The following is a 72,089-nucleotide window of genomic DNA, read 5'->3' on the forward strand; positions in this document are numbered from 1 at the left end:
CTTAAATTCTTCTATGATGGTTTTGTTTAGGTTTTTTTCATGGAAGCTTTTAATTGACTAAATCTACACGCTAGAATAAATTTGGAGGTGTGCATGCTTTAATGGAGGGGGTAGTGGAGATGACAAATTGATATGTTTAAATAGAAGAGAAAGAGACCATTCTAGTGTTAGATAGTATTCCCAGTGACATGTAGAGGTAATGTACAAGCTATAGGTCGAGCTTCTAGACAACATAAATTTACAAAAGCATATAGTAAATATCATGGAATGAGGAAAACTGGGTGCACTCGAGAAGATGCAGGAAGCTCCAATTTGTATGCCATACTACCAAAATTTTGCAACACCTTGTACATACCATAATACTTTGGTGATAATTTATTACCATTCTTAGCTTGCTTGAGGGACATTTGTTTATATGGATGTAGTCATAGAAATACCAAGTCACCTACATTAAAACTTCTTTCGCTGCAATGTTGATTTGCCTATTGTTTCATTCTATTCTGCACCAAAGTGAGGTTATCCTTTAAGATTTGAAGAACTTGTTGTCGATGCTCAATGTGATCTTCCACTTCTTAAACCTTAGAATTTTCTCTTAAATATGATGTGATGGAAGGTGGATGATATCCATAAAGTGCCATAAATGGGGTCACTTTTGCTGCAGTATGGAAGGAAGTGTTATACCACCATTCAGCCAGAGGCAACCACTTGACCTATTGTGAATGTTTATCAGTTACAAAGCAACGAAGATTTCCTTCCAAACATTTTTTCACTATCTCATTTTTCCCATCAGATTGAGGATAGTAAGATGAGCTATTAGATAATTGAGTGCCCAAACAAGAAAATAATTTTTTCCAAAAATTTACCGTGAAAATGGGATCTCTGTTGCTTATAATAATCTTTGGGTTTCCATGTAGCTTTTGTATTGTTTCCATAACTGTAGTAGAAATAATATTTTCTTTAAATGGACGAGATAATGCACAAAAGTGTGAATATTTGGTAAGTCTACCAACTACCACCATGATGACACTCTTTCCTTCACACTTGGGTAGACCTGTGATAAAATCCATTGAAACCTCCTCCCAACATTGACTTGGAATGGATAAAGGTTGTAATAGACCTGAGCTCTTAATTGTTTCAACTTTCTTTTGTTGGAAAGCCAAAAAAATTTCCACAAAATTTTGAATAACATATTTAAGCCCATCAAAAAAAAATCCTTCTTAAACCTGTGGTAAGTTTTTAAAAATCTCGAGTGCCCTCCTAATGGAGATGTGTGCAATTCGAGAAGAATATTTTGTTTGAGTTGGGAATTCTTACATAGGTATAAGTGATATTTGTACCATAAAAAATCATTTTTCTAGCTAAATGTGTCAAATGTAGTGGGACCTTGCTGCAACTTTTGAATTAGTGTCAACACTTATTCTTCATTCTTCCATTCATCCCTTGCTTCGTTTATCCAATCTGGTTGGATAATAGAAATGGCACAAAACAATGCTTCCACATCCTCATCCTTTCTTGAGAGTGCATCTGCAACAACATTTTGCTTCCCTTTTTGTAGATGATTTGAAAGTCATAACCCAACATCTTTGTGACCCATTTTTGTTGCTATTCTAAAGATAATCATTGTTCTAAAAATTATTTAAGACTATCATGATCCATTTTTACCTTGAAGTGTCTTCCCATTAGGTAAGGTCGCCATTTCTTAAGTGCATGTAGTATTTCCAACATTTCTTTCTCATAAATAGCTTTGTGTAAATACTTTCCTTTGATTAGATGACTTTCAAAATAAATAGGCCTTCATTCTTGCATTAAAATAACACCAATTCCATTTCCTGGGCATCACATTCCACAATAAAGGTTTTTGTGAAGTCTGGCATAGCTAATATTGGTGCTTGGCACATTGCCTCTTTAAGATGTTTAAAGGCCCTCGTTGTTTTTGGAGTCCAAGAAAATGCATCTTTCTTTATTAATGTTGTTAGAGGTGTTGTTATTCTCCCATAATTCTTAACAAACTTGTGATAATACCCTGTCAACCTGAGAAATCCTCACAGATGCTTTATGGATGTGTGAATTTTCCATTCCTTAATGGCTTTAATTTTGCTAGGGTCTACCCTTACACCTTCATGAGATACAATATGACCTAAATATTCCTCCTCTTGTACTCCAAAGAGACATTGGAAGGCTTTTTCATATAATTACTTCTCCTCCAATAGTTTGAGCACCTTGTCAACATGTTGAACATGATCCTTCCAAGACTTGTTGTAGATTAGTATATCATCAAAAAATACTAACAAAATTTTTCTAAGGAGTGGTTTTAAAATGGAATTCATCAAACCTTGAAATGTAGAAGGTGCATTGGTAAGGCCAAAATGCATGACCAAGAATTCATAATGACCCTCATGAGTTCTAAATGTTGTTTTCGGAATGTCTTTAGTCTTCATTCTGATTTGATGATATCTTAAACAATGATCCAACTTGGTGAAGTAAATTGCTCCATGTAATTCATCCAATAATTAATCAATGACTGGAATGGGAAATTTATCTTTAATAGTGAGCTTGTTGAGCTCCCTATAATCCAGAAATATGTGCCATGATCCATCCTTCTTGTGGACCAATACTACTGGAGTAGAGAAATAGCTTTGAGTAGGTTTAATTATGCCAACCTTTAGCATTTCTACAACCACACAATCAATTTCACTCTTTTCGGCATAGGGATATCGGTAAGGCTGATATTTAGTGGAACACTTCCTAGAATCAAGTGAATAGCATGGTCATGATCATGAATAGGTGGGAGGCCTTTGGGAGTCTCAAATGCCTTGGAATGATTGTCCAAGACTTTTTGGAGATCTGGAAAAATAGATGATTTTGATGTGGGAACCTCTAGTGAACATAATTGTGCAATTATGCCTCGTTGTTCTCTCTTTAGGAGATTTTTCATGCCGTTAGAGTTTATTGTATTTCTCAGTTTCCCTGGAATACCCTTTTATTAAACTTCCTTTCCTTCCCAAAAAATTTCAAGAATTTTTTTTGAAAATTAAAAGCTATTGTACCCAAAGGTTGTAGCCATTGGACTCCTACTACAACATCAGCACGTCCCATTTGAATGGAAAGCACTAGACTATTCAATTCATATTCTCCCATGGATAACTTGATATTATGGCACTTTCCAGGGCTATTTATGGTTCTCCATTTGCAACCATCACTTGACACCCTCGTACTGGATATAGGAAGCAATTTAATTCCTTAGCCATCTTATAATGAATAAAATTATGGGTACTACCTAAATAAATCAACACTATTACCTTTTTCTTCTTGCTAGGTCATTCTATATTGAGAGTTTGAGGAGTGGTAATTCCTACCAATGCATTACAAGATATGGACGGATTCATTTGTTATTTCTTTAGGGTTGATTCTTGGTGTATATCCTCTTCTTTTGATGTTTCTTGTTCCTTTTCTTCCTCCTCTTCACAATCTATGTAAAATAATTTCTTCTCAGCACATTTATGACCCTTAGTGTATTTTCGATCTCAACTATAACAAATCCCTTTTTCTCTTTTTTCTTCCAACTGTTGTGATCAACCTTATAGGTTATGGAAGGCTAGGGGTAGCAACACTTCCATATTTATAGTTGTTAGTGGTAGGGTTGTTTCCATAATTTTGCTTTCAATTTTTCTTGCCAACCTAAATGTCTTTTCCAATTAATCCGGTTCCCAAAGGCGAACCTCATGTTGGATGTTATCCTTTAAGGTCCCTATGAACACATCAACCCTATGCTCCTCTGGAATATTATTTACCCTTATATTCAATTTTTGGAAGTCGTCAATGTGCTCCACCATTGAACCCTTTTGTTTGAGATTTATCAATTGACTAAAGAAGGTGTTTCTCTTTGTATCCTCATAATGTGCCATCACGTCGTCTGTAAAAATTGACCAAGTGACAATTTTTTTACAAGAGAAAAGCCATTAACAACATACAAACTAATTTGGTTCCAAATATAAAGTTGTAATGCATACTTTTTGTGTGTTTTGGACATTATGGAGATTGAAATATTGGTCCATTTGTAGTATCCATGTTACAAGGTCCTTGCCACCAAACCTCCTCATATTTATCTTTGGAACATGGTGGGTCTTTGATCCAATGTTATAGTCTATGAAATCATGTTTAACATTTATTTTTTTCTCATCATGAGCTTTATCTAATACTTTTTCACCATTAGGAAGCATTTCTTGTAGCAACCTTGTCAAGCCTTCCTTGAAACCTTTCATGTCTGCGTTTAAACCATTCTTAAAATCTTCCATATTGTCTTTTGTGTCATCCATATTAGCTTTCATGCCATTCTTCAATCCTTCCATGTCTGATTTTAAGCTATTCTTCAAACCATCCATCTTAGCTTACATTTCATTTTTGGTTACTCTTTGTGAGAGCGAAAATTATTCCACTTGGTCTCGTAATTTTGATATATCATGTTGCATTTCTTCCTTCCATGTCCGAATTTAAGCTATTCTTCAAACCATCCATATTAGCTTACATTTAATTTGGTTACTCTTTGTGAGAGTGAAAATTATTGCACTTGGTCTCATAATTTTGATATATCCTGTTGCATTTCTTCTTATTCTTCATGGGTCATACTAGAAATTTCGGGTTTCTTACTAGGTGTTTCCATTTTATTTCTTCTGGGCCTCAATTAATGAGTATTCTACTTCACTATTCCCTTTGAATCACATCAAATTATTTTTTTAGACAAAACATATGAAAATTTGAAAAACATACACACTTTTCTTTTCTTTATAGGAGCTCAATACTGAATTGGTTGTATCTCTGTAATAGAGGATCTCCAAGGTGTAAAATTTAGTCTTGCTATAGCCCTCTAAGTCCTCTTTCCAACCCCATAAGTCTTATCGTGATTGGGTTCTCCAAGAAACCGTTATGTCCAATATCCCACAATGACCTGATTATAGACTCCTTCAATGGAGAGAAATTGTATGACGTGCCCCAAGTCATTGTTTAACCCTTCGGACCTGAAATCGATAACCAACAAACTACAGTCCATTCTATTTTTTTCAATTTTTACGACATTTTAATCTGATCCTCAGAGAGAAAGTTATGAAGATTGTCCCACGGTCACATGTTTGAGATGGAATTCAGGAGCCTACAAAAACCCTAACTTCCTTTGATCATATGTCTGCAAATATAGCGATACAAGATTTGTAATTCTGTTAAAATGTTCATCAAGATTTCTTCTCAAATGGGTTTTGTTTTAAGCTTCTAAAGCTTTGTAGAAAAAATTTTATGGCAAACATTCCATGAGGACCTATTTGAAGCAACAAAACCCTAGAATCCAAAGCTCTGACACCAAATGTTATGCAACCAGCTCACAAAATGATAGAAAACATAGATCAACCACTTTAAATTAACCTCTTTAAGTGGAAAACCTCATTTACATTACACAAATGATTAATTATTGGATGATTCAAAGATAGGACCACCTTTCTATATATACGATTCTAAGGGGTCACAATATAATCAGAGCTGACATAACAATAATAATGTAAGGGCACAACAATAACAATAGTGGGCTTCTATGGGCCACAATAATAACAATATGGGAACAACATGGCAACAACAATAACAATAGGGGCTATAATGACAATACTAATGGGGGAATATACTACTATTATGGGGAGCTAACAATTTGTTTGCTTGGCTACAATTTTATTTTATAATATTCATATTCCAACGACATCATTGCAACAAATCAAATATATGAGTTGAAAGTTAATATGAGTCATGTCATGCTTACAAACCCTAACTAGAGATGTTGCAGGAGGAGAGGAATACATGCAGCTCAATTATTGCACATTAAAAAACATGTCGCCCCACATTGCTTTCCATGATTTTGTCTAATCAAGTTGTAATGCCCTATAGAAACTGAATTCATAATTGTCCTCGAATCGCCCCTTCCACTTGCCTTTCTGACAGATTGTAATGCACAAAGGAAAAGGCAGAGCTGTCAAATACTTTTAGATGATGTATATTTGGAGGAATATCAAATCCTAACCCTTGGTTAAAAATTCAACGTGGGTCCATCCACGTGAGGGTGACATAGGAATCCTTCGGCTAATTAATAAATAATATTCACTAGGGTAATGTGATGCAGGTGATGTGTGATGTGAGATGTCAGGTTGCTATATATAGGTTTTAATAAAATTTATTTTAAAATTAGACATTTAAAATATTAATATTAAATTTGATGATTATTAATTATAGAAATTAGTAAATCTAATAAAATAAGTGAAATCAAGTGATGGGAATAATTTAAGAATTTGTGATATTATCAAATATAAAATTAATAAACAATAAATAGTAAGGTAGGGTGACAGAGGTGATGTGAGGTATCTATATAAATTAATAAATAAAATTAAGCTTAATTGTTAAATATTAATGATTATTCACTATATAAATTAATATATTAAGGTGTGTGGGACAATGCGAAATAGCTTATGTGATTTTGGCTATATAAACTAATAAATGATAAATGAGGTTAGTAAGACAATATGAGGAAGGTGATGTATGTTATGTAGTGTTTACTTAAATTAATCTTATTTATTAGATATCGTTTATTTATTAATGTATGTTAATGAATTGATGAGGTTAACTTAATTATTTGTCCTATATGTTGTTAATATTGATTGTTATTAGTTGGGTTAATTTTTTAGATTGCATATACATAATACAAAAGTGTGTGTCAAGCTTAATGGAAGTTAAATAATAAGTGACAAAAAAATCAATGTCAATTGTGTAATATAATTGTGTGAATTAGCACATACAGAAATAAACATATACATTTTATTTGATGTTCATGCACATTTTGTGAATTTTGGTGTGAAGTTCATGAAACTTGTAATGTAATCACCACTATTTACGCTGTGGTCTGTTGTCCTTTTTGGTGGAATAATATCCTTAAAGTGAAAGTTGCATGTGTGTAGCAAAGTGTTGAAGAAAACATTAATGCAATGCCTAGGAATCTCCTTTGTGGTTTTCCAAGCACGATATGTACATGGGAGTGAAATTGCATGAAATGCGTTATTGGGTATTGAATATTATGCATAGAATGTTGGCAAACTAAAGTTGGGGAATTAAACTAGTGCCCTCCATCCAAGTCTCATTACGTGAAAGATGATAGTGGAACGTATATTGGGTCATTAATAAAACCTCAACATTCCAATTACCATGTTCATTTGAAAACTTCTATTTACTCATGCAATCTATTAGGAAAAAGCACAAGGAAGGGAGAGAGCAAGAGTGGGTTAGAGAGAGAGAGGGTTTTTGGGGAGAATAGAGGGATAGAGTTAGAGGGGATCATTGTGTGTGTGTGTGTGTAGGTGTGTGGGTGTGTATGTGTGTGTGCGAAAGAGAGAGTGACTAAGTGAGTGAGAGTAAGGGGGCACGAGGGTGTTATTTCCTAAAAATGGCTCATGCAAATACATAGGTGATCAATGGAAGAAATCATCAATTAAGTATAACAAAGGTTATGTATGCTTTCTAATCAACAACCTAAAAAAAATTGACTAGAAAATATAAATTAGGTTTTATTTATCCATGCAAAATCATGAGTCAAGATTTACACAAATCCATGTTCATATGCCTTTGGTAGTTACGAAAATATGTAAAAAGTGGCCTTTCATCAAAGAATGACAAAAGGAAATATTAATATCATATCATAATTAAAGTACTAAGATCGCACGGGTACCCTGCGCATCCCACACACTTGAGACAGATTACTTGGAGCCTCCAAAGTACTTCTCAAGTCCTCCAAGCATTATCAACATAAAATGGCATCCAAACTCAGTCGATGAACCAACAACCATGACAATGATCTGGGAAAAGTTATAAATAAGACCCTTAAGATACTCATTTCATGAAGAGAGAGAGTGCAAAGTCATGTTACCAAAATCAATTTTAATTTTTTCATCACAAGCTCTCAAATGTTGATAGAATTTTCCTTTTAACCTTTAAACATCCATAATTAGAGTTCTTATCCACTTTTGGGAGAGAGATATTGCAAAGGGAATGGAAGGATAACCTTCCATTGGAGACTAGAAAAGAGCGCCATAAACCTCACATCCTCCATTACGTCTCTTAGTAGACCAATTTTCTTCAACCATTTGGAATATAGAGTCATTGCTTCCCATAATCCACCTTGTTTCTTGTTTTTGTAAATTGTTGATTTACTTATCCATTTAAGAATATATGAAACATAAATAATGTTTCATTTTGTTTATCTCCAATCTAACTATTTTTGTGGGTTTATGTAGGCAACAACAACCTCTCAAATTTAGTTGAATTTGACTTAACTATTCAATAAAATCCACACCACATATTGATGACTCCAATGTTCTCTTTCCTACCTCTATTATTTGTAGGACTACCCTTTATTTCCAAATTTCATTCAATCATTTATTAAAGACCTCTTCCAAAACCTAAGTGCCTTTAGTTGGTTCTTTGTTTATCGCATTTGTGTATATTCCCTACACAAATAAACCACGTGGACATTGAAGAAATAGACATGTGTCTAGTGTAACTACTATTTGCAAAATTGGAACAAATGTTTAATTTCCTATCACCGACTCACAAAGATAAACTTTTGTAAAATTTTCCACATATTTGGTGGTTTTTTCATTATTCTTTAGAAGTCTTCAGCACACAGTTTTCACCTTGATCGGTTTTTCGGCGCAAGGTGGTTTTGTCCATGGTGTTGTAGTTTTGATTAAGGGACTATGGTTTCATTTTAATATAGTCTAAACGGAATGGGAGTTTATAGATGTCGTGGTATCTACATATTGTATTATAATACTATAAAAATGAATATAATGAAAATGGTTTTTTATTTTCTAAGCTAAGATCACATACTTTAATTATGCACATGACTTTGTTTTGGAAATGACAATATCACATATATTTTTGGTATGTGTTATATTCTCTAACTAACTACCTCCATATGTTTTACATCATGTTGGGCGAAGTGGGGAGGTGGTAGACCTCATGAAAAAATTTAGGGGCTAATATTCACAAGTGGGCTAATTTTCCATGATTTTTCCAAAAAAGGATTTGCCAATTTCCATTTTTTTATAAAAATTATTTGCCCAAATTTTATAATACAAAATTAGTTTACCTTAAAAATCGCCAATATTATATAGAAAGTACATATAAAATCCTTATAAATTTGAATAATTTTACAAATACATCAATAAACATTTAATAGTTTGCATATTAGGGACTAGTGATATTCGCCAATATTTTGGACTTCAAGATAATTTTCCATGCTTAAAATTTTCCTTGGTAACCCTCTCTGTTTGAAAGGGTTGAAAGGCGGTGGAAGCCCCCTACACAAGGGTTCAAGGGTAGTGCTCTTGAAACAAATATGTGTGGCTTTTGTTTCATTTTTTAGTAGGCTTGGAAACATGATTTTCACTTTGGGTAGTTTTGTGCTGCATGGTGGCTTTGTCAATGGTTTTGTAGTTTCGATTAAGGTACTATTGTTATATTTTAATATAGGGTAAATGGATTGGTAGTTTACAAATGTCACAGGATAAACATATTGTATTGTAATACTATAAAGATGAATACAATGAGAAATATTTTTGGTTTTCTAGGGTAGGATCTCTATGTGAATGTGTGTATGTAACATTTTTTCTTTTCTATTTTATTGGTCATTTCTTTGCAACAATTAATTATATAGGGTTAAACCCTAAATTTGATGTCAGAGCAGTTTGGTTTCAAGGGGACACTTTTGTGGCTAAGGGGTCTTGCTTGGGTTCGTGGTAGGCCCTATTACAGTGGGAGACCTATGTAATTGATTACTTTGGTAAAAGGAAGTATGAGTAGTTCAAAGTTAGAGGTTGAGAAATTAAATGGGTATATTTTTAATCTATGAAAACTCAAAATGGAAGATTTGTTGGTGGACAAAGATCAATTGTTTTGTGGATTTAGGTACTGCACTAACAAGGATGTCGACAAAATTTTGGAGCAAGTTGGATAGAATGATAGTGTGTACAATACAATTATGGCTCGCAAAATTTAGTATAACTGAATGTTTAAGGAGAACCTATATCGAATCCATTATGGAACAAGTTAGGGACATTATTCCAATTTAATTGCTTGGTGAACAATTTTTTTCAATGGAAAATCCCATATAACCTTAGGACGAGGCACGAAAACTTGGTGATAAAGCATATAAATGCCTTCAATATTGTGGTAATTCAACTATTATATGTTGATATTAATATTTCAGATGAAGATAAGTATACCGATTTGTTTTCTTCTTTATTAGATTCCTAGGATTGTTTGGTTGTTTCCATAGGTGCTAATGCTTAAGTTTCAATAATATAATCTCATCCTTGTTATTAGAGGAGATGAGATAAAAAAAAACAGAATGTCAGAAGAAGGATTCCTTTTATTTCTGGCTTTTAATTACCTTTCAGTTGCCTTAGAGAGACGCCAAAAGACTATTCATTTAATTTTTGACCCATGGTTTGTAAGGGAACTTCAAAATTGTCATGCACAATATATCCTAGTACAATCATGTATGTTTCTTGAAGTTGTAATAACTAAATGATTGTCACAGTTCAAGATAGATTTTTTTTCAAGTCATCTAGCAATCTAAATCACACCTTCAATCCTTCAAGACAATCTACACTTGTAAGAATATATATCACACTGTTTAATCTATGTTGTAAAAAGTAAATTACAGGAAAGTAAATCAACTTGTGTGGAAAATAAATCACACCCATGTCCAAAGATGAGTTTCTCAAGTGTCAAGAATAACCTTGATTGTTGTAATGGAAATGCATTTAATAAACAAATCTTTAACTCACACTTTGTAGAAAGAAAATTGAAACAATAACCCAAATGCATACATTAACTAATCCAAACTATTTAAAAAAGCATAATTTTTAAGATTTTGGAAATAGAGCAATGTTAAAGCTATATTAAAGTTAAAACGAAAAACATAACTAACATGATGCTGTAATTCCTTAACAAATCTGTGAATAAAGATTGAAGCTGTAGAAATTCACAATTTATTAGAATTACAACCATACCAGAAATAAAATACATACATAAATAAATAGAAATATAAATTTTAACTATAACTGTGTTATGGATATAAACCATACTTGACTGAACAAGGGGGCCTTCTTCCTTAGAAAGGGCACTAGTAAGAAAAGTGATAAAATGTGAATCCTCAAGAAATCGTTAAACAAATAGGGGAAATGCATTGCAAATTGTAAAAAACAAAATCCGCAAATTATGATTACAAACTACCATCTTGGAACTTACAGATTCTCTCTCTCCTCTGTCAAATAAAGTGAGATACTTTATTAAAGAAATATTTTTTCTTAAATAAACCAAAAAGATAGATGGACCGCCATGAAAATCAAATTCTTCATCTTGTTACATCATTAATCTTATTACATCCATTAAAGGGTTATGATTTTAATCCTATTGCATCCATGAAAGGATTATGATTTTAGATACAATAATGAAAATAATGAAAACAAATTAGTTTCATTTTCTTTAATTACATTGTAATAATGATGGATATATGCTTTCATTACATTACAACAATAATGGATATATGCATGCATGTGAGTAAAGAGGAATCCTCTAGTTGGCACGATGTTAACTCTGTACTGTGGAAGACAAGGAATAGGAATCTCCCTTTGCTGCGGAAGAGAAATCCGTCAAGTCGAAAGGAAACATGAAATTTATTGTGGCAAAGGAATCTGGTTTAGAAAGTATTTCGAAGGCCTCGCTCATGGAAGGTCTCACATCCTTTTCATACTCAATGAAGAGAATTGTTGTTTTCAAGAATCTCTCCACCTCTTCTGAATCAAAATTTCCATGCAATTTGGGATCCACCATTTCCTCAATCCCTCTCCCTTTCCTCATCATTGCAGAAACCCACTGCACCAAATGTCCATAATTTTGGACCGCTAAATTGGATAACGAACTAGAGGGATAGAGATATAGGCGGTCATTATGTGTGTGAGTGTGTGTGTGTGTGAGAGAGAGAGAGAGAGAGAGAGAGAGTGTGTGTGTGTGTGTGTGTGTGTAAGGGTGTACGAGGGTGTTATTTCCTAAAAATTTCTCATGCAACCACATAGGTTATCAATGGAACACATCATTAATTAAGTAGAACAATGGTTATGCAACCTTTCTAATAAGCAACCTAAAAATAATTGACTAAACAATTTAAATTCAGTTTTACTAACCCATGCAAAATGATCCGTCTAGATTTACACAGATCCGTGTTCGTAAGCCTTCAGTAGCTATGCATATATGCAAAAAGTAACCTTCTATCAAATAATTGCACAAGGAAAGATTAATATCATATCATAATTAAAGTACTAAGATTGCATGGCTACCCTCCACCTCCCACAGACTTGAGAGAGATGACTTGGCTCCCCCAAAGTACTCCTCATGTCCTCCAAGCATGATCCTCACAAAATGGCATCCAAACTCATTCAATGAATCAACAACCATGATGATGATCTAGGAAAAAGTTACAAATAGGACCCTTAAGATAGTGATTTCATGAAGAGAAAGAGTGTAAGGTCATGTTCCCAAAATCAATTTTATTTTTTTCATCACAATTTCTCAAATATTGATAGCATTTTCCTTGTAACCTTTGAGCATCCATCATCAAGTTGTTCAGCCCTTTTGGGAGAGAGATATTTCAAATGGAATGGAAGGACAACCTTCCATTAGAGACTAGAAAAGAGCTTCATAACCCTCATATCCTCCATTGTGTCTCTTAATAGACAAAATTTCTTCAACGATTTGGAAGATAGAGTCATTGCTTCCCTTAATCCAGCTTGTTTCTTGTTTTTGTCAATTGTTGATTTACTTATCCATTTAAGAATATGTGAAACATTATTTATGTTTTATTTTTTTTATCTCTAGTCTAACTATTTTTGTGGTTTTATGTAGGTAACAACAACGTCTCAAATTTAGTGGAATTTGACTTAAGGCTTCAATAAAATCCACACCACATATTGATGACTCCAATGTTATTTATCCTACCTTTATTATTTGTAGGACTACTCTTTATGTCCAAATTTCATTCAATCATTTATCAAAGACGTCTTCCAACACATAAGTGCCTTTAGTTGGATCTTTGTTTATCACATTTGCGTATATGCATTACGCAAACAAACTATGTGGATGTTGAAGAAATAGACATGTGGATCTTGTAATTACTATTTGCACAATTGGAACAAATGTGTGGTTTCCTATCACTGACTCATAAATATCAACTTTTGTAATTTTTTCCAAATATTTGATGGTTTTTGCATTATTGTTTACAAATTTTCAGCAAACGGTTTTCACCTTGAGCAATTTTGTGGTGCAAGGTGGTTTTTTCCATGGTGTTGTAGTCTTAATTAAGGTACTATGGTTATATTTTAATATAGAATAAATGGATTGGTAGTTTACATATGTCACATGATATAGATATTGTATTGTAATACTATAAAGATGAATACATTGAAGAATACTTTTAGTTTTCTAGGGTCAGATCTCAATGTGAATGTGTGTATGTGCCATTTTGTTTTCTATTTTATTCATCATTTGTTTGAAACAATTAATTATATATGATTAAACACTACATTTCATGTCAGAGCAGTTTGGCTTCAAGGGGACACTTTTGTGGCTAACCGGTCTTACTTGGGTTTGTGGTAGACCCTGTTACAATGGGAGATCTATGTAACTAATTATTGTGGTAAAATGAAATGAGAGTAGTTCAAAGATAGAGATTGAGAAATTCAATGGGTTGATTTTTAATCTATGAAAACTCAAAATTGAAGATCTGTTGCTGGACAAAGATTAGTTGTTTTTATGGATTTAGGTAGTGTACTAGCATGGATGTCGACACAATATTGGACCAAGTTGGATAGAAAGATAAAGTACACGATAAAATTATGCCTCTCGAATTCAGTATTAGTGAACGTTTAAGGAGAAGCTAAAAAAAAGCCATTATGGAACAAGTTAGGGACTTTATTCCAGTTGAATTCCTTGGTGAAAAAATTTTGCAATGGAAAATCCCATATAACCTTAGGATGAAGAATGCAAGCTCAGCAATAAAGCATATAAATTCCTTCCATATTGTGGTAATTCAACTATTATATATTGATATTAAGATTTCATATGAAGATAAGTGTATTGATTTGTTTTTTTCTTTCTTAGACTCGTGGGATTGTTTGGTTGTTTCCATAGGTGTTAATTGATGGGACCAACCCTGAACACCTACAGATTATAATTAATTGTTGATTACTTTGTGGTTGGATGATTTTATGGTGCAGTACTATGGTTTGATTGATTTGAGGACAAGTGTCTTGGTCTTGGGGCTCACTCCTCCCACCTCTTACTATACCCAAGAAACCCTAGCTCAGCTCATTCCACTATTGCTCCGGTCTTCTGTTGTGCCGTTGATGTGAGTGTTTCCACTTTGTCTCGGGTCGCTTCTCCTCATGGTTTCGTTTACACACTCGGAAATGTCCTTTGTTTTGCACCCTATTATGAAGTTTTGAGACCCCTGGTCTGAGTTGTGGGTTTCTGTTTATTTGGCTCTGGTTATGGTCTTGGGTCCTCTTTGTTCTCTGGTTTCGATTATGCTATTGGTTTTCAGATGTCTGCCTCGATGTTTGACTGTAAATTTGGTTTTTTTCTGTAGGTCATGGTTGTAGGGTGGCTCGGCTCTTGGCTCTCATTTGACATTCCACCAGAGGTGGGTTCTCCTTCTTTGCTTTTCATTCCTACCTCATTTTCTTTTGTGACCGACTGTTCTTTTTCCTTGTGAGTAGTGGCCACTCTGCGACTGTGACCTTGGTCCACAACTTCCTTCCTCATTTGCATGGGCTTGGCTCCTTCGGTAAGTCTCTCCTTAAACCCTTGCCTCTGCTTTCAGTTATTTGTTTTTGTGGCTCTGTTTACTGGTTTCTAATGACCCTGTTTGTTGGCCATGTAGGTATGCGACTGAGCTCTCGATTCGCTGGTCTCGTGCCTTGACACCTGCACTTGTATCGGGTAGGGTTGCTCCTTGTTTTGCCTCTATCTATCTGTCCGAAGCGTTCTCTGTTGGCAGTCCTCTCTGAGTCTACTGTTGGGGGTTTGGCTTTGGCCTCACTGTGTCTTAGCCTGTGTATTTATGCCTCTGGCTATTTAACTTATGAATTGTAATTATATCGGTCATATGGTGACCTCGTGGTTATATTTTGGCATTGTTACTAGAGGAACTCTGTTTTCATGGCTTGTCTGTATTTGTTGACTATATAGTGGACTGTAACTATTCGATATTGATATATATGAACAATGGTTTCTTTTTGTTAATTAAATAGCAAAAGAGAATGATATGAGTTCTATTGCTACCTGTAACTATTCATTTATTCCTTCAACAATGATTTACTTGATTCTTCTGCAAGTTCACTCCATTGTTCTGCTGAACTTGTCTGTGTACTCTTTTTGCTCCTGTGTTAGTTATTCATTCTATGTCTCGGTTATAAAATGGTTAAATGATCTTTGTTAAGTTAGAAAGAAAATACTGAGGCTACAATATATGGATTCAAACTTTTTTTTTTTTTCTCGAAATGATTTCATGCTGGTTTCTATTCAATCTTATGATAATCTTGACAGTAGTTGTTTCCTTCTTTTTTGTATAGATCACTATATAGTTATTGAACTATCAGTAATTACATTTAGTTATTCCTTGATAATTGATAACTGTTCTTTCTTAATTGTATTAAAAAAAGTAGCTTTTAAACAAAAATAAAAAGAATGTAAATAAAAACAAATAGTGGGCTGAGACGACCTCAAACTTAACATAAGGTCCTAAATGCCATCACTGGAAATTTAAATGAAAATAAAACAAAAAGAACTAATTGAAACTCATTCTATTTGTAAAGACAAACACTCCAGCCATGACCTCCCTTAGCTGGATGCTCTTGCATCACTAATGCTTAATTTTCAATGATATAGTATGATCCTTGTTATTAGAGGAGATGAGATGGAAAAACATGGAATGTCACAACAGGGATTCTTTTTATTTGTGTCTTTTAATTACCTTTGAAATGCTAGCTTAGAGAGACAACCAAAAGACTATTCATTTAGTTGTTGAGACATGGTTTGTAAGGGAGCTTGCAAATTGTCATGCACAATATATGCTAGTACAATCGTGTATGTTTCTTGAAGTTGTAATAACTAAATGATTGTCACAGTTCAAAATAGATGTCTTTTCAAGTCATCTAGCAATACACCTTCAATCTTTCAAGCCAATTTTGGAGAAAAGTAAATCAACTTGTAAGAAAAATAAATCGCACCAACATCCAAAAATAACTTTGTAAGTATGAAGAATGACCTTGATTGTTGTAAGTTATATGTAATTGCATGTGCAATAAAAATACATTTAATAAAAATCTCATTAACTCACTTTCTTGAAAAAAATTGAAACCAAAAACCAAATGTATACATTAACTAATCCAAATTATTTAAGAAAGCATAATTTTTAAGATTATGGAAATATAGGATTGTTAAAGTTATATCAGAGTTACAACAAAAACCCTAACTCACATGATGTTGTAATTTCTTAACAAAGACAGGAATAAAGATATAAGTTGTAAAAATTAGTAATTTATTAGAATTGCAACCATACCAAAAATAAAATACATACCTAAATAAATAGAAATAGAAATTTTAACTACAATTAAATTATAGATATAAACAATACTTGACTAAAGAAGGGGGCCTTCCTCCTTAGAAGAGACACTAGTTAGAAAAGTGATAAAATGTGAATCCTCAAGAAGCCATTAATGAAAAGGGGAAATGCATTGAAAATTGCAAAAATAAAATCCTCATTTCTAATTACAAACTACTACCAGCTTGAAACTTACAAATTCTTTCTCTCCTCTCTCAAAGAAAGCGAGATATTTTATAAAAAGTATATTATTTATGAAATAAACCAAACAGATAGATGGACAGCCATGAAAATCAAATTCTTCATCCTGTTACATCATTAATTCTATTACATCCATTGAAGGATTATGACTCTAGATACAGTGATGAAAATAATGAAAGCAAATTAGTTTTATTTTCTTTAATTACATTCTTCTAATGATGGATATATGCTTTCATTACCTTTCAACAATAATGGAATGGATATATGCATGCATAAGAGTAAAGAGGAATCCTCTTGTTGCCACGCTGTTAACTCGGTACAACGGAAGACGAGGACGCACCCTCTGCTATGGAAGAGAAATCCGTCGAGTCGCAAGGCAACATGAAATTTATTGTGATATATGCATGCATGATATATGCATGCATGAGAGTAAAGAGGAATCCTCTGGTTGCTACATTGTTAACTCGGTACAGCTGAAAACGAGGACGCACCCTCTGCTGTGGAAGAGAAATCCATCGAGTCACGCTCTGCTGTGGAAGAGAAATCCGTCGAGTCGCAAGGCAACATGAAATTTGTTGTGGTAAAGAAATCTGGAGATCTGGTTTAGAAAGTAGTTCGACGGCCTCGCTCATGGAAGTCTCACATCCTTTTCATACTGAACGCAGAGCAGTGTTGTTTTCAAGACTCTCTCCACCTCTTCCAAATCAAAATTTCCATTCAATTTGGGATCCACCACTTCTGTAATCCCTCTCCCTTTCCTCATCACTGCGGACACCCGCTGCACCAAATGTCCGCAATTTTGGACTGTTGAATTGAATAACGAACTTCTTCCAGTCACTATCTCTAACAAAACAATGCTGAAGCTATAAACATCCATCTTGGCCATGATGGGCAGATTCATCGCCCACTCCGGTGCTAAGTAACCCCGCTTACCTTTAATTGTGGAGAAGGAGAATGCTCAATCTCTGTCTACCAACTTTGGTAAACCAAAGTAAAAAACTTTTGGACAAAATTTCTTGTCCAGAAGTATGTTTTCGGGCTTGATGTCACAGTGTAGAATCCATTCCAAACATTCTTGGTGGAGGTAGGCTAAACCCTTTCTCATGCCTACTGCAATCCCAAATCTTTCTTTCCAGCCCAAAACTCTATCATTGCTTTCTCTGAACAAATACATGTCCAGAGACCCATTTTCAACGTACTCATAAACGAGCAACCTGTGTTTTCTTTCTGCACAGAAGCCAAACATACGAACAAGATTCATGTGATGGACTCTCCCAATCATACTCACTTCTGCCCAGAGCTGATCATGGCCTTGGGATAGCCCTTCCAGTTTCTTTACAGCTATCACCTCACCATCGGGAAGCACGCCTTTGTACACCGTCCCAAAACCTCCTTCCTCCAATTTTATTTTGAAGTTATTGTTGGTGATTTTTCTGGTAAAATCCCAAAAACAAACAAACTGAACACACACAGAGACAATGCTCTATTTCACTGCCACAGGATCTTTTGCACAGAGAAGCTTAAAAAAATTTCTTTGAGAACAGAGTATTACACACCCATAAAAGATTTTGTATTCATTAAAATATAATGCCTGATACAAACTTCATCCTCTTTCACTCAGAGGGATTTACCAAAAATACATTCAACCAACAAAAATAAAACTCTGTCTCTTTCTGAGATTTTACACTGTTGGGCAAAATTCTCATTTTACGTTCACTGTTGTGAAAAACATTTTACATATACTACTGTAAAAATAATTTTACATATGCAGTAAAATTTTTACATTACATTCACAAAAAAAAAATCCTTACTCACACCATACGATTCTTCATTCTTCCCTTCGTTTGGGCAAGCAGCAAAAATTACATTTCAACCTGGGTTTTTGTTTCACACTGCTGTGCATTCACACATACAAAAATTAATTTTAAGAAGAAAATCTCCGCTGCTTCTTCTCCTATGCACTGCTGTGCAATATTCGCCTTTGCATTATACAAAAAAAATGGTCAACACATTATCTATTGTGTATATTTTGTTTTTCACTGTCGCTTCATTTTACAATGGTCAACACAAAAACAAAAAAAAGGCTTAACATTTTTTTAATGTATATGCCATACAAAAAAGGATACAACACGTAACTTGCATATGCCCATACCTCCAGTGTAATTAAAATTTAATGTTCTACCAAAAAATTTACGAACCACAATAACTATGCATTAAATGTTTTTACGGCGGTCAAACTAAAATTGATTTTACTCCACGCAATGGTTTTTTTTAATACTGGCTCGAATGCAGGTTGAAACGATGGACGGCGGAGATCGATGAGCTGCATCGGACGGTGGACAAGAATATCGGGAGCCCACTTCTTGCCGAACGTTAGGCTTCGATAAAGCTGTACGGAAGGAAATATGCTGAGGACGCGCGTCAAGATTTGATTGCATCGGAGTCGATTATACGGAAACCACTTCACACCAAAAAGCGGTCTGAAATGTGTCAGAGGTAGTTTCTGGTTTCACTGCGGCAGTTTTGGGCATTGTACGCATGCAGTTGAAATTACGTTTTCAACACTCCCCTTTAATTTCAACTGCTGGGCATTCGGTCATACCCAGACACTTTCTCAAAAATTCAAAGCTTTTCTGATCCAATGGCTTTGTCAAAATGTCTGCTACCTGTTCCTGAGTCCTGCAATGTTCTAAAACAATTTCTCCATTGTTCACCAATTCTCTGATGTAGTGAAACCTTGTGTCAATGTGTTTCGTTCTCTTATGAAACACTGAATTCTTTGATAATGCAATAGCTGAGCTATTGTCACAAAAAATCACTGTTGCTTTTGCCTGCTCTTGGCCTAAGCTCCTCAACATTCTTCTCATCCAAACTGCTTGACATGCTGCTGCTGTAGCTGCCACATATTCAGCCTCTGCTGTAGACAATGCTACAATGGACTGCTTCTTAGAAGACCATGAAATGGCTCTTGAACGCATGTGAAAAACATAACCCAAAGTGCTTTTCCGATCATCTACACTTCCAGCCCAATCACTATTAGTGTATCCAATTAAATCTGAATGTTCTGAGACAGTATATAAAATTCCAAACATTTTGGTACCTTTGACATACCTCAAAATTCTTTTTGCTGCCTGCCAATGTGCCTCCTTTGGCCTCTCCATGAATCTGGAAATTAAACTAACAACAAACATTATGTCAGGCCTAGTTGCTGTTAAATACATTAGGCTGCCAACTATGCTCTTGTACAAACTAGGATCAAAATCCTTGCTGCTGTCCTCTTTGCTGAGTTTTAATCCCATCACTGTGGGAGTGATTGCTGCCTTGCATTCTTGCATATTAAATCTGCCCAACACTTCATTTACATATTTTGCCTGTGAAATAAAAATTCCATTTTCATTTTGATCTACTTCTATTCCTAAGAAATATCTCAAGAAACCCATGTCAGTCATTTCAAATTCCTCTTTCATGACTGATTTAAAATTCTCAATGAGCTGATCATCATTACCTATGAAAATAACATCATCAACATATAAGACAACAATCGAAATTTTACCACCCTTTTCTTTGATGTAGACGGTGGGTTCTCCTTCACACTTGTCGAATTCATTATCCAATAGATAGGAATCTATCCTGCTGTACAATGCTCTTGGCGCTTGCTTCAGCCCATAAATAACTTTCTTCAATTTGCACACTTTGTGCTCTTCACCTTTCTTCTCATAACCTAGAGGTTGTTCAATGTAAACCTCTTCCATTAACAATCCATTTAGGAATGCTGACTTCATGTCCATTTGGTAAACTTTCCATTTGTTTTGAGCTGCTATGGACAGCACTGCTCTCACGGTTTCCATTCTTGCAACCGGTGCGAAAGTCTCCTCATAGTCTCTCCCATACTACTGCTTGTACCCTTTGACAACCAGTCTTGCCTTGTGCCTTTCTATCTTTCCTTCAGCATTGCTCTTGGTCTTGTAGACTTATTTAACTCCAATGACATCTTTACCTTTTGGTAGCTCAACCAAATCCCATGTTTTGTTTCTTTCTATGGCGTTGATCTCCTCATCCATAGCTTCTATCCACTTCCTATCTTTAATTGCATCTTCGAAATGAATAGGGTCATGAACATGAGAATACAAAGCAAACAAGCAATTCATTCCTTCATCATAAATGTCAGTTAGATTTCTAAACTTCTTACCTCTTTCATTTGGTGTGCAAGTGCTTGAAGATGCACTTGAATTTCCTCCTTGTGGTGTGCTTGAAGAAGTACTTTCATTTATCCTCAATGGTGTCCCTTGCTGTCCTTGTGTTGGCGCTACTGTTTGGGGATGCATTTCAGCCATCTCCTCATCATCTTCATCATGAGACAAAAAGTTTTTAACATTCACTGTTTTCTCTATGCTTCCATCCCAAGCTTCCTCCTCAATGAATTGAACATCTCTGCTGACAAAAAACTTCTTGGTAGATGGGATATACAACCTGTAAGCTTTGGATTCCTCACTGTATCCAATGAAAATACATTTCTCCCCTTTGTTGTCCAACTTCTTCCTTAGTTGATCTGGAATGTGTGCATAGGCCACACATCCAAAAACTTTCAAGTGGGTCACACCTTACTTTCTCCCACTCCATGCTTCTTCCGGCACTTTGTTCAACACTGCTTTTGTAGGACACCTGTTCAAAATATACACTGCACAATTTACAGCTTCAGCCCAATAATCATTTGGCAAATGCTTTGCCTTCAATATGCTCCTCGCCATATCCATGATGGTCCTGTTCTTCCTTTCAGCAACTCCATTTTGTTGTGGGGTGTACCTAGCTGTAAACTATTTATGAATTCCATTTTCTCTACAGAATCGTAGGAATTCCTTGGAGATATACTCACCTCCTCTATTAGTTATCAAAACTTTAATATGCAGCCCGCTTTGGTTTTCCACAAGTGCTTTGAAATTTCGAAATTTTTCAAACACTTCACTTTTGTTTTTAAGGAAATATACCCAAGCTTTTCTAGTAAAGTCATCAATGAATGTTAGGAAATATTGGCTGCCTGCTAATGATGGAGCTTGCATCGGTCCACATAAGTCTGAGTGGACAATCTCTAAGGGTGCCTTGATCCAGGTGGATCTTGGTGGCCACCTGCCAAGACCACCTGGACCCCCACCATTGTTCTTCTCAGCATTTTCAGTTTCCTTAATTTTTGCACAACTTACTATTTTTAGCAGTTTTTTGGGTCCTGAACTTCCGGAGCCGTTTTGAGGCCCTAAACGACGTTTTTTGGGGAATCCAAGGGCAACATGGGTCCATGGAATGGACCGATGTTGCCCATTCCAACAATGGTAGTGCTCGGATAGATCTTTATAACGAGCTATTGTATGCGTCAAACGGAGATCGTATGCCAAAGTTACGACCCTGGGAAGTTGATGTACCAACTTACCCCAAACGGGGCCCATAGTTTGGCATTTCCTCTTCTAGGGTTAGGTTTTGGAATGTTAAGGGTTTTTCCACTATTTCTCAATAATAAATAGGCCTTCAAGCCTCATTGTAAGACAGTTCAGAGGCATGTAGCCACCACATCTATTCTCAGAGATAATCTACCACCGCCCTAGCTGGGTTATTTCCATTACTGTTTGTAAGCATATTTCAGTATTCTACATTAATGAAGTAAAGTATTATTCTCGCTGCATATCTATGTTTATGGTTATCTTTGTTTTTATGGTTATCGCATCTCTATGTTTATGGTTATCTATGTAATCCATTGCGTTCCTACTTAAATCCGGATCAGTGGTATCAGAGCGGTCTGCTTTTTCTCTGTTTTTCTTTGCATGTCCCCAACGAGGTCGGGATATAAGGAGTTAGGGCTTGAACTGGTCGAACCTTTATAAGACCAGCCTCGCAAATCCCGACGGCCTCCCATGGTAGATGAGAAGAAAGACGAGGGGGAAGGAGATCCTATCAAAATATTGCTCGAAGAAGCCCTCGAGCGACAACGGAACGCGATGATGAACAGTTTTGCCCAGATCCTTCAGCGGCTACCTAGAAGCGACGCTTCAGCTTCTAGCAGCTGCTCTGGAAATGCCACACCCTTGAAGGTACAAGTTAATTTTGAAATCCCCATCTTCGAGGGTAAAATAGACGCAGATGCAGTAGATAAATGGTTAAATATGCTAGAAGGGTATTTTTCTGTTCATGAATTCTCAAGTCGAGAAAAGATTGTTTTCGCTCTTCTCAAAGAAGCCCCCCACGTCAAGGACCAGTGGGAAACCTACTGCGAGCAGAAGGATGAAACTACCGGCTCACTATTTTCAGCTGCACCCACTTGGGATTCATTCTGTGATGCCATCAAGGAGCAGTACTACCCTGTCGGAAGCTATGAGGATGAATACATAAAATGGACCACGCTGCGGCAGGGAAGGGACCAAGACGTGTCGGAGTTCACCAATCTCTTCCATAACCTTCGCACAAAGTTGGGTATCAAGGATACGGAGCAACATCTGATACTCAAATACCGCGGCTGCCTGCACAAGTACATTCAGGAAGAAATACAATTCCTGAACATCCCCTCGCTTGGCACAGCATATCGATATGCCGTTAAGGTCGAGCAGAAGTTTAAACAAAAGAAGCAAGACTTTGGATCTGCGACTCCGAAGCAAGGGAAAGGTGCCCCTAAAATGCAGAACAAAGGGCAAATCCAAGGCGGAGCAGCCCAAGACAACCCGCCAAAGCTGCAGACAAAGAACGGCACCGCGAAGACGAAAAAGGACACGGGAAAATGGTGTGAATTCCATAAGAGCTCCACTCACAACACCAGTGAGTGTCGGGCCAAGCAGTCACTGGTGGCTGAGCTAAAGGGTCCAGAATCAGATACCTATTCCGACTCGGAGTCAGAACTCGACAAGGGGAATGAAAAAGGGAAGCAGATCATTGACGCAGATCCCAATGCCACTGTTGCTACCGCCAAGATCCAGAAACGTGAACCCGAAGATCCAGAGGAGGAGGAGCATCTCTTCCACTCCCAGATGTGGGTAAAGGGCTCCCCACTACAGTTCATTGTCGATAGCGGGAGCCAAAAGAACCTCATTTCGGTGGAGGTCGTGAAGCGGTTGGGCTTACCGACCACAGCACACCCACAACCATACACCATCGGGTGGCTTCACCAAGGATGGGATCTTCGTGTGAGCCGACAATGTCGCCTTCCATACAACATCAAGCCCTTCACAGATGAGGTATTGTGTGACATCACTCCCCTTGAAGTTTGTGATGTATTATTAGGACAACCATACTTGTGGAAGCGACATGCTGTGTATGAATCAAGGCCATGGGCTGTTATTGTTACATTGGGGAATACGTTGTACAGGATACCAGAGGTAGCACCGCCTACCGCCATCTCCTTGATTACTGCAAAACAATGTAGTAAGCTCATTTCCAAGACTGGGAAGTTTGTTTTCCTGATGATACGCCCTCAAGGAAAGAAGAAGCTGGTGGCCACGACCTCCAGATAGGACCCCTCCACACGGCAACTACAAATGGATAAGGTCATGAAGGAGTACGAGGACATCTTCACCTCCCCCGCAAGGGTTCCTCTGCACTGTCAGGTCAAGCACTCCATCGATCTAACCCCAGGTGCGCCGCCACCCAATGGACCAACTTATCGGCGTTCGGTTCTAGAGAACGATGAAATCAAGAGGCAGATTCAGGAGTTGCTGCAGAAAGGTCACATCCGTCCGAGCTCATCGCCTTGTGGGTGCCCGATCATGTTCGTACAGAAGAAGGATGGGACTTGGAGACTCTGTATTGACTATCGGGCGTTGAACAAGATCACTGTTCGTAATAGGTACCCGATCCCACGGATTGATGACCTCTTGGACCAACTAAAGGGGGCAAAGTACTTCAGCAAGATCGATCTGAAGTCAGGATATCACCAGGTACCGATCGAACCCTCTGATGTGTGGAAGACTGCCTTCAAAGCCAAGGAGGGTCTCTTCGAATGGTTGGTCATGCCTTTCGGATTGACGAATGCTCCTGCAACCTTCATGAGGCTAATGGATGACATCTTGTGGCCATTCACCAACTCATTTGTAGTGGTATACTTGGATGACATTCTGATCTTCAGCCAGAGTTGGGAAGAGCACATCCACCACATCCGACAGGTTCTTCAAACACTGCGACAACACAAGATGTGTGCCAATTTGGAGAAATGCACTTTTGGCATGACCCAGGTTCAGTATCTGGGATACATTATTGATGAATAGGGGGTGCATGTGGATCCGGCCAAGATCCAAGTCATTCGGGATTGGCCAGCCCCGACCACTCTGACAGAGCTCCGCAGCTTTCTAGGCCTTGCCAACTTCTATCGTAGGTTCGTGTTGGGGTTCTCTCATATCGCTTGGCCCTTGAGTCAAGTCACCAATGGAGGAGCGAAAGCGAAATTCTTTTGGTCTGAATCTCAACAGAAGGCATTCATAGAATTGAAAGATCGCCTTTGCACGGCACCAGTGCTCACGTTACCAGATTTACAACAACCATTTTAGGTCGAGACGGATGCCTCTGACTATGCTATTGGGGCAGTCCTTACTCAACACGGGCATCCAGTGGCATATCACAGTGAAACACTTTCAGACACAGTCCAGAAGTATCCAACCTATGATAAAGAGATGTACTCCATTGTGCAGGCCTGCCGACAATGGAAGCATTACATTTTGGGGAAGGAAACAGTCATCCACACAGACCACCGACCCCTGTAGTTGATACAGACCCAAGGGAAATTGCAGAATGATCGCCATCAGAAGTGGTCTACATATCTGCAACAGTTCCATATGAACATCAAGTACAAGAAGGGCAGCACCAATCATGTTGCAGATTGCCTCAGTCGACCACCAATCATGGCGTTAACCACTGTGCTCAACTCTTGTGGGCACGAGACGTCTGATTGGCCACTTCTCTACAAAAGTGACCGAGAATTTGGCCACACATACCAGACACTCTTGGGGGGTCAGCAGGTTCCAAATTGTCACCTCCAAGGTGCACTATTATGCCACCTGGGTCATCTTTGTGTTCCTTCAAGCGAGCGTGCTAAGATGATTTGGGAAGCACACTACAGTCGGGCTGCTGGACATTTTGGGGTTGAGAAAACAGTGGCAGTACTACAAAAGTATTTCTATTGGCCAAATCTTCGACAGGATGTCGGGAAGTACATCAGATCATGTACTGCCTGTGCCATTGCCAAACCAACCATCAAGAAGCAAGGCCTCTATACCCCGTTGCCTACCCCTAGTCGACCTTGGGAATCCATCTCCATGGATTACATGTCAGGGCTTCCTTCCACCAAGCATGGAAATGATTGTGTTTTTGTGGTCGTCGATAGGTTCTCGAAGATGGCCATTATGGCAGCCTGCAAGAAGAATATCACAGCAGAAGCCACTGCTAAACTCTTCTTTGAACGAGTGTGGGTGCACTTTGGGATCCCACAATCTATCATCTCAGATCGGGACAGTCGGTTCCTCAGTACATTTTGGTCCAGTCTCTGGTCAATGCTGGACACCAAACTCACTAAGTCCACAGCCTTCCATCCTCAAACTGATGGCCAGATCGAGGTTGTCAATCGAATGATTGTACACATTCTGTGCATGTACAACTCAAAGCATCCACGCACATGGGATGAGAGCCTCCCCTATGTTCAGCACAACTACAACCGAGCTCTTCACAGCTTGACTGGCCACAGCCCTTTTCAGGTGGGCTTGGGATTCCAACCACTATGCCCCATTTATGTGGCCCTGCCACTTGCAGCTACTCACACAGCTTCAGCTCATGTCCAGTCCGAAACAGATAAGGCAACCAGCTTCATTGAGCACATCCAACATATTCGCCAGCAGGTCCATGACATTCTGGAGAAATCAAATGCCAAGTACAAGCAGCGACATGATCAACACCGGGTGCCACACAAGTTTCAGGTGGGCGACAAAGTTTGGTTGCATCTGCAAAAGGAACGCCTTACTGGAGCCTATCGGAAACTGAGACCACTCCGATATGGTCCTTACACCATTACTAAGGCTATGGGGGACAATTCATTTGAGCTCAGCATTCCCCCATTCCTTGGCCTACACCTAGTGTTCAATGTGGATCGCCTTCGGCCATACTTTCCACCATTTTTAGACACATCCGACATTGCAGAGCAGCTCACACCCACAGAATTAAACCCAGATTGCATGGAACAGGCTGCAACTGATCGGATCATGGACACACAGATCAAGAACACTCGCCAACAGAATATCCAACTATATCGAGTTGTCAAAGCAGGCCAATTCCTTCACTAGGGCAAGTGGTTCACCAGGGACCAAGTTCAGCAAAAGTTTCCTCATCTCATGGAGGAACTCAACACAATGGGGACCATTGCTTCCTAAGGGGGGAGGAATGAACCAGGAGGATCTTGGTGGCCACCTGCCAAGCCCACCTGGACCCCCACCATTGTTCTTCTCATCATTTTCAGTTTCCTTAATTGTAGCACAACTTACTATTTTTAGCAGTTTTTCGGGTCCTGAACTTCCGGAGCCGTTTTGAGGCCCTAAACGACATTTTTTGGGGAATCCAGGGGCAACATGGGTCCATGGGATGGACTGATGTTGCCCGTTCCAACAATGGTAGTGCTCGGATAGATCTTTCTAACGAGCTATTGTATGCGTCAAACGGAGATCGTATGCCAAAGTTACCACCCCAGGAAGTTGATGTACCAACTTACCCCAAACGGGGCCCATAGTTTGGCGTTTCATCTTCTAGGGTTAGGTTTTGGGATGTTAAGGGTTTTTCCACTATTTCTCAAAAATAAATAGGCCTTCGAGCCTCATTGTAAGACAGTTCAGAGGCATGTAGCCACCACATCTCTTCTCAGAGATAAGCTACCACCGCCCTAGCTGGGTTATTTCCATTACTGTTTGTAAGCATATTTCAGTATTCTACATTAATGAAGTAAAGTATTATTCTTGTTGCATATCTATGTTTATGGTTATCTCTGTTTTTATGGTTATCGCATCTCTATGTTTATGGTTATCTATGTAATCCATTGCGTTCCTGCTTAAATCCGGATCATGCCTTTTCCCTTATGCTCTTCCCTGATGGAAAACTTTCTCTATGTTGTTTACCCAATATGCAACCTTCACAAAGGTTGTCCGGTTTCTCTATCAATGGTAATCCTCTTACCATTCCTTCCCTACTCAACAAGTTAAGACCTCCAAAGTTGAGATGTCCAAATCTCAAGTGCCACAACCAATTTTCATCCTTTGGCATGCTTTGGAAAGCCTCTTGGGTGACTGCTGCAATTACTTCTTTGTTTTTCAAATCTGCCCTTATTCTAAGAGGGAACATCCTGTTCCTTGTCATCTTCACTTCAGCAATGCATCTTTTGTTGGGTGTTATATCCATGATGGTACATACATCATTTTCAAAGAAGACATTGTAACCTTTTTGAACAAGCTGTCCAATACTCAAGAGGTTACATCTCATTCCAGGGACATAGTAGACATCTGCTATGGTTTTCTTTTCACCCTTCTTTGTAAATATTTTTACCTCTCCTTTTCCCATAACAGAAATTTTGCTATCAGTTCCTAGTGTGACTTCTGATTTCACATTTTTATCTAGGGTATAAAAGAGGGCTATGTTTCCTGTCATATGGTTGCTGCAACCTAAGTCTAAAAACCATATGTCCTCACTGTTTGTTTCAGCCATGTTACAAGCTAACAACACATTATCTTGGCTGATGTTTTCTCTAGTGACATTTGCATTTGGTCTATTACTTATATCATGCTGCTTTTTCTTACATTCACTGGCATAATGCCCATATTTTTTACAGTAATAACATTGGACATTGGATTTTTCATACCTTTGTCCTTGAGCATGATGTTGTCCTCTTTGTTGGCTGCTGCCTTGGCCTTGGTTCTGATTTGGATTGCTGCCTCTTCCTTGAGCATTTGCTGGGCTGTTCCTTCCACCTCTGTTTTGACTTCTGCCTCTTCCTCTCTTGTTTCCTCTGCCTTGACCTCTTCCTCTTCCAAAGGACATCTGGGTCTTAAAGGCTTGCTCTAGAGGTGAGTTTTCATTTCTACTCAACCTCTGCTCATGTGTTATCAGTGATGCATGAAGCTCATCAACTGAAAAGTTTGAGAGATCCTTTTTCTCTTCTATGGTGGTGATAATCACATCAAACTTTGAGGGTAGGACCCCCAAAAGTTTCTCCATAATCCTCCTTTCTTCAAGGGTTTATCCATGAGTCCTCATCTGTGTGACCAGACCAATCACATGTGTGAAGAATGAGTCAATATTGTCTGACTCCTTCATGCTCAGATTCTCAAAATATCTCCTCAGCAATTGTAGTTTTGCTGTCTTCACTTTCTCCATGCCTTGATAGGCTGTTTTGAGGGTTTGCCATGCTTCATTGGATGTCTTAGCTGCTGCTATCCTTGGAAACACACTCTCGTCCACTGCTTGATACAACAATACAATGGCTTTTGCATCCTTCTTCCTATTGCTCTTCAACAGATCTCTCTTCCTGAGTGAGGTTGTTAAATTGATTTTCATCTGTTGGTTCTTCAAACCCATATTCAACTAATTCCCATAAATCTTGAGAGATAAACAAGGCTTTCATGGTTATGGCCCAATAGTCATAGTTTTCCCATTAAACTATGGGAGATGGGTATTAAACATACCCATACTAGTGCTGGTGCTAGCCATTCCTTGCATCCTCAACTATGCTTCAATTTCTTGACTGTGTATTTTAAAAGACTGACTGTTTCTTCAGCAGTAACACAAAGAAAGCTTTGAGGAATACCTGGATTCTTTTGTTGACTGAGTCTTCACTCTGCTGGAGAAGCTGTTGCAGCAAAAGAACTCCTTTCTTCAGCTTCTTGAACACCTTCAAAGAGCCTGAGCCCGCTCTGATACCACTGTTGGGGATTTTTCTAGTATAATCCCAAAAACAAACAAACTGAACACACACAGAGACAATGCTCTGTTTCACTGCCACAGGATCTTTTGCACAGGGAAGCTTAAAAAAATTTCTTTGAGAACAGAGTATTACACACCCATAAAAGATTTTGTATTCATTAAAATATAATGCCTGATACAACTTCATCCTCTTTCACTCAGAGGGATTTACCAAAAATACATTCAACCAACAAAGATAAAACTCTGTCTCTTTCTGAGATTTTACACTGCTGGGTAAAATTCTCATTTTACATTCACTGCTGTGAAAAACATTTTACATATACTACTGTAAAAATAATTTTACATATGCAGTAAAATTTTTACATTACATTCACAAAAAAAATCTTTACTCACACTATACGATTCTTCTTTCTTCCCTTCGTTTGGGCAAGCAGCAAAAATTACATTTCAACCTGGGTTTTTGTTTCACGCTGTTGTGCATTCACACATACAAAAATTAATTTTCAAAAGAAAATCTCCCCTGCTTCTTCTCCTATGAATTGTTGTGCAATATTCGCCTTAGCATTATACAAAAAAAATGGTCAACACATTATCTATTGTGTATATTTTGTTTTTCACTGCCGCTTCATTTTACAATGGTCAACACAAAAACAAAAAAAGGCTTAACATTTTTTTAATGTATATGCCATACAAAAAAGGATACAACACGTAACTTGCATATGCCCATACCTCCGGTGTAATTAAAATTTAATGTTCTACCAAAAATTTACGAACCACAATAACTATGCATTAAATGTTTTTACGCCGGTCAAACTGAAATTGATTTTACTCCACGCAATGTTTTTTTCAATACTGGCTCGAATGCAAGTTGAAACGATGGACGGCGGAGATTGATGAGCTGCATCGGACGGTGGACAAGAATATCGGGAGCCCACTTCTTGCCGAACGTTAGGCTCCAATAAAGCTGTACGGAAGGAAATACGCTGAGGACCCGCGTCAAGATTTGATTGCATCGGAGTCGATTATACGGAAACCACTTCACACCAAAAGGCGGTCTGAAATGTGTCAGAGGTAGTTTCTGGTTTCACTGCGGCAGTTTTGGGCGTTGTACGCATGTGGTTGAAATTACGTTTTCAACCGTTATCAGTAGCCTTCTTCAACTCTGAAAAGTTGAACTTCTTGAATCCCCCAGGAATCATTGAGCAACGTCCTAGACTATCCAAGCCAGGATCTCTAAATGCTCTAAGCATATACCGTAATCCAAATATTGTGCAAACCAACTCTGTGACACCAAAGGCAATCGTAAATCCTAGCGTATATTTGAAAATGCTTCTTGTCTTATGCTTCTTGTATTGGCCCGTCCCAGAGACAATCAGTCTCACAACCGAACAGTTTAATGGCAAAGGCTTAAACAACACACTAGTATAATTAGAAACAGAAGAATCATCACTGGAAACTTTGATATACATGTGGTTTTGCTGACCAGGAGATCGATATCCACTGATAAGTAAAGCCTTAGGATAACAAGTTCCGCTGCATTCGATTTCGTAGGCAAAGCCTTCACATTGGCTGGTATTCATGCACCAAGTTTTACAGCTTTCAAACGTGATCCCAGTTTGATAGTTTAGATCATAGCCATAATAATCTGTATGTGGAAGATAAGTAAGCTTTGCACTGGACGCACTCAGTGGTTTATTGCGCTGGCAAGCTTGGAACCAATCGATGGAATCTTCCCTGTGAAAACCAGTTGGGCAGGTACAGCTGGGCATCGGAGTGTATATGCAGAGACCGTAGATTCCACAAAAGCCATGAATAGAACATTGATTAGGAAAGGCCATCCATATAATATTCCATATACCTGTCTCTTCCACCAAGCTGTATAGTCTGAGGTTTCCATCAAAATCCAAAGTTAATCTTCTCTTGGGACCTTCGCCGTAATCTGACGCTTTAAAGGTAAATTCGTCGCTTGACTGGAAACTACCGAAGCTGTCCAGCACCGCTTGGCAGCTACTATTATATGTGCTTCTCCCATTCACAAAGTTTGCCAGACTAGGATCAGGGCAGTAATTGCTCAATATTCCTGATCTCTTGTAAATAATTTGAAGAACATCGTCGCTATCGAAATAAAGACGATAGTAGCCTGGGCTAAACGTGGAAGTCCCCAATCTGGATATTAACTGCCCTGCATTATCATTCAGGGTTTGAAATGGATAGTGGATAGTATATAGATAGTGGATAGTATATGGATAGTGGATAGTGGATAGTATCGGTTGGATAGTGGAAGCTCTACCACACAAATTTATCACCTGAAGAGCTGCGTAATACCAGATTTCCTGTTTCTAGAAGACGAGCCTCCTTTACATTCTTGTTACTGGTGTTGGTACTCCAGAGTCCACACAACGCTACCATCTGCATCCCTGAGAACAAGGATTCCATCTTTCTCCAGATAAAGACGGGACTCTCTTCCGTTGACTTTATTTATATATTTTTAGGTATACGATCTATTCTATTCCTTTTACCTATAAAATAGTCAATATCTTTGACAATATTTTTGACTACTTATTAACTCATGATCTAATTTAATTAAATTAATTTATACTTATAAATTATATATTTAAGTTAAAGTAAGGTCCCTTATTTTATCTTCTGGTTTAATTTATACTTATAAATTATATATTTAAGTTAAAGTTAGGTCCCTTATTTTATCTTCTGGTTTGGTTTGTTTGACCTGGTCCCCAGTTAAATTAATCTATTCTATTCCTTTTACCTATAAAATAGTCAATATTTTTGACAATATTTTTGAATACTTATTAACTCATGATCCAATTTAATTAAATTAATTTATACTTATAAATTATATATTTAAGTTAAAGTAAGGTCCCTTATTTTATTTTCTGGTTTAGCCATTGGAGGCTTTGCTCATACTATTTAACAGGCAAAGATGGATCTGATTTTTCAACTTGCCCTGACGATGAACCACACTCGTTGGTTCGAAACGCGTCGGCAAATGATTTCTCTTGTGATTTACGCCGAAAATTTCTCTTAAACTTGATATGGATCACAGAAGCCTCAATTCAACAGGTTTCTCTCTGTTGGCCACCCGGACTATTGTTGGGTGTCCGAGTATACCATATGGAAAAAGCATAAGCATTGTGACCTACTCCATAAAATCCAGCAGAAAATCTTCCATTAGGAGAAACCAGACAAGTAGTCTTCTGTTGAGGAGTGAGCGACGAACCACGGCTCAGCGGTTGGTTCTTGGAATCGGGAATTCCAGAAACAAGCCTGTTGCAGGTGAAGAGAAACAACAAAAGCTAACAGACTCCCTTGGTGGCTTTCATGATGGCCAGGCCAACTTTGTTATGAACCAATTCTGCAGTTACCTTTCTCTCTTTAGAACTCTGTACACCGATCCCAAACATAGACGGCCACTAGAAGCAAAGGAAGAAATGTGTCACGTGAGGGCAAGTGGTATCCTGGCTGCTGTAGAATTTCCGAACTGGAAACAACTACCGGGAGAAAAGGTTGGGAAGGGCCGGCTAACAGTATCCCATGTTTCCAAAGTGTTTGAGACTCCAAGATAAACATAAACTCACTTATAGTTGGTAATTAGACTTGTTTGAAAAACCTTGTCTCCATCCTCTCCACTCACATCTTGCACTATACAAAATTAAGCTTAAAGTGGGAAGCTTAAAGGTTAATATCTACTTGATATGACTACACCCACTAACCATTCATATGCTATACAAAAAGACTAATATAATTGAATTCTTTTATTTGATTGGTGAAATAGACATTTTCTATTTGATTTCAAGAGTTTTTATGTAGTTTATTTAGTGTTCATAAGCTTAGGGTAGATCTAGATTTTTATGAAATGGGTTATTTATTAGTTTAATTAGAAAAAATATTTATTTAGTGGTTAGATATAGAAATCTCAAATGTATTTTTACAAATCATATAACGTGTTCAATACATTCATACATGAATCTAAATGTTATTAGAAATTAAATAGCAAAGCAATGGAACACATAAAATATTGCAGAAACACAAACATAGAAAAACATAAAAAAAAAAAAGAGACACAGATATATGTGGTTCACTAAATTTGGGATACGTCCAAGGAGAAACATATATTCCTTCCTTTTATATTATCCAACAACTTGAAGGGATGCAACCTATAGCAAATTTGTTGTAGCTTCATCTCTTCTCTCACACCGTCTCCTATCTTTTTCTTACATAGAATAATACATAATTGTAATACAATTCCCTCATATAAACCGAGGCTTTCCATCTAGGGAGAAAGCCCTAAATTAACATAACTTCTATTGTCCTTTTCCTAATGAACGATCGAGATTGACTACAAAATTGCAATATTTTACAAGGCAAGTATAATTGGGTTTGGGTAACTTTGGTGTTTTATATTCATACTTGAATATGGATGCAATTGGGTTTGGGCCTTTTAAAAGTGGGTTAAAACTTGTTTTGTTATTTATAATGTCCTCTTTCATTCTAACTCATCATGCTAAAAGTTGAGACCGATTGTCCCTCTTCAAAATACTCTATAATTAATGGGTTTGAAAAGATAAGTGACAAAACAAATTTCCTAATGGTTTAACATGGTTTCTAAAATTTTAAAACTACATAAATAATGCTTATGCATCATCTGATAATTACACCAAATCGTTGGCTAGTTTGGCACTAAGAATGAGCACTATTGAATATGTTTATCTTTTCCAAGTAATACAATAAAAAAATTCATACCTCGGTTCAAACCCATTTTAAAATTTTATTCCATGTAAAAGAGTTGTAATGATACTCTCATTTTCGTTGTAACAACACTTCAACTTCTCTAAAATAAGTCTTCTTTCCAAGTGCAAGCGACTACTCCTTGTGAACTAGGACTTCAACCAACTTTAACCAATGATATACAATGATATGCGATACAAATCAATGCTATATGGAGCAAATACATCATTTTGATAATTATATATGATTGATATATAACTCTTCTATCACCAGCCAGTGACTCTATGGACCCAGCTTACATCAATCAATCAAATTTTCCAATACAACAAGGGTTATGTCAATGATATGAAGAAAAATACTTTTACAACCAATACCACATACATAGCTAGATTTAACAACTTTTGTAACACATGCTAGACACCATGTGTCTCTCCATGTCCAATGCAAAAAAATTTGAGACAATAATGATATATGGCTTTTACAAAGGTGCACAAGTGTGCTCTCTTATATGCATGATCAATACAATGATATGCAGAAAATACATGCATCCATGTGCAATGATATGTGCTCTTTGCAACAACACCAATAGGAGAAAACTATACGGAATATGCTAGCACATGGCTACTCTCAACACTGCAACCATAAACAAGGATTTCAACAGCAACATATATGGAGCTCTTAGTAGTACATAAATGTAACCTCAATGAAGGCCTTTTGCAGTATCTAAAATCCTCACAAACAATTAAGTATAACAACAAAATATCACTGATCAACAACATATAAAATAACAACTGACACCAACAATGAACTCTTTGTAGCAACCACCATACTCTACATAGACATCTGCAAAATAATGATCTGGTAGTAGAAACACAAATAGCTTGACATAGTAAAAACAACATATATATCCTCCTCATTAGTAAAACTATGAAGCTCAAGATTATAGAAGCATACTCTTATAGCACCAAATCTAGCTCTGGGCAACAAATTAGCAAGTAGAAAAAGCATAACTGGTAGCAAATAAGACAATATAGCAACAATCTCTGCAACATCATTGTATGTTTCTAAGCAAATAGTGCATCTAAGAAGCAATAACAAAGAACTCATCTATGCAACAACAACAACAACATAAGATATTTCAATATAGCAACTTCAACAACTCATAAAGTCATAATCTCCTTGACCTCATGCTATCAAGGTAAACAACCTCTCTCCTCATACATTGAGATCAAAATCCCAAGCAGTAGAAGCATGCCAATCTCTAGAACCAAGACATCATAGGCAACATAATACTCTCCACATGCGTTAACAACGTTATACATCGTACATCTAGATATATAAAGAAAAAATAACAATTTGTACACTCTAGATGTGCCAACTCTAATATTTGATCCTTTGATCTCAATAGCAACCACACAAGCATGATAATACATGAAAATATGTAATCTAGTGATGTGACCACTAGCAACATACCAACGTTTCCATGCAAGCATACTAACACATCTAAATATTCATGAGGCGGCAACAACACAACTTTTTTTAAGATATTCCTACAACAAAGCAATGTCAAATAGATGCATAATAAGCTCCTCCATAATTCACACAATGCCAACAATTTTTTGGTCCATTGGAAGCAAAGGTGCTCCCCTCAACATGTGCCATTCCTTCACTCTTTTTCATCCTTCTCTTTGAAGAGTTAATGCTCTAAATCTTCATCACAAAACTTTGAGTAGATTCACCATTAGTAGCATAAATTATTGTAGCATATAATTGGAAACACAAGTAATGTTCTTCACTAAGGCAAACTTCTATAATCCAGGAAATGACAACATTCTCCCACAAAGTGGTCACAAGCTCTTCTTTCATATATCAACCATTAAAAATATACAATATAAATTATCTTCAAACAAACACATGTACGCACATCACACTTGTACTAAATGAGCTCCTTGACCATACTCATAAATAAATGGTTGTCATGTCTTAAAAAATATCATTAGAATCAACTTGCAGCTAATATGAAGCTATATTAGGAGATGTGAGCATCTTTCATAGATATATTCACTATCAAGGTTCTAGGGGCTAGGAAAACTACATGCTTGGCTAATGAATTAGCAAAAGAGTTGAGTTAGCTAAATATATGTTTAATATGAATGTTTTGGATGGAAAACATATAAGTCAAAATTCTCTAGTATATAATATTTAAACTTCTATCCATTAGAACCAAATTCAATTAAAATGTTTTATGATATTAATTGAGTCTCTCACACTAATAAGAGACCTAAGGCAAAAAGAAGAAAAATATTTGATTTACCTAAATATATATTAAATATGAATGTTTTGGATAGAATATATATAATTAAAGATTCTATATACAATATTTAAACTTCTAAATATATGTTTGATACAAGTGTTTTAGATGGAAAATATATAATTCAAAATTCTTTGATATACACTATTTTAACTTATATCAATTAAAATCAAATTCAATTGAAATGTTTTGTAATATTATTTAAATCCCTCACATTAATAAGAAACCTAACAACAAAAATTAATAGTATTTCAATCTCTTACAATAATAAGAATCCCAACACTTCAAAAAGAAAAAAGAAAAAGATGAATGTGGACATGGTTCGATGGTTAAGTGGGAGGTTTAGTTCTCACCGGTCTTGTGGTCCACTCCTTTGGAAAAATATGCATGATTGAGAGTAACTCATACACAATTTTTAATAATCTCACGCATGTAATCTAATAGGTAAATAAGGAAATTTGGTCCCTACATATCATGTGGCCTGTGGTTCATCCAATGCAACATAATTTCTGTCCACTCCTTTGGAAAAATATGCATGATTGAGAGTAGCTCATACACAATTTTTAATAATCTCACGTATGTAATCTAATAAGTAAATAAAGAAATTTGATCCCTACATATCATGTGACCTGTGGTTCATCCCATACAATATAATTTCTTTCGTTAAATTTTTTTTAATAAAACTAGTCTTCCAATAAAATTATACATTTACACATAATCCCAAACCCTAAATCCCAAACTTTATTAATAGTATATTTTTATTTATCATCCAAAACCATAAAAAGTCCTCACGCGTACCTCCCCGGAATCGCATAATTTTCCAAGCATAATTAAAGCTATAAAAAGCCCTCGCCCGTGTCTCCTTATTTGTAATCTAAAGATGCGATAATTTTTATGTCATTTTATGATTCAAATATAATTCCAAAATTATAATTATATCATATGAAATAAATATAAAATATAAAATTAATTATTTTTATTTTTAAAATTATTAAAAGAAATTAAATAATAGATAATTTAAATTTTTTAAAATCCAAATCATATGCATCATAATTATTCTTATGTAAAAAAATTGTTTTATTTTTAATTTGGTTATGTTCTAAAATAAAATATTAATGGCAATGTTAATAAGGAATTTAAAATAAATGATGAGTTCTAGTTTACCATACTAAATTTCATTATATTAATTTATTTCATTGTTTATTTTGTATTTTTAAATGTAAAAAAGTTTGCAACTATATAAATTATATATTCTTAGATTTCAGATATTCCTAAATTAATAATGGGCATAAGTTTAATAGTAAGCATCAAAACATTTGTCTCATGATATATCTCACATTATCAAAATTTAAAAAAATCATAAAAATTAACAAAATTATGACTATATTTTATATTATCATCTTAATGAATTATATATATATATATATATATATATATATATAGATATAGATATATATATAGATATAGATATAGATATAGATATAGATATATATATATCTATATATATATATATATATATATATATATATATATACACACACACACAAAAACACATATAACAATAATAAACAATAAGAACCTCAGAAGGTGTAGACTAGTTGTTTTGAGTACGCCCTAGTCTTCACTAGATTTTATAGTCAAACCCTACGAAGAGGAGATGAAGATGAAAATTATTTTTGAAAAAATTAAACTATTCCAAAACACATCCAAACTCCACGGACATTAATTCAACACATTAAAAAACTCTTCTAAATACTCCATTTATATAAATTAAATAATACCTAATGAAAGAAAAAAGATAGTAAAGTGAAATATGCCATCGTTTGAGTACGCCAAATTAAACTTATTAAACCACATAATTCCAATAAAGAAAGATATATCGCTTAAGCACTCACACTCCCTAAAAGTTTGTTTAATTGAAAGAAAAAGAATAATTCAAGGAATAGGATATATATATATATATATATATATATATATATATATATATATATATATATATATGCTTTGTTCACTTTTCAATATAAAAATAATTGAATCGGTGAGATCAAATTTGAGGCTAATATAACCTGAATATGCTTCATCTCAGTGTTGGAAAATGTAATTCCTACTTGTCTGAGTTGTGACTTTCTATATAAAGTAGTCTGTTCCTATTCCTTATGGTTATGATATCTAAATGTTCCTACATTGGTGTGTGGTTGAGATATTCTCTCAACTAGGTGATTGTGTGTTCAAGATAGTCTACCTATCTTGAGACAACATTAAATGTATTTATATGTAGCCTCATTTAATGTGAATAGACAATATAGTTTGCACTATAAAATTTTATCTTAGTATCAGAGCCCATTTGGGCTTGGACCTCAGCCCCTCTTGGGCTGAGGGAACTAAGAGAGAGATTATATTTTTTTTAGTTTTTAAGTTTTTCCATCGAGCAAGGTTCTAAGAGTGGAGAGAGTAGGTCGAGTGGAGTACCTTATGTGAAAGACTATAGGCTAGTGATATGGAGTACTGCATGCTAGTTGAATGAGGTCACTCAAAGTCTGTTCAAGGGCTGGATGGCTCAACTAGATGAGGCGAGTGTGGAGGGTCATGGATGTGCACATGTAGGAACCTATAGTTCGTTGCTAGCACTAATAGATAATGTCTTTTTTCATCGAACTCCTACGAAGGGGCTTTGCTGGTATTTGCAGGCCCAAAGTTCAATGCGAGTATGGGATTCGTCGGATCAGTGCAAGTGAAGAGAAGAGATGTTGGATTTGTCGGATTAGAGTGAGTGAAGGCCAGGGATCTTGAAAGGAAAGAAGATCAAGGTCCTGGGATCAAATCACGATGCATATGAGCAAGGCAAAGTATCGTATCCAGGAAAGGCTCAAGGTGTTTATAGCCTGAATCTAGAAGCGATCAGGAACAAGGATTCACAAAGTTTCTTGAAATCATCTTCTTGTAATTGCAAAATATCGAACTTGCATCACCCTAGTTAGGTATCCAGCGAAGCGACATGTAATTTTTTTAATGTTGTGCAGGTTTTCCTCTATTGGATGATTATCGATGAATTCTTCCACTTCTTTATTTAATTTTTCATCATCTATGACCTTCTTTACCTAAAGGCAGTTATCTATGCTTCAAATATAATTCCGACACTCGTTATTATGGTTAGGATTTGTAAAATTTTTGTTTAAATATGATGACCAGTTTGCCGTGTGTAAACCCTGACACTTTCCTCATGGCTGAAGTCTCAATAATGTTTCCAAAGACCACCATCTGATGGCAGCCGAAGTGAGCCGTATGGAGAAGTTCTTGGTATTTTCCCTGCAGAATTCGAATTCTAATTATGTTACCTCTCATGCAGGCGATTTGAATGAGCTTAAGTATGCGGATTTTATTTGTTTTTATGAATCTGGGAGTATCTTTTTTATCCGTGCACTGTAATCATAGTTGGAGTTTTTTTATGGGGGTAATGACAGGGCTTCCAAGGATGCCAAGATTGGCAAGAAAATGGTCGAGCTTCAGCTTGCAGTGCAGTTCATTTGCTCATATCGAGTGAACACGATGCACATGTTTTTGCCACGAGAGAGGTGGTCACTCCACTCAAATCAGTTTAGATTAATGGATTGGTCCTATTGAAAATCATAAAGCATTGCATAGAATGTTCGACTGCTCTTGTCAGCGGGAAACGTTTTTGGTTTGGATATTGGAAGCGTTCTTGAGGTCACCAACTATTTCCCATTCCTGAGCCAGGGAGCACAAAGGATTGTTGGAATTTTCTCGATTTACAAAACTTGAAGATTTTCAAGCTGCATAGAACATAAATGGGTAGATGGAAATTTTTGGTCAAATGTGTCATTGATCAAGTTGAAATGTAGGAGTTTGGGGCTAATGTTGATGATTTTATTGCATAATTTTATGTCGTGTCATGGTATTTCTGGTTGTTATTAAAGTGACAGTGGTCTAACCAACTATTGTCACAATTTTGAGTGTGAGTTGGAAATGGTCATTCCAACAATACACAAATTTTGCAGGATATGATGAAGACATGACATTGAACAAGGAATTAGAGAAGTTGCATCAAAGATTAAAGGATGATGGACAACCAGTTAAAGTTTGTGTGAGTTTGTGGAACAGACTCATGGTGTAATATGTGTCACATATATTTATTAGTAAGCAAGTCTAGGATGTTTTGTATTGGTCTTTATAATGTATGTACTTGGTAACACAAAAAGTTGGAGTGTGTAATGTAAGCCTGATGTGGCATGTGTACCCCAATAAAGTTCGTGGTAATCTTTAAACCACTTTGTAATTGCAAGTTTGTGGTCAGCCGGAAACCACTATGCAGTGTTAGTTTGTGGTAAGCCAGAAACCACTTATGAGAGTGAAGTGGACAGGAATTCCTATAGGCATGGTTTAGGCTGAGTCGAAAAAACCCTTGGCATGGTTGAGAGTGAGCCGAGAAAACCCTGGGCCTGGTTAAGGTGGGTTTATGGTGAGCCTTGATGGTTGAATTGAGTGCCTTCATGGTTGAGTTGAGCCTTCATGGTTTTGTTGAGCCTTCATGGTTGAGTTGAGTCTTGGTGGTTGTGTTGAGCCTTAGTGGCTGTGTCTGAGCTTTGTTGGTTGAGAGCCCTTGTTGGCATGGTTGAGGGTAATCCAATAAAACCCAGAGCATGCTTATGGGTAATCCGATAAAACCCATGATGATGATGGAGGGGGATTTGAAAGTACAGGTACATGTATGCAGTTATAATGGTTGATAGAACCATGTTTGCAAAGGGCATCATAGTACATTGTGCTATAACACAGCATTTAGCACCCATGCATTTTGTTGGATGGTTTCTCCTTCATGTGGACATCAACATATTCTTTTGTTATGTTTGACCACAACTAGATTTTGTAGATTGATATCAAGACAAGTAGTCATTAAGGCAGAGTGCTGGAAAATGTAATTCCTACTTGTCTTAGTTGTGAATTTCTATGTAAAGGAGTCTGTTCCTATTCCTTAGGGTTGTTATATATAGATGTTCCTAGATTGATGTATCTTCGAGATATTGTCTCAACTAGGTGATTATGTGTCCAACATAGTCTACCTATCTTGAGACAACACTAAATGTATTTATATGTAACCTCATTTGATGTGAATAGAGAATAAAGTTTGCACTATCACTTGGTGTTTACCCTTTCTTGGAGGAACTACTGCGATGAGTGGTCCTATTAGCCAACCTCTTGTTCTTCGTATGTCATGAGCAGTTCCAACATTACCAAAACCAGTTTCTACCCTCTATACCACTTCTTCCTCCAAGGGGAGTTTTCTTTAAGCTCTTTTCAGACTCCCTAATTTAGAAAATATTTCCGAGTGAACTTGTCTACTTCACACTCGTTAAAGTATCTAAAGTTTCATGCACCTAGCATAAGTTTAACCTTTTTCCGAATTGGGATAGACTAGTTACAGAAAAGGAATACACTTGTCTACCTTGGCTAGGAGGTTCTCCCTTCTATACTTTTATCTCTTTTTCTGGCTTAAGGGATAGCTTTATGAAAAAGGAACTTGGTGGGCTCCAGTATTGTAGCAATAATGCTACAACTCCTGGAGCTCCCTATCTCTAATTTTATCAACCCGGTAGTTCGTACAAACTTGAAAGCGACGGTGCTGTATGCACAAGTACTAGCTCTTGTCGCAACTGTCACTTGGTCAGCTAGCACAAGTCCGCTAGGGCTCAAGCCAACTTCTATATGCTCACAGAAGAAGCTTTATGAGTGATGGACGAAAGCTAACTCAAAGGAGGCTAATCTACTTGCATAAAGAAACTGAAAGCCAACAAAGCATGAAACCCCTAGTAAACCCTAATTTGACTAGCTAGGCCCTTACAATGCAAAACTGTGAATGAAACTTCTACCAATGATGTCGTTACTTGCAGTGAGCTGAAATACATGCATCTAAGCTACTTGCATCTGAAAAGACATGTTTTTGTATTTTTTCATTAAGTGGTTGGATTTATTGTGATGGTGCTTTCGATTAGGGTTTGACTGTGCAGGAGCGGTTCGAATGGAAGGAAAGCATGGGCAAGGTCAGGGGGGGCTAGGAGAGGCCCTAGAGGATCTCTAGCATCAGTCCACAGAAGTCTACCATGTTCGGATGCTCAGCAACCGAGTTTGCAGGCTTCTACAGGAAGTCTACAGGGGATCCTACAGGAAACTCAGGGGTTCTACAGGAAGTCTGTGAAATTCGACAGGATGTTCGACCGTGGGAGTTTTGGGAGATGGTGAAGTGATGGAGTGGTATGGGAGGATAGGTGAGATGGAGATGGAACTGGTGATGACTCAGGAGCAGAGAAGTCAGATGGAGAAAGAGTGCATGCAGTGGGTTGATGGCTGGAAGGATGGGATCAACGAAAGGTTAAGTAAATGGAGCTACGTGAGTAATGGAAGAGCTGGAAGGTAAACGAGCTGAACAGAGGTCAGTTGAGTGGCTTTAGGTGTGGTTGACAAGAAGAGGAAGGTAATGGAATGGTGTGGAGCAGTGTAGATGAAACAAATTGTCTATGAATGTCATGTAGGAATTTACAGGGTAAGTTCCTCAGAAAGAACACCAAAAGGACACCGCTCACAACCAGATCTCAAATCAATACACCAGTATTTTTGACGTGGTTAAAACCCTCAAAGTGCAAGGAGGGAAACAGTCCACGGACTGCGCCAACGTGGCTACTACAGGCAATTTATTAATCAAAGAATGAAAATTTACATAAGCTTCTCTCATGCACGGATTACCCGAACAATGACCCTCCATGCGCTTTAAATAGAGCTCATGGACCAATCGGGTGTCAAGCCACGGATCAAGTGTCGGTAATACCGAGGTGAGAGTGAACCGTCGAATCACTACATATCGTGACCGTCGGATTGTAAGTTACAAAATGTACAACGATAAAGAAAGACACTTTACCTAACTCTATACCTAACTCTATACTAGACCAAGTTGAACTTAACTATATCCTATGTGTCGGAATATCCTAACATCCCCCCTTAAGAACAACTTGGGATAGGATTGAAGGATTTACAAATATGACACAATAGGAGAAGGAAGGAGGCACTAGAGCCTATCCCCCCTTAGTGACAACTTCCTGAACTCCAAGCATATATCGAAGTTTAGTGAACTTCGCCTCTGTGAGAGCCTTTGTGAAGATGTCTGCAACCTGATCATCTGTTGGACAATATTGCACTTCAAGAACATGGTCATGAATGAGCTTTCTGATGAAGTGCATGTGTAGTTCAATGTGTTTGCTGCGCTGATGCTGGACTGGATCTTTGCATAGCTGAATGGCACTTTGATTATCACACCAAAGTGTGGTTGGATGCTGCTGCTCAAAGCCAAACTCTGATAGGATCTGACGAAGCCACAAGGCTTCCTTACTAGCTTCCACGGCACCACGATACTCTGCTTCTGCTGACAAAAGAGAAATGGCAGCCTGTTTCTTACAAGCCCATGTAATAGGTCCTGAACCAAGAGTGAAGACATAACCGGAAGTAGACTTCCGATCATCAGGGTCACCAGCCCAATCAGAATCAGTGAAACCAACTAACAGAGGAGCTGCTTTGGCACTGTAATGAATCCCAAACTGTATTGTACCTCGAACATAACGAAGTATTCTTTTAGCTGCTTTCCAATGACTTTCACGGGGGTTTTGCATAAAACGAGCAACAAGGCCAACAGCAAAGGAAAGATCAGGACGAGTATGGGTTAAATACAAGAGTTTTCCGACAAGTTGACGGTATAAGGTAGCATCAACTTCAGGAGAAGTACAAGAGACTGAAAGTTTGACTCTAGACTGAAAGGGAGAAGGGGCTGGCTTACAGTCTTCCATGTGAAAATGACGAAGAATATCACAAGCATACTTGGACTGGGAAAGGAAAATACCCTCCTGGGATTGCAAGACTTGAAGACTGAGAAAATAGTGTAAGTGTCCTAAGTCTGTCATTTCAAATTTCTTTTTAAGGCTGGACTTCACATGGTTTATAAGGTTGGGATCACTACCAGTAAGAATAAGATCATCAACATAAAGAACAAGGATGATAAGAGAGTTGCCCACTTTCTTGGTGTAGACAGTATTATCAGAATGACACCTAGAAAAGCCAGATTCTAAAAGAAAGCTATCCATTTTGGCATACCAAGCCCGAGGAGCTTGCTTGAGGCCATAAAGGGATTTCTTAAGTCGACAAACAAGGCTGGAGTCTGTTTGTATGAAGCCAATGGGTTGTTCCATATAGATTTCTTCCTGCAAGTCCCCATGCAAGAAGGCAGATTTAACATCCATCTGATGGACTTCCCATTTTAAAGAGGCAGCAAGGGAAAGAACAAGGCGGATAGAGTTCATTTTGGCAACAGGGGAGAAGGTTTCAGTGTAGTCAATGCCTTCAACCTGTGAAAAGCCCTTAGCAACGAGACGAGCTTTATGTTTATCAACTTTCCCATCTGGTCCATACTTGGTTCTGTAAACCCATTTACATCTAACAAGTTTGCGTCCCTTTGGTAGAGGAACAAGATCCCATGTATCATTTGTCATCAATGAATGATATTCTTCATTCATAGCTGCTTCCCAATGTGGATGGCCTGAAGCTTCTGCAAAAGTGTCAGGATCATGATTTACTGGAGCTTGAGCCAGTAAAGAAGAGGCTCTTTCAAACTGAGAACGTGTACGTCGCTGATCTGTAGGATCACCGGCAAGATCACCTGCTGCATCCCGAGTAGCACAGACCCATCTTGGAAGTTGAGGATCCTGAGAAGGTGGGGGAGGATTATCATCCTCGCTTTCATCATCTAAAGAAGAAATGTTTTCAAAGGTAGAAGAGATAGGAAGAGGTGGCACATCCGCCGGACTAGGCTCGCAGGCCGATTTATTTTCATCAAATTTTACATCTCTTCTAATGATAACATTTTTGGACTTAAATGGAATAAGTCTATAACCTTTTACATCTTCAGAATATCCAACAAAAGTACATTTCTCACTCTTAGGTTCTAAAGCTTTATGCTTTTCATCTGGAATATGGGCCCATGCTTCACTTCCAAACACACGAAAGTGACTTACATCTGGTTTAATGGAACTCCAAGCTTCTTCTGGAGTGATATTCTCTAGAACCTTAGTAGGAGTGCGATTGATTATATAATTTGCACAATTAATTGCTTCGGCCCAAAAACTAAGACTGAGTCCTTTAAATTGCAGCATACAATTAGCCATTTCCTTTAAGGTGCGGTTTTTCCTTTCAGCTACACCATTTTGTTGTGGAGTGTATGGAACAGTATGTTGCATTTGAATTCCATTTTCGGTGCAAAAGTTGATGAATGTGTTTTTAACATATTCTCCACCATTATCAGTTCTTAGCTTAATAATTTGATGTCCAGATTGTTTTTCAACAAAGGCTTTGAAGGCCAAAAAGGTGTTAAATACTTCGCTCTTGAGTTTTAAGAAGTATACCCAAGTGCGTCTGGAGAAATCATCAATGAAAGTTAAGAAGTACTTGCAGCCAGAGAATGAAGCAACAGGAAGAGGACCACATAAATCACTGTGCACAAGCTGTAAAGGGGCTGAGGCGTGCCAAGAGGCACGTTTGTCAAAACTGTCCCGATGATGTTTTCCGAGTACACATCCGGAACAAACACCATCTCTGCAAGATACCATAGGAAGACCTTTCACCATATTTTCTTTACATAGATGCTGAAGGGAGCGATAGTTTAAGTGACCAAATCGCTCATGCCAAAGTTTGCTCACTTCATCATTATGAGCAACAAATACTGAGGGAAGATTTGATGACCCAAAGTTGTGAAACTTATACAACATTTTGGAATCATCAGCAAGACCAGTAGCTAGAATCTGTTTAGGATCTTTTAGATCCTTGATTACAACATCATGAGGTGAAAATTCAACAATTTTTCCTTCACCTGAATGAGTTATCTAATAGACAGATAGAAGGTTGCAGGATAAGGTTGGAACACATAATACATCATTAAACTGACCATTGTCTAGATGAACAGTTCCAGTCCCTACAACATTAAGAGATCTATCATCACCAACATATATATTTTTGGTGTTACAATCATTTAAAGAAGAAAACATGGCTTGGTTTTTGGCCATGTGACAAGAGGCTCCAGAATCAATGAGCCACTCATGAGAATGAGAAGAAGAAGAAGATACATTTAATGCATAACCAGACTGAGATGATTGACAATGACATGCAGAAAGGGCCATTCCGGAAGTTGAAGTTGAAGTAGGCTCCAAATGGATGTTATGTTTCTTCATTGCGGCTTCCAAGGCTTCCATCTTCTTAAAGCATTTAGATTCTAAGTGGCCATCTCGATTACAAAAGTTACAATGTCTATCAGTCTTCTTCCATTTGTTTTTATTGGTCTTATCATTTTGCTGAAATGATCTTTCATTTTGAGATTGAAATGGTTTAGGACCATTCTTTTGAGGATATGACTTCTTAGGATTCTTTGAATTTGGTTGCTGCTGGGCGGCTAATGCTTTCGTGGAAGAGTTTCCAAGATTAAGAAGACCAAGGTGTAAGAGTTTTTCTTGTTCTCTTATTAAGGAATCACAAAAGGAGTCAAAGGAAGGGGCCTTGTAGTCTTTTCCTTGACAAATGAAAGCTTCCCTTGTAGAATGGAAAGTGGAAACAAATACAGAGTAGGCTGGTCCCAACTTGGTAAGGATGGAATAAATAAGGTTACCATCTTCTTTCTTAACTTTAACACCTTCCAAGAGATATCTAAGGGTCTTGAATTTGGACAAGAAATCTTCAATGCAAGAAAAATTATTAGGATCCAAAGTAAGCAACTCATTTTCAAGTTGATGGGCTCTAATTTCATTTTTAATCCCAAAAACTTTAGCGATTTTTTCTAATGCTTCATGAGGAGTCTCAAGTTCTGCAATGTGGAATCTAAGATCAGGAGAAATAGACATCCCTATCAAACCACGTGCTTGATCTTGTCTATTTTCCCATTTTGCAGCCTTGTCTTCATCTTTTGGTTTCTTCTCTTGGTCTGTGGCTATTCTGAAGAGACCTTTACTTCTAAGTAAATCTTCCATGTAGGCTACCCATTGGAAGTAGTTAGTGCTGTCAAGAATGACTTGGCATGGACTTTCCATTTTTTTTTTTTTTAAACTGAAGCTGAAGATGCTGAAAGTAAGTGTTCCAATGGATAGATCTCGAAAAAATAGGCGGTTTTAAAAAAAACGGCTCTGAAAAAGGCTTCCGGATGAAGAAGTTATGGCTTTTTGAAAAAAAATGTTGACGTTGCCGGCAAAGTGCGCGAATGTGCGGGAATGAAAAAATCCGCCCCCACAAAATGGAGACTTGAACCCAAGACCTCTACTCTCTTAAAATAGCTTTGAACCAATTGATCTATACAAAAAATTTGTGTGAGAGAGAGAGAGAGAGAGGGGGGGGGGGGCCTTCGTTTGCGTGCTTGCCTTGAGAAAGCTCTTTTTCCCTACAAAACACAAAACACAAAACCCAACACGAATATGCAAAGAAAAACGAACCTTGCGGCTCGAAGTTACCTTTAGCCAAAAAACTAGAAATTTAAAAAAAAATCTCAAAGTTAGCTTTAGCCGAAAAACTAAATATTTTTCTCAATGTTTCTGATTTTCCGAGATCACACTAAGGTGCAGGGAAAAGAGCATACGCATGAGAAAAATCCTTCCTTTCTGTTTTTTATTTGCCCAGATCGCACAGAGTCGCAGGGCAAAGAGCATACGCAGAAATGAAAGGTATAGATCCAGTTAAAAAAAAGGCTAAATAAACTGAGACCGAAATAAGCAGAGAGAAAATGACAGTAAACTGCAAAAAAAACACTGTATACCTCCCGATCTGAAAAATGACGCAGCTAGGGCTACCGGAAACCTTTTCGTGTGAAACGAAAGGGGTTCCTCACTGGAACAGATACTCCGAACGCAACAGAGCAGTCCTCTCGGCCCGAAAGCAGTCAGAAACAGTAGATCCAGGAAACGACAGCCGCATGCAGTTCTACCGGCTTCAGATTTGGATCACCAACGGACGCGGCCCTCATATAGCTCTCATACCATGTAGGAATTTACAGGGTAAGTTCCTCAGAAAGAACACCAAAAGGACACCGCTCACAACCAGATCTCAAATCAATACACCAGTATTTTTGACGTGGTTAAAACCCTCAAAGTGCAAGGAGGGAAACAGTCCACGGCCTGCGCCAACGTGGCTACTACAGGCAATTTATTAATCAAAGAATGAAAATTTACACAAGCTTCTCTCATGCACGGATTACCCGAACAATGACCCTCCATGCGCTTTAAATAGAACTCATGGACCAATCGGGTGTCAAGCCACGGATCAAGTGTCGGTAATACCGAGGTGAGAGTGAACCGTCGGATCACTACTTATCGTGACCGTCGCATTGTAAGTTACAAAATGTACAACGGTAAAGAAAGACACTTTACGTAACTCTATACCTAACTCTATACTAGACCAAGTTAAACTTAACTATATCCTATGTGTCGGAATATCCTAACATGTCACCAAAAACGAGAACTCTTTAACCTATGTTAACTGTGCTATTTTGAACCAATGAACAGTAGTGCAATTTGTGAAAGAAACTCGTGCATGGAAGTGGAATGAAGAAGTAATGATCAAGACCAAAGTGCATGGATGGATCTACGATTAAAGTAACTATTGCAGCTTGCATGGACGTGAAAAGAACTGCGTTTGGTTTTGGTGGTTGGTTCAGACTACACCCCAATCCCTAACAGAGATGGCAGTGAGGTCCTTTCAACCTTTTTCTGGAGCTCCAATGAATTATAGCTATCCTCTTCTAACCTAAGCAACTGGAAGCAAATTCACCATAAACTAATCCTATTCAATCTCATAAAAACTAAATCAGCAGACTGTAAATTCGAATTGCATGTCAAAGTAAAGAAACGAAGTGCTGGAACGAAAGGCAAATAACATTACAACACAGAGGAGGTCTATTGCTCTCAGGTTGGGCCCTAACCTGAGAGCTATAGCTCCCTTAGAAACTCAGAATGAGATCAAAATCTGCCTGCCTTTATTCATAACCAAAAATCTGATGTCATGCCAAAACTGGCTTACAAAAAGAACCAACATCGAGTTGTAGCTCGTACTTCGAAATTACAATAGTAATGAAAAAGTTCAAAAAGCCCCTATCAAAGGCTACGGCCTCAGTATTTATGCAAAATGATAATCCAACAAGTTTCCTTGATTTGTGGAGCTCGGTTGTCCAACTGAAGGTTAAACTGCTGATCCTGTAGAACAGTTGTAACTGCTGTACCTGTAGAACGGTTGGCTGCCTCTAAGCTCGGTGGGGAGATTGGTTTGAGCTCGGAGCTATGGTGGGAATCACGAGGAAGGTCCCCAAGACTGTGGACATCCTCTCTTAAAAACCAGCAGTGCCACCTTACTGTCTCCTTGTCTCCTTTTTCGTGGTCTTTGCTCCCTTTTAATGCCAAAAACCTGAAATCATCATGTATTAGTCACGTAGATAGAATTCCTACCCTTCTTCCTACAAACAACACGAATAAACCAAGAAATGAATGCATGAGCAATAAAAGATGAATGGTTTGAGCAAAGCAAGTAGGCCAAATGAGCCCAAATTGTACCAAAAATTGGGGCTCATCAGAACTTATAAAAAATAGAAGGGAGGGAACATCTTTTTCCATTAGTCATCTTAATGGCAACGTCAGTTGCATCACCCTTAAACATGGCACCTGTATGTTTCATTATATCACAGATGGGTTTTAGCTTGCATAGGAGTTGTACCATCCATATGAGTCTCTTTACTCCTTTGACTGGTTACTCTTCTAGTCATATGGAGCATGCTTCGATGCCTCTTGCGTCGTTGCATGATATCACATGGTGCTCATTAGTCATGCTACCAAGTCACTCTTGTGTCATGCCGCTATGTATTCAAGGGAAGTCTCATCCTGTGTCAGCCATCTGCATTAGCATGTTGATATTTTTGAGTTAGCCATCCCTGTGTTAGTTGTATTTCATCACTTCATGAATTCATCGATTCATCACATCATCCTGGTTTTTTCCATGTCGATTTATGGGAGATACAATAAGGCCCTCCTCAATGTATACATGGGGGATTCATGGGGGATACATTTAGTCACCTTCAAAGTTGTTTGATCCACAATCTTGGCTTTGTTTCCTCACTCCCATCTTGACCTCTGACTTTTTTCATAATGTTTTTCGGTGTTGAGCTTCTCTTTTGATGTCATACATTAGGGGGCACCTGTTATCAGCCTATTTTACCCTCCAGGTATGAACCTTAGTACTTGAGTCTAAATGACTTTTTCCAGAATCAGGACTCTTTTTCTCCTAGTTTGACCCAAATTCGCTCGCACAACAGCCTATGGGAGCGACTGTAAACCCAGAGTCGCTCTTAGGCCCACTCTATGGGAGATACCACCGAATTTTATTCCCCTTTCAATGCCAATGACCAGGGATTCCTTCTAAAGTGTCTTAGTCCCTAGGAGATCAGTTGAATTCCTTATATGTTCAAGCTAGCGATGATTTATCTCTTAGAAGTTTCTATGACTTCCCTTTTTCCTGAGCATCCAGATACATCCTCCCATGACCTCTCTTCTGCCTCTTTATATTGGACCATCTAAGAGGGTCAACTAGTTTTGGAGAGTTAGGATTGAAATTTAGATCTTGAGATTATGCTATAGCTTGTGAGGTCTTTTTCCATTGGCCTACTACTATTCATGCTCATTTCTTGGATATAGTGGGGAAACTCTGCCAGATTGCGGAGAAGAGGCTTGGAGGTGAAAATTTAGCATTGTATTGTTTCCTTTCATAATTAATGGAAATATATATTGCCTTCCTTACATGAATTTGTGTTCAGTATGCTATATGTTGATATCTATTGCTTTTGATCTAACAATTTTCCAAGGAAGATCACTTGTTGTCTTTGTTTAGTCATGATTGTGTGCAAGGATAGAAATCTGGTGTGGATGTGTTGGATCACTCGATTACAGTGCAACATCTGTATTGAAGTCAAAACCCTTCCCTGACATGCGAGTATTCCAGGTGTGGTCTCTTATACTTTTATAGCATAGATCTGATTGGTTGCTGCACAATTGGGCATTTGGTTTGGGAATTAGCTTATTGTTCCATTGATTCTATTTTTCTTTGTTTGATGATGTGATTTGGACATGATATCATGGAGAAAAAAATCCTTGCATATTTATCTACAACACTCCATATGGTCAACCTCCCTAAGGTCAACCTTCATATGGTCAACCTCCTTATGGTCAACCACCTTATGGAAAAAACCCACCACAATGGGGGCAGACCCAAACTCAGCAAGGTTGGAATACTTAGTTTGATACATACCAGAGACCTTACACCCCATATAATCCACAATTTCCATTCTTGGCAATGTTGGAATTGTCAGATGTGTCATGACTTACAAATGAAGTAATACAAGACTCACCGTATTGGCCTCTAGTACCAACTAAAATACCTAGAGACTGTCCTAAGTTTGATGGTAAATATGGAGAATACCCACAATCACATGTTATGACTTACCACCTTTGGTGTTCATCTAACTCTTGGGTTGATGGTTCAATCCGGTTGCGACTTTTCCAGTGCACTTTAATGGTTTCTGCCTCTAAATGGTATATCGAGTTCCCTTGAGGTTCTTTCCAAGATTTTAATACTTTGGCCATGTCTTCCCTCACCCATTTCAAATTTCATGTCTGCTATGATACTAGAACCCATCTCTTAACATATTTGCAACAAATGATTTCCAATCGTATCTCCAATCATATTCATGAATGGATACGTAGATGTCGTCTCATCAAATTTGAAATACCCGATCAGTTTTTTACTGAATGGTTTACCAAATCATTCATCCAGGCTCCTATCTCTAAAAATATAGTCGTGGGTGGCTGTGTAACTGAGGAACAAGACATCGCCCATGCCCAGTATTTAGATCATGTCTATTCACAATATGACACGTTGTATGAACTCCTACCTGGTATCCAACGACCTTCGACTGGTCTTGCATCTTCCACACCTACAGATACACCACCCATTGATGGTATCATTCAATATGTGGCACATCAGTCTAGTAGTACCCTCACTTCTTCTAAAAAATCTAAATCTACTCAAGTTGATGCAACCTACAATACTGGAGATAACTTAAAGGATCTTGGTAAAACCTTAGAGGTAAATGATGTGCAGTCTACTGCAATAAATAAATCCTTAAAATGAAAGAAAAAGGGTAAAGGAAAATCTATGTAGGATACCCACAAATAGGATTCCCAAAAATTGTCAATTGACGATTCATCAAAGCGAAATCCTAAATATCCTTGCCTTATTTTTTATGAAGATCATTACACTAAGGATTCCCCCTGATGTGCAGAAGTAAGTCATCCTTTGGTAGGAACCTTAGGGACACCATCTATGATGAAGGAACCTTTCGCATTTGAGTAGATGAAAATGGTAGACCAACCCCATGCTTAGACCTCTAGAAGCTCTTAAGTGTTCATGAGTGGCTCAGAACCTATTTTTGTAGCCACTAGATCAAAAAATTATCCTCCTCTTGAAAGAACCGTGGTGGAGAAAGATGCCACTAATATACCCTCTTCCTACACTTCACCCAATTCCTATCCTCTACATATCGGGAAACATAGAACTAATTCCATAATCTAACCACCCCTTAAAGGTGTTCTTCGGAAATTGTCTTATAATCCAAATGTGCGAGCTGCCAAAAACTACAATATTGTAGAAAATATGGCTCAAGCACCCTTGCCAGTGTCGGCTTTGGAAGTCCTTCAAACGTGTCCATCACAACTGAAGGCTTTTCTATCCACCATTGGAGGAATTGATCTCATGGATTCCAACCTGATCACTTTTGATCTTGAAAACCATGTCCCTTGCTTAACGCCTCAACATGTTTTTCTCACACAAGTTGTTATCATGGGCAAAACCATTGACCAACCTATTGTTGATGAAGGACCCTCTACATGCATTATGTCCTTATCATGTTGGAAAGCCATTGGTTCCCCTCCTCTCAACCAGTCCTTGAATACTTTGGAAGCTTTCGATGGTAGAGGTTTCTGACCGTATGGTATTCTCAACTCTTTACCCATTCAGTTGGAAGGAAAAACTGTCAATTTGGAAGTAGAGGTTGTTGATGCAAATCTCAATTATAACCTTCTACTTGGCCAAAGCTGGAATCATGCAATTTTTTGTGGTCTCTTCTCTTTTTTATGTGCTTCATTTTCCCCACCAAGGGAAAATTGTCACAGTAGACCAATTGGCCTTATTTTCCTCTGACTCTTCAACCGATAATGTACCTTATGTTGGGAAAACCAACATTCCTTATGAAAACATCGGAGCGGGTCTTTTCAAAGACTCTGCCTTAATGGGAACTTTTTCCGCTCCTCCTCCGACCAATGTTGCATCAGTTAACATGATCTTGTATAGTAATGACCCTTGGATCATCACTTGCCCTGATCATATTGATAATTTTGGTGACACCATGACACTTAGTCCCGTTGAACAAAATTACCAAGCTATCCTTATGGATTCCACTCCTACATCTGAAATGAACAACCGATTGAATATGGCCCTAGACTCGTATTCACAAACTTCTTAGATTGGTTCTTCGGATTCTGAAGATCCTTTGACTGATACTTTTCCCACTGATGAAAATATCATTGAAGTCATGTCTCTTGAAGAAACCCCTTGGAATGATATTCATCATCATTCCTCTTTTCTTCCTAGACTTATTGTAATTCCTACCTCTCTAGAGACTTTAGTTTCCCATACAATGAATTCTCTTTTTTAGACTCCTATCTTGGTTCACGAGGTACTGTCTGTAGGAAATTTGGGAAACATATCAACAACCATGCCTATCGACATCTCTATGAAACTAGGGATAGTCGAAAACATTCACATAAGGGCTTCTTGTTCTCCCAATGAGATTAATATCTATATGACCCTATTCAAAGAATTTCGTGATGCCTTTTCCTAGAATTACAAATAAATTTCTGGCATCGATCCAAGTATTGTGGTGCATGAGATCCCAACCTACCAAGATGTGAAACCTATTCAACAAGGTCTTCGTCTAGTGTATCCAAGGAAGGCAGCTGCTATTAAAGCTGAAGTTCAAAAGCTTCTCAAATCTTTCTTTATTTACCCCATACCACTGAAAGATTGGGTTTCCAATATCATTCTAGTAACTAAAAAGCAGGGAATCATACATGTCTATCTTGATTATTGTGATATTAATCAAGCATATCCTAAGGATAATTAACCTACTCCCTTTTTTAACCAGATTATCAATGAATGTGCTAGGAGTGAAATCTTTTCCTTTATGGATGGATTTTCTGGATATAACCAGATTAATATCCTTCTTTTTAATCAACATAAGACTACCTTTATATGTCCTTGGGGTACTTTTGCCTATAAAAAGCTTCCTTTTGGCCTAAAAATGTTGGTTCCACCTTCCAAAGGGCCATGTCTTATGCTTTACACGACATTAAACATATTTTTTAGCTGTATCTTGATGATTTACCTGCAAAGTCATCTAAATGTCAAGACCATCCGAATCACATACGAGCAATTTTTCTTTGCTACCAACACTATAATATCCATTTAAATCCTCATAAGTATGTCTTTTGCGTAAAATATGGTCATCTCTTAGGATTTGTAGTCTCCAAAGAAGGAATCAGAATAAATCCTCTTAAGGTGGAGGCCATTGTCAATCTCCCATCTCCGTCTTCTTTACACCAACTTCAAAGTTTGCAAGGGAAGGAAAAATTTCTGCGTCACTTTGTCCCAAACTATGCTGAGCTTGCCAAGGGTTTTACTAGCCTTTTGAAGAAATGGGTCCTATTCATTTGGGATGAACTTGTTCAGAAGTCCTTTGATGCTTTAAAGAAGACACTCATTAATGCACCTTTGTTGCATCCTCCTAATTACCATCATGATTATTCCCTATACTTGGATGCCACTGACAATACCATTGATATGGTACTGGTTCAAGATGATGACGATGGAAATGAGCATGTTATCTACTACTTGAGTCATGATCTCTTTGATGCTGAGACTCAGTATGCCCATTTAGAGAAGTTGGCATTGTAAATATTTCATGTTGTCCAACGTTTTCGCCACTACATCTTCTTATGCAAAACTATAGTGATATATGATTGTAACCGCATCACTTATATTTTGTCTTGTTAGTTGCTTGGGGGGAATAATCCAAATGGATTTTCATCCTACATGAGTTTGACTTAGATTTCACTAAAGATAATTCAAAGAAATCACTTGTTTTTGCTGATTTGATTTGTGATCTTCCCTTTGCAGACACAACTTTTGTATATGATGAACTTATTCATGATGAACCTCTCTTCCTTATTAGAAACCACAATACATGGTACATAGATATCATCATATATCTCCAAACTCAAACCTTTAGATAAGAGATATCTTGCTTTAAACAACGCAGAATCTGGTACCAATTCCAACCCTATCGCATTATTGGGGATACCTTATACCAGCTTGGTATGGATTCAGTCCTTCGAAGATGTTTTACACATGAGGAAGCTCAAAATGCTTTAAATGATTGCCACTCTAGAGCGTGTGGCAGTCATATGTCAGGATATGCTACCACTCAATAGATCCTTCGCATTGGTTATTTTTGTCACCCTATGTTCAAAGATTGCATTCTTGCAGTCTGGAAATGTCATGCTTTCTAGATCTACAACCGCAAATAGCGAACCCCACATGCTTCCTTACACCTAGTTATAACCGTCGGCCCATTTTCCAAATGAGGCATTGATTTCATGACTTGTAATCGTCACTCAGTTGGGGGGCATGGATACATCATCATTGCTGTTAATTATTTCACAAAATGGGCTAAGGAGATTCCTACATACAATTCCAATAGTGAAACTACAACTCTATTTCTATTCAACCATGTTATAGCTGAGTTTAGTATACCGCAACCCATAGTCACCAACCATGGCTTCCATTTCTGAAATCACATGATGAAATAACCGACTACTCAATTGGGCTTACATCATAATAGCTCAACCCTGTATTACCCACAAGCCAATGGCCAAGTTGAAGTTGTCAACAAATTTTGGTCACTATGCTTCAACAAACCATTTGGATGCATAAAAATAATTGTCATCTCATTCTTTTTTTGGCCTTATGGGCTTACCAAACTGCTCCTAAAACAACAATTCAATTTACACCTTTCCAATTGGTCTATGGCCTAGAAGAAACCCTACCTATAGAATGAAAAATCCCATCATTAAAGCTAACTATCAAGCTACTTCTCGGTACTTCATCTGATGAAGAACTGTTGCTTTACCTAGAACGTCTTGACGAGACCCACTGAATTTCCCCATTGGTAACTAAGACTCAAAAGAGACGGTTCAAAGCTCATTATGATAAAATCATGACCCCTCATACATACGTAGAAGGTGACTTGGTCTTACTTAATGATCAAGCTAATGAAAAATTATGTGCTGGAAAGTTCGAACCCATGTGGCATGAACCCTATATTGTTAAACAAGTATTACAAGAGGGTTCATATGAGTTAGTTGACTATGATGGAAATCAGTTGTCAGAGCCCCGCAATGGGCTCTTCCTTACAAAGTGTTATTCTTGATTTTCCGTGGACACTTTGTACATTAGTGTGTGTTTGATTAGTGTGCAGTCTTTTGGTGTGATTGTTTGTGTTTTTTCAAACACGTTTTACACTTCTTAGCATGTGTTCCACTTGGTTTTCAGATGTCGACAAGCCTATTCCTTATGTCAGTTTCATTTATAGCACTTGTCGTAGTACATGGAATCTATCTTCCACTGTTTTGGCACTCTTTGATCCCAATGATGAGTTAGTGAGTTTACAAGGTATGTGTTTAGTTCATACAACTAATAAAATAGTAGAATATAATGCAGTCATCGAACTATTGTCAGAAGCTATTTCTCTTGGTATTAGATCATTAGTTGTTAAACTTGATTCACAACTCATCGTTCTACTATTAAAGATGCATTATTTCATCAGAATCCCTAACATTTTAAGGATGTATTTGCATGTTTGTCTCTTGGAAATAAATTTTGATTACATCACATATCAACACATTCCAAGACATCTAAATACATTGACATATGCATTAGCCAACTATGTTTTCGATTAACATTTGTAGCATATGTTAAAAAAAAGAAAAACATGGCATAATAGGAACATCAAATACATAGGGTAAAACATATATATATAAGGTTTACAAAATGTTTATTACATCAAAAATAAAAATTGTGTTCTGAGACACATGGCTTCTCGAGCCTACATAATTGTAGAAAATAAAATAGGAGACATGGCTATCCATCAACATGGTGCTCATGATAGCATGGAACAACCCTTATAACTTGTCCCAATAGCCGACGTAGTCTAGATAAAACTCCTATAGTATGCTTCTCATACCGGAGTGGCACCTCATCAATCACAGCATACTTTGGAATGCCTCTTTTCAAGGCCTCCAAGTTGCATTCCACCTCTACCACAGGATTGACTCCCTCCTCATAGGAGGCATCCTCAACCTACCATGCCACCCTCCTCACTATTGGAGAAACCCCTAGAGATCTCTCTGGTCCCACATCTGCAAAATATCATAAGTTTAAATCTCAGCTCACATAATGAAAAACATCTAAAAATTTGAAAAAAATAAAAAAAATAGTTCTTTACCTGAGTCAATCTACTATGATCCAAGTGGTAGTGGGAGATTGGGATCTCCCTGGAAATATGTAGCAGCATAAGACCAATCATCTACCATGATGAGTTGTTGTTGTAGCCATCCAAATAATGTTGGGGAGGATACATTTGTTGACCACCTACATGACGAGGCATCAAATCACCCCACCTCAGTAGACTTGGATCCATAGGTCCAGGAGTTTCCACGTCTACCCACTGATACCTGAACAATGGGACATGCTCTAGGATGAACGTCCCCAAAATCTATCTTGTAGCCAAATTGTTTAAGTATCCTTGTTTTCCATTTGCTAAGCTGGTCCTTCATGTTGACCAGTATTCCTTTGCACCAGGTGAACATTGTAGGACTAAGACAATCTACTACATACTGGAAGTGAGACTTATTTGCTTCATGCAGAGCCTGGGCCACAACTACTCGGACTATAGTAAGTAAAATTGTTCTCAATGGAAGGTTTGTGATAGTTTTGGTATCAATATTCCCGCTCTGTGTCTTGCGGTAACCTAGGCAATTTCTAGCTATCAACATGTCAGTACTCTCTCTGCCAGTACAAGGACCAGACAATTGAACTCGTTGTCCCCTCCTGGAGAAACCTGTGATGAAATAGATGTCTACAATTTCTATTTCGATCTCCTTCCTATCATGAACATCTAGAGGTCTACCTCCCACCATCCTACCAAGTGTTGCAATAATTCCATATGGGTTATGATCCCAGGGATACAGAAGAATTTGAGAAATATACATGCTTGAAGAGCCCTTATGAAATTTAGATCTTGCGCTGCTTGATGGTCTTCCACTTCATGACCACTTTCCTTCCACTCAATAACCATTTTCGCTAGAAAATGACCCGTGAAATATCAATGGACATAGTTTTAATTAGCAGTTATGGAAGAAAATTTGTAAAACAATTATTAATTTTGGAGATATCTTGAAAAATTTTGATTCACGACGCCAACATGGTTGTTTTGTAATTTTTTCCATGCTTCCAGTGTGATGGCACCATTGGGCTTAGGGAGAGTAGCATGGGTCTGATGGGTAAAACCCGCATTGATCACCTTCGACATAATTTCTTTTCAAGTCATCCTAACTACCTATATCGTGGTTGAAATCACTTAAAAATACTATCAAATTGTAGAGGAAGGACAAATCTCTTACTTGCAACAAAATGTTCATCGAACTATGCCTGGGATCGATCATGCTTCTCGCCTGAAGATCGGGGAGATTTGCGGTAAATTGTGCTCTCTAAATTACAAAATGGTAAACGGTGAGTTTATCTTTACCTTTTGAGTTTATATAACCTTTTAAAAGTATTTTTACCATTTAGGGCATGTTTTTACCTATGTTTTAATATTTTTCTCGAAACGGGTAACGTTTGTTCAGATGTCTAATGTAAATTTATGGCTTATTGGTGACAGTAATTGATTTTGACTGAACTATCGATTTTTGTTTTATCTCTTTTTCCAACTTGTGAAAAATAAATGAAAATGGAACCCCCCTGGATTCATCCTTCAACTCTTTTCTAACTCTTGAAATATGAAAAGATTGTTCAGTACTTTTCGTTTTGAACTTGTTAAAGTAAATGAAATGATTTCTAATCGGTATAAGTGTAACCATTTTATGGACTGAGATAGACTAATGTACAAAAAAGGAATACCTTGGTAACACGTTGGTAAGAGGTTCTCTTTAATATTGTTTTCTACCTTTTCAAATTTGGGAGACTATCTACGAAAAGGGACCTCTAGAGTTTCCTTTTTGCCTCTTTTTCAAACTCTCTAAACATGAAAAAGACACCGAGTTACCCCTCTGTCAGAATCATAAAACTAAAATGATGAAGGAATTGTCACCATGATGAGATCGAGCTACTCCTTCCCAGGGCTTGATAAAAATACTAAGATGGATTCATCCAAAGGATGAACTTATACAACAAGCATATTCTATCATCTTCAAGCTTGAGATAAAGAATAATGAGGCACTCACTAGAAATAGTGTGTAAAAATGGAAGTAAGCATGTCCTATATTTTGTATAAAGGAAACATATCACTCTTGAACATGACACTTATCTATTGCTCATGTTGGGTTTGGGTTATCCTCACTTCATCACCTGCCTTTTTGGGTTTTCGGAATCCCTTTGCCTCTCATTTGATTATATCATATTGTCATCATGACCGTTGATCCTATGTTCAGTCAAATGCTACCAAAGTCTAGAGTCATGCTGTCGATATGTTCAAGGGAAGTCCCATCTACAATTTAAAACAATTATACCTTGTTTTCCTTTTCTACAACAATCCTGAAATCAATCTTACCAACTCTGCTAAATCCTATGTTTCACATTGATGATGTGGGAAACATTATCGCCTTCCTCAGATGGATCACTTCTTGTCGATTCCAGCTCATTATCTAGGAAGATGGTCTAAAAACTCCATTTCAGTACCTTGGAGCTTGCATGCCTCAATGGCAAGTTCTTCACATTCTAAGATAAGTTCACATCATTGACCTTTGATCGAATGATTCTATGAGTGTTTGACTTCAGCTTCCTTGTTCACACTCGTGGATTGTGTTGTCATATCTTGAGAGCCATTGTCATTATTAGTGGTTTCTCTCGTGCCTGTTAACAGTTCACATCATTGACAGGTAATGAGATGGTTTTCTACCATGTTCGACTCTGACACATCTATTCATATGGTGGGATTCGTACTTTGGTTGGGTCGAGACAGAGGTGAAGATCCTAGGTTTCATCTGATAAATCCAGAATACATGGAGTTATTAGCTATTCATGATTATAAACACGATTCCTTCTATTCGGATGGTTGTGTCCATGCTGTAGGTCCATACATATGATCCCTTCTATTCAGATGGTTGCGTCTATGCTGTGGATCCATACACGTAATCCCTTCTATTTAGATGGTTGCATCCATGTCATGGATTCATGTATTGTTAGATGCCTATTCATAGATGTATTATTAGGCATACTTACATCAAAGATGTCAAATATATTGTATAATTCTTGATTTGCATGTCTTCTAATAGTGTTTCTCCGAGTCCATGTGATGAAAAGAGATCTAGGTATAAGCCCAAAATCCCCTTTCTTAAATAAATTTGAAACCTTGGATCTGTGGTTAAGATCCACAAAGCCCTATCGAAGCGCTCTAGGCATTAAGCCTTGTATAAATCATGGACTTACATTAAAACCTTCCTTTATAACTATCGGTGCCTTTGCATCCATCGGAAGCCACCACCCATGTATTAACCATGTATAACTATCGGACTAAGCCTTAAAGTCCCGCAGCCTCAACCATTGCAAACATTACAATATGAGTGTTAAGTTTCAAAACCCCCGCAGCCATATATAATACAATACATGGAAAACCATATAAATCCTGCTCTAATGAACATTCACGGATTTCAAAATTTATGTCCCCGCCTTTATAATTATCGGCGGGTCCGGTTATCGGTGCCCGCAATAAACAATAAACTCCAACCTCCTTTCCTCCGATGCGACGGACCTGATGCCCTTTACGATCTGGCATATAATGATTTCAGATCCATCATATTGGCAGGTTCGCATCGGTGAGTTTGTAATGCAAAGGGTCTGCGGACCCGACGTCCCATTCAAGCTTCTATTTATAATATTTCGGATCCAGTTATTGAGCGTACAGTCCTAAGCCCTTGCAGACCCGACAAACTTTAGGTTGCACAATATAACATTTCAGCTTCGGGATATCAGAGCTCTCCCACTTAGCCGTATTAGGAGTTCCTTTCGGACCCGATATTACTTTATACTCCCCGTTATAATGGTTCCAGACTGTCGGAGCTTTCGCTTCGATAGTTTCGAAAGGCTCCACTGCTCCGATGCGATATGGGTTTCAGACCCGATATGGGTCTGGACCAATCTTAATAATATTTCACGTCTGCCTCAACGCTTCGCTTGAGGAAAATACTGTAATTCCTCTGTGTATACAGAATTATATACTAGCTTCATAAAAAGACTCAGAAAGGCCGGCGGAAGCAGCAGTGAAAGGGAAACTACCCTGAGTGCATAAATCAAGCATCATGCGGGAAAATTAAGATAAATTCATCAACTTCAACTCATGGTAAAACCAACTATCTGATACATGCATACATATGTCCACTTAACAGAAAATCATCAATTCTATTACACAGATGGAAAAGCTTTCAAGAATAATGCTTCCAATCAGTCCTCTTCTCACTCTAATCACAGAAGACACACTTCCTATGTTCTGACATAATCAGGAAACTCTGCTTATATTAATATGAAGGCATGAATTTACATTGAGAGACTTCGGTCTCATGCACACACACTCTCAGGCTAGATCTTCCTCACCAATGGCCTTCTCTCTCACATGCCTGATTATCAACACTGGTGGCCTCCTCTCACAGGCCCGATTATCACTACTAGTGGCCTCCTCTTGCCCGTATTCTTACATACATAAATATAATAACCATTGATATCAAAATCCTAGAACTTCTACATGCATACATATATGGTAAAAATCATATTGAGGCTTTATTCTATCTTTTCTCTGTTTTAAAACAGAAAAGCCTCCTTATCCCTTAACGGTCCACATCCATTCCTTTTATGCCTAAAATCTCTCCTATGTTCTCATTTATTTATTTTGAGAATATCTAATTAATCACACTTAAAAGCCTAAATATTAAATTGACTTGTAACTTAGGAAAATAATTCTAAAAATGCTTGACCCCCTATGTCTATTATTTACAATGATTTCCCTTGGGCTAAAAGCTCTTGCATCAGACTCCCAAGGTAGAAAAAATTCATGATCTCCTGATCGTGTGTCTTTTGGTCTTGGTTTTCCTGGATCCCACACTTTGTTTTGCAAGTCATCATGTGCTATTGCTTGTTGTCTTTCTCTAGGTTTCCAAAGCTTGTTCTGCATCTTGCCTCCAGCTATGCTTGCATACTCTGCTTTTGTCTTTCCTTTGCTGAAATTCTTCTGCTATCTTGCTATTGTCAGTTGCCTCTGAGACACCTTCATCATCGGTCTTCTGATGCTTTCAATATCTATGTCTATCTTACTACTGCTGTCACCAATTTCTGTTAATTCAACTGCCACCATAGATGTTGCTAACATTGATGTTGCTATTGTCAATGTTGCCTCAGCTGTCACCATAGATGTTGCTGCCTTCCAAAATTCCTGTCCCTCTACAACATTCTTTGGCTCATCACCTGTAACTTTATCTTCAGAAAATAAATTATCATTTAATTCTATTCCTGCAATAACATATCCATTTATCTCTATTTGTATACTAGTAAGCAAAATCAATTTTAACAAACTAGTATCTACTCCTTTTTCAACTTCAGGCAAATTTATTCTAGTATCTGCAAATTCTTCCTCAGGTTCAAATGTCTCCAGCAAACATTTCAGCCATTTTTTCTTTTCAAGCATTTCATCAATATGCTATAAATTTGTTCCAGCATAACCTCCATGTTCCTCTTTGACAATCTTCAGAAATTGTCCATCATCATCTTCATTGATTCTCGTAATCAAATCAAGTTCTTCAACCACTGTAGCTTCATCCTATACTACTGTAGCAGCTTCAAAATTTTGTCCTCCAATCTTCTTTTGGCTATACAGAAAAGCCAACCCTCTTTTGTCACCCATGGTAACAAACCTCTGCTTATGAGACATGACCGTCTCATCTTCTTTTTGAAACTGTTCTCCTCCTTCCAAGACAATTCCAAATGATGGACTGTCCTCTTTCTTACCTGTAAACACAATCAAATTGTCAGCATCAAAATCACAAGACCCATTGGTCTCACTTGTCGATTTAGTCAACAAGTTTTCTCTTTGCAGCTCCAAGTCTTTTTCAGGACTCAGAAAATCTTCACTGGCTCTCTCCTCAGCTTTCTATTGGGACACTTCAGTATGCTGCTCTGAGTTCTTTTCCGACTCCTCTATCAGTACATCAGTATGCTGATTCGCATTCACCATGAGACTGTTAGCTAGTCTCTCCTTCTTACCATCTTCTTGTTAATGACTGTCATTCATAAAAACTCTCTTCCCTTGCTTCTTCAGCAAATTAACCTGCACATAAGTCCTCTGTCTCTCCAACTCTCTTCTCTGGAGATCTAGTTTCCTATACAATTCAACAACTTCATTAGGAGTAGAACTTGGAAACTTCACACGATTTTCCATACCTTCCCTAGTGCTTGACCCATCATCAGCTGGTCCTTCTCTTTCTGCATCAACATCCTGATTAGACTCCTTCGTCTTCATCTCCTTCTGAGATCTTGCTAACTCATCATCGATCTGAACAGCCTTCAGATTCAACTCTTCTTGAACAAACTCTAAATCTTGTTCATCTCCCTGTATTGTACCTGCAAACATGCACAACTCATTAGTTTTTAAATCACAAGACTTTTCAGTCTTGACTGCTTCCTCCATTATTTCCTTCTGAACAAATCTGCATTTGGAATCTTCAATTTCCATCTCTGGCTCAAGAACTCTAAGTTCCTTTTTTAGCAAGGCAATCACAGTTTGCCTCAACTTCCTCTGCAATTGTTGCCAAATCACTCTCTTTCCCTTCAGTGGAAAGATCCATTTCCTATTTTGATTTTCCTGCTCTTGCAGCCATTCTTCCAGTACCTGCAATTGTACCTTCATTACTGCAATCTCTCTTTCTCGAACCTCTGTAGTCATCTCATCTCTGTGGCATTCCTCTGAACCTCTTCTCTGATCCTCCATGATCATCTTCTCCAGTTGTATATGAGATCTATCTACCTCATGCTCTTCCAGAACAGAATTTTGATTCTATTGGTCTTTTTCCTTCTTCATGACAATATCAACCAATTGTCTTTCACCTGCAAATATACACAAATTGTCATATTTTAAACAATTTGACCCTTTGGTCTTCCTTGAAGTTTCATTCTTCAAGTCTTCATCTTCACTATCTCCCAGAAATTCTCCTTGTTCTGGTTCACAAATGGATTCTTCCATTTCAACTTCCTTGAGTTTTCCCTTCAACCACTTCACTTCCTTTTGTTGCAGCCTTCTCTGCAACTTATGCCACTTTACTGGCTTCTTACTTAAGACCCAACCTAGTCTCTGGCTTTCCTCAAGCATTCTCCTTAATGCATTGAGTTGTTCTTTTAATTCAGCAACCTCTTTGTCAATTTCCTCTTGACTCATATTCTTACCATTTGTCTTGGCATCCTCTTTCTTATATCCTCTACTGTGGCTTTTTCCTAAACCTCTGCTATGACTATTATTAGTCATCTTCTTCTCTTCTTTCTTCATGAGCTCCTTTGCAACAAGCCTCTGCAATAGCTAGTCCTCCTGGATGCAATCTTACCTCGCTAAGCTCTCCTCACTCAGTATTTTGGTAAGCACGGGTCCTCTATCTTGAACCTCTTCCTGAGCAACACCTTTGCTCCTTCTAGGCTTCTGCAATCTCTCACTCTCTCTTGAGAACACTTCAGTTGTCCTCTCTATCTAATTTCTTATTGGATTCTTCAAGTTCACTGCCACTTCTCTATAAGAGTATTCTCCTTACTCTGTCTCACAGCTTCTCTTGCTATCACCTGTGCATTAGCATAAAAACACACATTGTTAATTTAAAATAGAATATAACATATTACCTCTCTTTCAAGATCTCAGCATGATCTTGTTTCACCCATTCTTTTTCACTTTGAATGGCTTGTGCTCTGGTTGGTTTCTGAATTCCTTTTTCCTTCAGAACTTGCATTAAGCAATCTTGCTTTCTCTTTCCTTTAAAGAATTATCTATTCCTCTTTGCTCCAAGCCTCTTATGGACTGCTACATCTCCCACTGTAGTCTTTTATCACTCAGCTCATTATCTTTTCCTGTGTGCATGTTCCTCTTCACAAAAATCTTCCCCGCTTTATTTCTGTTCTAAAAGTAATGTTGCTTTTACCTCAATCCTTCTCTGATACCAACTTTTCCTTTCTGGAATTCTTCTCTCCGCAGGAAACTTTCCCTACTCTGATACCACTTGATGAAAAGAGATCTGGGTATAAGCCCAAAATCCCCTTTCTTAACTAAATCTCAAACCTTGGACCTTTGGTTAAGATCCACATAGCCCTATCGAAGCGTTCTAGGCGTTAAGCCTTGTATAAATCATGGACTTACGTTAAAACCTTCCTTTATAACTATCGGCGCCTTTGCATCTATCAGAAGCCACCACCCATGTATAACCATGTATAATTGTCGGACTAAGCCTTAAAGTCCCGCGGCCTCGACCATTGCTTACAATATGAGTGTTAAGTTTCAAAACCCCCGCGGCCATATATAATACAATACATGGAAAACCATATAAATCCCACTCTAATTAACATTCGCGGATTTCAAAATTTTGTCCCCGCCTTTATAATTATCGGTGGGTCCGGTTATCGGTGCCCGCAATAGACAATAGACTCCAACCTCCTTTCCTCCGATGCAACAGACCCGATGCCCTTTATGATCCGGTCTATAATGATTTCGGATCCATCATAATGGCACGTTCGTGTCGGTGAGTGTGTAATGCAAAGGGTTTGTGGACCCGACGTCCCATTCAAGCTACTATTTATAATATTTCAAGATCCAGTTATTGAGCGTACAGTCATAAGCCCTTGTGGACCCGACGCACTTTAGGTTGCACAATATAACATTTCGGCTCCGGGTGTTATAGCTCTGATACCACTTGTTATAGCTCTGATACCACTTGTTGTAGATCTGATGTAAAAATATAAGACAATGAAAATAAACCCAAGAAATAACAAGATTTGAATATAGATAGAAATGATTCACTTTATTGATCAAACCCTTAAGGTAGGGCAACGCCATATATTCACTCCTTAAGGAAGGAGAACACTCCACAAGCCATATGCCTGTTCATACAATAATCCTTCACTATATCTCGATGTGGAGTCTCTAGCCTCTATATAGGCCTCAGACATACAATACCATGGATCATTACCATGGTTCCCTCATACCATCAAACTAATACCATGGGCCCATTACATTATTATTAACTACTTGTGGTCCCTTACATGATATGGGTTAACCACCTTATTTATTACTATGGCCCATCCCATTATTACATTATTACCTTGGGTACCTCCCTTGGTACACCATATTATCCCTCCTAGGTATATAACATTCCACCCCCCTAAGCATGTTTCGTCCCCGAAACATGGGAAGAACACAAATAATAAGATCTACTCAAAAGAGTAGTCCACTGATACCATGCAGGTGCATCTAGCCATCCAAGAGAAAGGTGAACCCTCGATCTCACTGATGCCTCGCTCGCTTGAGATGGAAGTTGACCGTGGCAGCTCTTCTGTGTTCATGTGTAGTAGGTGGATCTTCTCTCCTTGCTATCCGTCATACGGGGGTTGTTTTCCTTGTGACTACTTGGTTTCCATCTTGATGGTTGTCTTGTGGGGTGATGTGGGTGATGATATGTTGAAGTTTTAACCCACGATGTCTTTTTCTTTAATTCACCCTGTTGTGGTGCCTGTTGTGGTGTCTTCTTTTCCAATATGACTTCAACCACTGAACCCTCATCATATGTGTCAGCACCTGTTACCTTTTCTGCTTCAGCCTCTGTTTGTGTTTAATTGTCGATCATCAAAGGCTTATCATCTGATATGTCAGTCCCTGGAACATCTTCTGCTTCCGCCTCCATGTACTCTACTTGCTTATTGATGGAAATATCATGTAATGTAATTTTCTTCTTTTTATACCAGAGCTTCAGGAATTTCTTCTGCACATTAATATTGATAGTACCGACAGATTCCATCCAAGGATATCCCAAAAAAACATCCATATTATCCATCTCTGAAGTATAAAATTCACTATGCAACACATACTTATCCATAGAAATATTCAAATCCTTGTACACTTGAACATTGTCATCATCAACCTGTGTATTTTCAATGTGTTTTGTTGGAACTTGCAATTTTTTTGCCAAATTAACATTGATGAAATTATGCTTGCAACCAGGATTTATAGAAACCATGATTTTCTCTTTCTAAGTCAATCCATGAACCTACAGTAAGGAGACACCCATATCAATTAACCCCTTATGTGTCTCATTCTCCCTTTTTCTAGCCCGAGACCATTTGTCCAAAAAGACTTTTTCAAATTCTGCATCTGAAAGTTTGGTCAACTGCTTGTGGTCAAGTGATAACCACCAGTTTTCAGCCTCATCTCTCATATTAAGCTTCATTGAAATCTTCCAATATGTCCCATGTATGGACTTGTATCTCTGTATGAATTCTTCAATAGTAGGACCATCATCTTTCCCTGTAAAATATAGCATCTCCATGAAGAGGGTTTGAGAAAAATTCACTTACTTGGCGAAAATTTGAAATTGTCACAGTTTCGTCAATATTGCTCAGAATCCCTATTATGACCTGTTTTCAGAAATGGAACAATCATTCTGCATCTGCCCATGTGTTAGAAATTTTGATCCAGGCAATGAAATTTCAAATCTGCACTGCAACTCTCCCGCCGTCACCAAAATTTCTGCAAAAAAGAGCTGATTTTAAATCAGCGATATCTCCCTCATCCGGACTCTGATTTCACTGATTTGTTTTTTTGAAATTGGGTAATTTTTCTCAAAAAATCCAGATCTATAATTAGATTTTGCAGATCTTGCACCAGGACGTCCAGATTTGTGCTGCAAATTCGTTGCCCCAAAAAAATTGTCTACAACCCCACTAATTTTTAAATCAGCGATATCTCCTTCATCCGGACTCCGATTTGAACGATTTTTTTTTGAAATCGGGTATTTTTTCACATAGAATCCAGATCTGCAATTAGATTTTGCAGATATTGCACTAAAACATATAAATATAATCTGCAAACTCGCCGCCCAAAAATCCCTGCAAAAAAAATAAAAATTCTCCACTTTTGTGCCCAAGAAAGTGCTCTGATACCACTTGTTATAGCTCTGATACCACTTGTTATAGCTCTGATACCACTTGTTGTAGATCTGATATGAAAATATAAGACAATGAAATAAACCCAAGAAATAACAAGATTTCAATATAGATAGAAATGATTCACTTTATTGATCAAACCCTTAAGGTAGGGAAACACCATATATTCATTCCTTAAGGAAGGAGAACACTTCGCAAGCCATATGCCTGTTCATACAATAATACTTCACTATATCTCCATGTGGAGTCTCTAGCCTCTATATAGGCCTCATACATACAATACCATGGATCATTACCATGGTTCCCTCATACCATCAAACTAATACCATGGGCCCATTACATTATTATTAACTACTTGTGGTCCCTTACATGATATGGGTTAACCACCTTATTTATTACTATGGCCCATCCCATTATTACATTATTACCTTGGGTACCTCCCTTGGTACCCCATATTATCCCCCCTAGGTATATAACACCTGGATATCGGAGCTCTCCCACTTAGCCGTATTAGGAGCTCATTTCAGACCCGATATTACTTTATACTCCCCTTTATAATGGTTCGGCTCTGGACTGTTGGAGCTTTCGCTTCGACAATTTCAAAAGGCTCCACTCCTCTGATGCGATATGGGTTTCGGACCCAATATGGGTCTGGACCAATCTTAATAATATTTCACGTCCGCCTCAATGTTCCGCTTGAGGAAAATACTGTAATTCCTCTGTGTATATAGAATTATATACTAGCTTCATAAAAAGACTCAGAAAGGACGGCGGAAGCATCAGTGAAATGGAAACTACCCTAAGTGCATAAATCAAGCATCATGCCAGAAAATTAAGATAAATTCATCAACTTCAACTCATGGTAAAACCAACTATCTGATACATGCATACATACGTCCACTTAACAGAAAACCATCAATTCTATTACACAGATGGAAAAGCTTTCAAGAATAATGCTTCTGATCAGTCCTCTTCTCACTCTAATCACAGAACACACACTTCCTATGTTCTGACATAATCAGGAAACTCTGATTATATTAATATGAAGGCATGAATTTACATTGAGAGACTTCAGTCTCATGCACACACACTCTCAGGCTAGATTTTCCTCACCAATCGCCTTCTCTCTCACAGGCCCGATTATCAACACTGGAGGCCTCCTCTCACAGACCCGATTATCACTACTAGTGGCCTCCTCTTACCCGTAGGCTTATATACATATATATAATAACCATTGATATCAAAAGCCTAGAACTTCTACATGCATACATATATGGTAAAAAGCCTCTTGAGGCTTTATTCTATCTTTTCTTTGTTTTAAAACAGAAAAGCCTCCTTATCCCTTAACGGTCCACATCCATTCCTTTTATGCCTAAAAGCTCTCCCTATGTTCTCATTTATTTATTTTGAGAATATCTAATTAATCACACTTAAAAGCCTAAATATTAAACTGACTTGTAACTTAGGAAAATAATTCTAAAAATGCTTGACCCCCTATGTCTATTATTTACAATGATTTCCCATAGGCTGAATGCTCCTACATCACCATGCCTTCACTTGTAAATCATTTCACCAATCACTCTTGTGCTGCCTTCATGCTTTAGGGGGCATCTGTTACATAATATTTTTTCACACTTCCTGTCTCATATTTTGAAGCATCAAAATGACGAAAGGTGTTAGTGTATTTACCATGAAGCCTTGATGTTGGAAGCCTCCTTTAGGTGAGTTTCCAACTCCTAGCCAAGACCTTCAAGCACTTTTTCTCCTTATAGAAATGGGAAGCATTTAATCATATTTTTAGCATAGGAAGGAAACCAAGCAATAGCCAACGAGTTGTAGATACTAGGGATCTCATTTATAGCGAGGACAGGGAGTTAAGGATCCATAAAAGGAAGGAGAGGTTCCACAACTCAAGGAAAATATCCATGAGAGTAGGATCAAGGACCAAGAATGGGAGATCTTGCTCTAATCCTTATTCACCTGTAACCAACTTGTCGTTCTCGAGACTTCTAGTAAGAGAAGCTTCTCCTCCACTTTAGGAAAAACTACCTAAAGAGGATTGGTGCATGTTTTCCTTATAATATCCACACTGGTAGTGCTAGGTCAGCATAGTGCAACAAGTTAGCCACATGGTTCACCAGTGGTGCAAAATGTGTTGATCCTGAAAACTAGGTTTTTGACAAGTTTTCTCAGAAATATTTTAGGGAAAGTTTTTCTTCTGTTCTTCAGAGATTCTTCTAAACATGTTTCATGGTGAATACATGATCATTGCCATTCCTATAAATGAAATTCAATTATGATCAGGAAGGACAATTAACAAAGAAAAATTAGTTGTCATCATCGAGGAAGAGGTACCCTCCACGTCATCAGAAAATCATTCACCGAACGGAAAACAACAACAAAAAGAAGAAGAATCACCGGAACCACTGTACTCAGAAAGACTAATAGTAAAGAAAGAGGAATTCCTTCCTGAATATGACC

At 37.7% G+C, this 72,089-nt stretch overlaps 1 protein-coding gene and 1 pseudogene across 1 annotated transcript; both read right to left on the bottom strand.

Annotated features, from left to right (window-relative positions):
• Positions 1-17,573: 17,573 nt before the first annotated feature.
• Positions 17,574-30,876, bottom strand: LOC149186451 (G-type lectin S-receptor-like serine/threonine-protein kinase At2g19130; annotated as a pseudogene).
• A 120-nt stretch (positions 30,877-30,996) lies between these two features.
• Positions 30,997-32,299, bottom strand: LOC149186452 (putative receptor protein kinase ZmPK1). Its single transcript, XM_089409349.1, has 2 exons — positions 32,170-32,299; positions 30,997-32,045 (listed from the first exon to the last, which is right to left on the bottom strand). Exons 1-2 carry the CDS (start codon positions 32,297-32,299, stop codon positions 30,997-30,999), a joined length of 1,179 nt encoding a protein of 392 aa, XP_089265475.1.
• Positions 32,300-72,089: the final 39,790 nt, after the last annotated feature.

This window comes from Pinus tabuliformis, chromosome 3_1 (assembly GCF_031772625.1).
Source record: "Pinus tabuliformis cultivar Carrire ecotype Pingquan chromosome 3_1, CPIR1, whole genome shotgun sequence".
Classification (NCBI taxonomy): Eukaryota; Viridiplantae; Streptophyta; class Pinopsida; order Pinales; family Pinaceae; genus Pinus; species Pinus tabuliformis.

Coding starts and splice junctions, on each gene's coding strand:
- LOC149186452 (XM_089409349.1), bottom strand. CDS start 32,299: ATGGAATCCTTGTTCTCAGGGATGCAGATGGTAGCGTTGTGTGGACTC. Junction 32,046..32,169: donor GGTATTACGCAGCTCTTCAG/GTGATAAATTTG, acceptor ATGATAATGCAG/GGCAGTTAATATCCAGATTG.